This window comes from Carcharodon carcharias, chromosome 21, assembly GCF_017639515.1.
Source record: "Carcharodon carcharias isolate sCarCar2 chromosome 21, sCarCar2.pri, whole genome shotgun sequence".
Taxonomy (NCBI): Eukaryota; Metazoa; Chordata; class Chondrichthyes; order Lamniformes; family Lamnidae; genus Carcharodon; species Carcharodon carcharias.
This window is the reverse complement of record NC_054487.1, coordinates 84,074,321-84,146,409: the sequence shown is the minus strand read 5'-3', so window position 1 is coordinate 84,146,409 and position 72,089 is coordinate 84,074,321. Positions and strand designations below refer to the sequence as shown.

Genomic DNA, 72,089 nt, shown 5'->3' with positions numbered 1-72,089 from the left:
GAAAGAGCACAGGCACAATGGGCTGAATGGCCTCCCTTCTGTGCTGTAAGTTTGCATGGGAGTCATGCACTTTCTGAAATAACTGAGAAATTAGTAGAAGGAACAGAGATAGCAAACACGTAACATTCATTTGGGTTGAGGGTTAAGGCTGGGGTTATGACAAAGCATTAAGCGTGATCAGTAGATCTGATTTAGTAGAAAGTAGTTCCTGTTTTTCTGTTTATTACAATTGACGGAACAGCTTCCTTTAAGCAGTTTCACTGAAAAATGTATATGCCGAGATTAAATATTCCCAGAAAACAGGAAAAATAGCAATGATGGGAAATTGTCCCATATCCTGTCAATGAAAGGTCCTTGCACTCCTCTACACTCTGACAAAGCAGCTGAACATTGAGATAAATACAAGTCCTTTGGCTGAATACACTGAGCCTTTCAATCCACGGGCCAGTTAAAACCTTTTGAGGCTGTGATAAGTTATGAGAACCAGGAAGCGAGCAGAGAAATAATCAGTCAAATAGGCAAGAATCAACGAGGTGGAATTAAATTGTGAATCGGACCTGGAGTTGTTCCAGTGTGATCCTGGAGATGAGGAAAGTTCAGTACCACTGACAAACTGAGAATGTTGGCTGATTACTTTTGTAAATAAAAACCGTGTGTTTTAAGGGACATATACAACAATCCCAATAACGGAATAACTTCTATTTAGATAGCGCCTCAGCATGTCCCAAAGCGATTTACAACCAATGAAGTGCTTTTGAAGTGTCCTCACTGTTGTGCTGTAGCAGCAGTTTAGACACCGCAAGCCCCTGCAAACAGCACTGTGATAGTGACCAGATAAACTGAATCAGTTATGTTGATTGAAGGATAAATATTGTCCAAGACCTCAGGGTAACTCCCCTGTTCTTCTTCAGAATAGTGTTGTGGCATCTTTTTACATCTACCTGAGAGGGTAGATGGACCCTCGTTTTAACACCTGATCAAGGAGGCAGCAACTCTGACAGTGTAAGCACTGCACTGGAACGTCTTGATTTTTGTGCTCGAGTCCTGGGGCGGAACTTAATGCCCTCCCCCTGTGGTTTGGAGGGGGATTACCATTGACTGGAAACCGAATTAGACCTGCCATATAAATACTGTGGCTACAAGAGCAGGTCAGAGACTGGGTTTTCTCTGGAGAGTAACTCACCTCCTGACTCCTCAAAGCCTGTCCACCATAAGACCATAAGACATAGGAGCAGAAGTAGGCCATTCAGCTCATCGAGTCTGCTCCACCATTTAATGAGATCATGGCTGATCTGATAATCCTCAAATCCACTTTCCTGCCTTTTCCCCATAACCCTTGATTCCTTTGCTAATTAAAAATATGTCTATCTCAGCCTTGAATTGCTGTAGCGTGGCCGAGTTGTGCTATTAATGATAGAATTGATCTGCAGACACTTCTTAGGTGGAAGCATTAAGTTTATTTACAATGTGCTCAGCAGCAACTACACGTGTGCTTTCATCTCCAACTCTAACTATAAACTGACTGCTGAGGTAACTTGCACTACTCTCCTATTGGTTACTACAGATCATGTGATCTTCCTTAACAAGTATTATTCTTAAAAGTACATTGCACACTAAATAAAACCATAATTACTACATTCCTCCCCCTTTAACTCGGCTATACATATTATATTTACAAGTACATATTTTTCAAGCTAGCGTAATATTTATACTGGGTAAGGAATTTACAAGTTCAGTCTTTCAGGTGGTTCCTGGTCTGTGTGGAATGTCACAGCTCCACAGCTTCAGATTCTTTATCAGGAACCTCCTTTCCTGGAGTTGCCCAAACATCAGGTGCTTTGGTGGGCACTTGCAGTTCTGTATCCTCAACTCTTACAGGAACATCAGACATGTCTGTCCTGGGGTGAGCATCCTCAACAGGAAACGTAGACCTGGTCATGATCACTGGTGGAACCATAACTTGATGATTTGTCTCTTCCTTAAATGGTCCACATGTTTATGGATGATCCAGCCTTCCATCTCCACATGGGAAGATAGAGGTCCAGTCATTGCACTTATTTCACCCGGTAATAACTTTTGTCCTTCTCTGAAGTTTTTCACATATACTGGCTCTCTCACAGTAAATTTCCTCTCACAACTATGCCAGTCATGTCTAGTTCCCTGGCCTCCCTGACTCCTTTCCACCTTCCCCTCTAAATTCGGCATTATTAAGCCCAATCTAGTTCTGAGACAGCGTTTCAACAATAAATCCGCAGGTGTGACATCTGTTGTTGGGTGAGGGGTGGTCCTGAAATGAAAAAGAAAGCATGCTGGCTTGGTTGTCAAGAAATCAGCAGTTAGCTTTCTCAAGCCTGTCTCACACATTTGATCTGCCCATTTAACCAGTCCATTTGAGCAAGGGTTGTACGGTGCAGTTTTCACATGAGTGATACCATTGAAGGTGATAACCCGTTGAAACTCAGCGCTCGTAAATGCCGTGCCATTATTGGAAATGACTATGTCTTGTAGTCTGTGAATGGCAAGACTCTGACGTAGTTTCTTAATTGTAGCGGCCGACGTTGGTGACTTCACCTTATATATGTCCAACCATTTTGAATGAACATTGACAATGAGCAGAAACATTGTTCCCAGGAAAGGTCCAACGTAGTCAACATGTAACAGCACCCAGGGTCTATCTGACCACTCCCATGGGTGTAATGGAGCTGTCACTGGCAACTTTTGCAGTTGCTGACATTGCACTCAGTGCTTTACTAAACTCTCTGTTTCACCATCCATCCCAGGCCACCATAGATAACTGCGTGCTATGGTCTTCATTCGGGAAATTCCTGGATGGGAACTGTGTAGTTCAATTAAAAGTGGCTCCCTTCCCTTTGGAGGAACTATCGCTCGTGCTCCCCACAATAAGATGTCACCCTGGCTGGTTATTTCATGTCTTCTGTTGAAGCACAGTTTCATTTCATCAGACACAGGCTCCTGTGACCAACCATGAAGTACATGTTCTCGTATTTGAAATAAGACTGGGTCCTGACTTGTCCAGACTCTGATCTGTCGAGCACATACCAGCAAGGAATCTAAGAAATTTAACAGTAAAACAAGTTCCTGTGAGACTAGGACATGCTTATCATTTCCTGGTAAAGGCAAACGACTAAGGACATTGGCATTTGTGATTTGATTGCCAGGCCTATGTATGAAAGTGTATTCGTATGCTGCCAGAATTAAAGCCCTTCGTTGTATTCTTGCTGAGGCTAAGGGTGGTGTGGTAACTATGGCTATATTTGATGTGCAGTATACCTTTAAGGAGGATGTATAATGGAAGATCACATGATCTTGTATAACCAATGGTAGAGTAGTGTGGGCTTACTCTGTCGTCAGTTGGAAGTCTGTAGTCTGCAAGTGAGCAGCAGAAGTAAATAGTTTAATGTAGAAGCACACGTGTAGCTGCTGAATGTTATATAAATAAACAGTATGTGGTTCATCTAAGAAGTGTCTGCAGGACCAATCTATTTAAAAAACCAAAACAAAAACAAAAAGAGAAATACCTGGAAAAACTCAGCAGGTCTGGCAGCATCGGGGGAGAAGAGTACAGTAGACGTTTTGAGTCCTCATCTGTTGAAGGGTCATGAGGACTTGAAACATCAACTGTGCTCTTCTCCGCCGATGCTGCCAGATCTGCTGAGTTTTTCCAGGTATTTCTGTTTTTGTTTTTGTTTTGGATTCCCAGCATCCACAGTTCTTTGCTTTTATATCCAAAATACCAACTCGGTCACCCAGCAACAATGCGCAGGTGTGATTCACAAGTCACAACAAATTGGCGACGAAAATCACAATAAATTGGCGATGAGGATCACAATAAATTGGTGGCAAGGATAAAGCCGGGATAAAATGGAGAGAAAACATGGAGGAAACACAGGACAATGAGGACAAAGCGATGGTCAAAAGTGAACGTAGAACAAACAATGTCGAGAGTATATTCACCGAGGAAACCAAAAGAATCGAAATTGGGCTGTGCCTCGCACAGTCGGAATGAGTAGGTGTTTTCGTTCAATTCGTCGCAGGAAGACCCTCAAAGCTTGGCTCAATTCAGGAGAGTTGATCCATTCAATACAGCCACGGACGATCGGGCTCATTATATTGAACGCCTTGCGTTCCATTTTCAAGCATCGAGATTATGGGGGAAGAGAAGAGGCTGGCAATCCTCTTGCCAATATGTGGGATTGAAGCCTAAGGCTTAATTCGAAAGTTTGATTCAAAGAACTTGGATGAATTGGTGGGTCTCGCGAAGGGTCATTATCAGCCAAACCCCCTCAGTAACGATGCAACATTTCAAGTTTAATTCAAGGAATAGAGCCCCCCCAGAGAGACAATAGCTTGTTATATGGCAAGTTTGAAACAGTTAACATAATATTGCGAGTTTGTTGACAGATCGTTTAGTGTGCGGTGTGAATGAGGATACGATTCAGAAGAGATTACTCCCTGAAACAAATTTGGGTTTTAGGAAGATGCTGGAGATAGCGCTGGCCATGGAAAGCAGAGTCAGGGATTCAAACGCCATACAGGGAGCGCAAAATGGCCCTGTCCTCCACATTGGGAGGGAAGCCCCAGCTGAAAAGGGCATGAAAATACAAGGAAAGGGCGTGAAAATACAAGGCTCTGCGGGGAAGCAGGAAACAGCCACCGCTAACAGAAAAACTTTAAAAATCGATCCCGCAGCAAAAATACGGAATTGTGGTAACAGAGGTGGAAACAAGCAGGTTAGTAACAATTGGCAGTTTAAAAAAAAATGAATGTTTTGCTTGTCATCGAAATGGACACATAATTGAGACAGTGCAAGGAAAGAATCAGGCACCCATTCAGGCAAAAGATAAAACCTCAAGAAATTTACAGTGTGGAGGAGCCTGAAGCAACAAATTAAGATGTTTATTCATTATTTAATTTGGAGGTAGGGAAAACAGAACCAATTTATGTAACAGTAAAAGTGAATGGCAGACCTATTCATATGGAATTGGAAACAGGAGCATCCACTGCAGTGACTGGTGAGCATACCTCCTGATAGCTGAAGAATGGAGAACATGACCTAAATTTAAAACAAACTGATGCCAAATTAAGAACATACACAGGAGAAGATACTCAAGTCAGAGGCTTAAGTAGAATTACTGCCAATTACCGAAGCTACCTGTGTTGGTATCGAGAGGCAGAGAACCAAACCTACTAAGACCAAACTGGCTGAGGGAAATCAACCTTGATTTGTCACAGGGGATTCCAAAAGGAAGCTGAAAACTTTCCTGTTCCAGAAAAGGAGTGTGTAAAAACCCAGATACCTAAAGAAACGCAGGATGTTTCAAGCAAAGGCAGGGTAGGACAGCAAAAAGAACAAGGAGAGACCATCCTGAGGGACAGAGTCCGAGTCGAGGTGAACAACCTCCAAAAGAAAAGTGAAAACCCGCTGAAAGGCCTTCACACACGACCAATTTCCCCCCTGTCTAAGTTTGGACCTCTGGAAAAGTATGAAGAGAAACAGGAAGAGTTCTGCACTTCTCCAAGTAAAATGAAGGATGAGTTGGCAGAGAAGACAATGCTCAGTTTTCCAGGAGGCAGTATGCCAATGCAAAACAGAGATGGAAGAGCTGCAGAAGCAGCTGCCTGAAGCTAAAGAGGCTTTGGAGACAAAGGTTGCAGAATTTACCATGAAGCAGGCAAATGATAAAATTCTGGGAAACTAAACCATTGAGTTCCCTCAAGAAGTGCTTGCGTCTGAGAGTAGTGAAGCCAATTTGGAAATTGAGAAGAAGGCTGGAAATAAAGTCAGTGTTAGAAAGAAAAAGGTCTATTGAAAGAAGAAACAGAAATGCAGTGATGCCCTGGAGCTGAGATGCTTGATCTTCAACAATCAAAAACCATCTTCCTTTCTGCTAGGTATGACTCCAACTAGTGAGAGTTTTTCCCCTGATTCCCATGGACTCCAGGGCTCCTTAATCCACATTCGGTCAAATGCTGCCTTGATGTTAAGAGCAGTTACTCTCGCAGTAACAGAATAATATCATTGATCCTGATAGTGTACAAGTATGCTTTTGTATTTCCTGTACATAAAAAGCAGGACAAATCCAACCTGGCCAATTACTGCTCCATCAGTCTACTCTCGGTCATCAGTAAAATGATGGAAGGGGTCATTAACAGTGCTATCAAGCGGCACTTGCTTAGCAATAACCTGCTCACTGAAACTTAGTTTGGGTTCCACCAGGGACACTCAGCTCCTGACCTCATTACAGCCTTGGTTCAAACATGGAAAGAAGAGCTGAACTCCAGAGGTGAGGTGAGAGTAACTGCTCTTAACATCAAGGCAGCATTTGACCGAATGTGGATTAAGGAGCCCTGGAGTCCATGGGAATCAGGGGAAAAACTCTCACTAGTTGGAGTCATACCTAGCACAAAGGAAGATGGTTTTTGATTGTTGAAGATCAATCATCTCAGCTCCAGGGCATCACTGCAGGAGTTCCTCAGGGCAGTGTCCTCAGCCCAACCATCTTCAGCTGCTTCATCAATGACCTTCCTTCCATCATAAGGTCAGAAGTGGGGATGTTCGCTGATGATTGCACAATGTTCAGCACCATTTGTGACTCCTCAGAATCTGAAACAGTCCATGCCCAAATGCAGCAAGACCTGTACAATATCCAAGCTTGGGCTGACAAGTGACAAGTAACATTTGTGCCACACAAGTGACCATCTCCAACAAGAGAGAACCCTACCATTGCCCCTTGATGTTCAATAGCATTACCATCACTGAATCTCCCACTATCAACATCCTGGGGGTTACCATTGACCAGAAACTAAACTGGACTAGCCATATAAATACTGTGGCTACAAGAGCAGTTCAGAAGCTTGGAATCCTGCGGTGATTAACTCACCTCCTCGAAGTCTGTCCACCATCTACAAGGCACAAGTCAGGAGTGTGATAGAATACTCCCCACTTGCCTGGATGAGTGCAGCTCCCACAACACTGAAGAAGCTGGACACTGTCCAGGACAAAGCAGTCCATTTGATTGGCACCACATCCATAAACATTCACTCCCTCCACCACTGGCGCACAGTAGCAGCAGTGTGTACCATCTACAAGATGCACTGCAGGAATTCACCAAGGTTCCTTAGACAGCACCTTCCAAACCCATGACCACTACCACCTAGAAGGACAAGGGAAGCAGATAGATGGGAACATCACCACCTGAAAGTGCCCTCCAAGCCACACATCACCCTGACTTGGAAATATATCACCGTTCCTTCACTGTCACTGGGTCAAAATCCTGGATCTCCCTCCCTAACAGCACTGTGGGTGTACCTACACCACATAGACTGCAGCGGTTTAAGAAGGCAGCTCACCACCACCTTCTCAAGGGCAACTAGGGATGGGCAATAAATGGTGGCCCAGCCAGTGAAGCCCACATCCCATGAATGAATTAAATAAAAACCATAGGCCTGGAAGTCAAATTGTAAACGCTGATGCACTGAGTCATTTGCCCTTACAAGAAAAAGAAAAGGATGTCCCAGTTCCACAAGAACTAGTTTTATTGTTAAGTTTCTTAGATTCATCGCTGGTATGTGCTAGACAGGTCAGAGACTGGACAAGTTGAGACCCAGTCTTATCCAAAGTACAAGAACAAGTGCTTTATGATTGGCCACAAGAGCCTGTATCTGCTGAAATGAAACTATATTTAACAGAAGACATGAAATAACCAGCCAGGGTGGTATCTTATTGTGGGGAGCATGAGTGATTGTTCCCTCAAAGGGATGAAAGCCATTGTTAATTGGACTACACAGTGCACATGCAACAATTTCCCGAATGAAGACCATAGCACGCAGCTATCTATGGTGGCCTGGGATGGATGGCGATATAGAGAGCTTAATGAAGAATTGTGTACAGTTGCAGCAATTGCAACAGTTACCCTCAACAGCTCCATTACACTCTTGGCCAGGAAGACCATGGGTACAATTACACATTGACTATGCGGGTCCTTTCATGGGAACAATGTTTCTGCTCATTGTTGGTACCCAGTCAAAATGGAAGGACATATCTGAGATGAAATCACCAATGTCGACTGCTACAATTGAGAAGCTACATCAAAGTTTTGCCATCAATGGACTACCAGAGGTGGTTGTATCTGATAATGGCACGGCATTTATAAATGCTGAGTTTCAGCAGTTTATCAGCCTCAACAGCATCACTCACGTGAACACTTCACCGTACCATCTTCTTCAAACGGACTGGCTGAAAGAGCAGTTCAATTGTTCAAGTCAGGCATGAAAAAGTTAAATGGAGATTCCTTAGCAACCAGGCTAGCATGCTTTCTTTTTCATTGTAGGGCCACCCCTCACACGCCAACCTGCGGAATTATTAATGAAACATCATCTCGGGACGAGATTGAGCTTAATAATGCCGAATTTAGGGGTGAAGGTGGAAAGGAGTCAAGGCAGTCAGAAAGCTGGACACAGCTGGCATAGTCATGAGAGGAAGTTTACCATGGGAGAGACGGTATATGTGAAACACTTTGGAGAGGGACCAAAATGGTTACTGGGTGAAATAAGTGCAGTGACTCGACCTCTGTCTTACCATGTGAAGGTGGAAGGTCGAGTCATATGGAGACATGTGGATAATTTGAGGAAGAGGGAGACAAATCATCAAGAAGTTATTCCATTAGTGTTCATGACTGGGTCAATGTTTCCTGTTGAGAGAACTCAACTGCATACAGATGTGACTGAAGTGTCTTTTGTACCTGCAAGAGTTGAGGAAACAGATTTGCAGGTGTCCGCCGACGAACTTAATGTTCAGACAACTCCAGAGAAGGAGGTTCCTAATAAAGCATCTGAAGTTGTAGAGCTGAGATGTTCTACACACACAAGGAAACTGCCAGAAAGACTGAATTTGTACATTACTTAGCTGTGTAAATACTTTGCTAATTTGAAAAAATTTGTAATTGTAAATGCAAAATGTATGTTCCGAGTAAAGGGAGAAGGATGTGGTAACTATGGTTATATTTGATGTGCAGCATACCTTTAGGAAGGATGTATAATGGAAGATCATATGATCTTGTATAACCAATGGTAGAGTAGAGCGAACTTACTCTGTGGTCAACTGGAAGTCTGTAGTCTGCAAATGAGCAGTGGAAGTATGTAGATAGAGTTTGGTGTGGAAGCACACACGTGTAGCTGCTGAGTATCATGTAAATAAACAGCATGTGGTTCACCCAACAAGTGTCTGCAGGACTACTCTATCTAAAATACCAATTCGGCCACCCACCAACAGCGTGCAGGTGTGATTCATAATTTACAAAAAATTGGTGTAGAAAATCATATAAGTGGTATAGCCTAGTCCTCACTAAACAATCCTAGCAATGGTTTGAGGTCTGAAACAATTGTAAAATGGTGGCCATATACATACTGGTGAAATTTCTTGACACCAAAGATGATAGACAGGACTTCTTCCTCTATCTGTGAGTATTCCTTTTCCACTGTGGTGAGCATTTTTGATATGTAGCCTACTTACAATATATTCAGCAGCAGCTACACGTGTGATTTCAACTCCAACTCTGACGCTACACTGACTGCTGTGGTAGTCTACACTACTCTCATATTGGTTACTACAGATCATGTGATCTTCCTTAACAAATATTATTCTTATAGATACATTGTGTACTAACTAAAACTATAATTACTACATGAATATTCTTAACAACCCAGCCTCCACCACCCTCTGTGGTAAACAATTCTACAGATTCACTACTCTCTGAGGGAAGAAATTCCTCCTCATCTCTATCTTAAACAGGTAACCCCTTACTCTGAGATTATGCCCTGTGTCCTAGACTCTCCCACAAGGGGAAACAACCTTTCAGCATCTACCCTTCTTGTATGTTTCAATAAGGTCGCCTCTCATTCTTCTAAACTCCAATGAGTACAGACCCAACCTACTCAACCTCTCCTCATAAGAAAATCCCTCCATACCTGGGATCAACCTAGTGAACCTTCTCTGGACTGCCTCCAAAGCCAGTATTTCATTCCTTAGATAAAGGGACCAAAAATGTTCACAGTATTCTAGGTGTGGTCTAACTAGTGCCTTGTATAGTTTTAGTAAGACTTCGCTATTTTTATACTCACTCCCTTTGAAATAAAGGCTGACATTCCATTTGCCTTCCCTATTGCCTATTGAATTTGCATGCTTGTTTTTTGGGATTCATGCACGAGGACCCCCAAATCCCTCAGCTTTCTGCAGTCTTTCTCCATTTAAATAAAATTCAGCTCCTCCTTCCTTCCTGCCAAAGTGCATAACCTCACATTTTCCCACATTATATTCCATCTGTCAAGTTCTTGCCCACTCACTTAACCTGTCTATATCCTTCTGTAGACTCTTTGGCCGGGAATTTCTGGCCGTGTTGTGGGTGGGACCCGCTGCGGGCGAGGAGACATCCCAGCCAGGAGTCCATTGACTTGAAGCGGGACCGGAAGATCGCAGCAGTGGGCAGGTGCGGAAAATCCCGCCATTTTTGTCATCCTCACTGCTTCCCTTCCCACCTACTTTTGTATCATCCACACACTTGGTGATAGTACATTCGCTACCACCTAAAAGGCACAAGTCAGGTGTGTGATGGAATACTCCCCACTTGCCTGGGTGAGTGCAGCACCCACAACACTCAAGAACCTCAACGCTGTCCAGGACAACACAGCCCGCTCGATTGAATGTTTAAGGTGGTGGATGGGTTGCCACTCCCTTCAGCATCAACGCACAGTGGCAGTGGAGTGTACAATCTGCGAGATGAACTGCGGCAATTCAGAATTAGTTCAAATGGTAGAGCGCTTGCTTTGCATGCGAGAGGTAGTGGGATCGACACCCACGTTTAGGTCTGCATTCGTGGCCGGGTGGCTAAGGCGATGGATTTGAAATCCGCTGGGGTTTCCCTGCACAGGTTCGAATCCTGCCAACTCACTGCTCCCTCCTTTGTGGCTGGGATTGTGGCGCATTCATAGCATGCTTGACTCCAGATCAGCACATCCAGATCAGCTTATTCAGATCGCCAAGTGTCCTTCAACAGCACCTTCCAAAACTGTGACCTCTCCCACCTGGAAAGACAAGGGCAGCAGGTGCATGGGAACACCACCACCTCCAAGCCACACACCATCCTGACTTGGAAATATATCGGCCGTTCATTCAATGTTGCTGGGTCAAAATCCTGGAACTTCCTCCCTAACAGCACTGTGGGTGTAGCTACACCACATGACTGCAGCGATTCAAGAATGCGGCTCACCACCACCTTCTCAAGGGTAATAAAGGATGGGAAATAAATGCTGGCCCAGCCAATGATGCTCACATCAAGGTGGGGTGGTGATAGTTGGGAACACCACCACCTTCCTGCCACTGCCCTGATTAAGTCCATGGCAATTAATGTCAACTTAAAGGCTTCATCCTGCCACCACTGGTATTCACACAGCAGCAGCTAGGGTACCCGCTATGTGGGAAAACTTACAAACAAACCCAGTTGGTGTTGCTTGTGGCTTCCTGGAGTGATGTTCAAAGCCATCAGAACCTGATTGATGGAACCGATACTGGGAGGTGGGATTCCCAATGAGAGCCAACACCAGGCCCTTGCTGCTGCTCCTTTTCCACAACCCCCATGCCCCACCCAACTCACAATCACCCATCTGTGTCCTGTATCACTTGGCAAGGAGTTGGTGTAGTACCAGCAGTAGCCATTGCCTCACTGGTAGTGCTGCTGAGCAACAGAATGCTGTCAGCCTCTGATTGGCTGGCAGATCACAATGGTGAGGCCCTGGGTCCTTGATCCTGGGGAAGGCCTGCTGCTGCCCATTTGAGTGCCTGAGTGCACTCTATCAATGGGCCTTCCCTAGAAGGGGCAACACTGAGCTTTCGCCAGTTCTCCAGCAGGCAGGTAAGACCCCCCATTGCCTCCATTCAATATTGCTCATGGAGTGGAACTTGAGCCCGTAATGGCTGGCCAAATGTTTTTGGTGGTGGCGTGTTACACTTCACTCAGGGAGCCCAAGTTGCTGTGGCAACATACACTTTTACATGCATGTTGTAGTCTGGAGCTATGGACAGTGATGGTAAAGGCTCCAACTTTCTTTCCCTCTCACTTGGCTGACCAGGAATCTCTCCTACTCATAGCACCTGCCGCTCGTGTGCATAGTAAGGATTTACAGGTTGGCTGGGTTATGAACACACCTTCCCTCTCTGTCAAGTCCTGGGGTGGGACTCGAACCAGAAACCTGAAGCCCAGAGGGAGAGGCACTACACACTGTACCACAAGACCACCTCATAGCGCCCTATGTACTGGAGCACAGGAGACAAAGAGACCAGATAATTCTACGGAAAAACTCAGCAGGTCTGGCAGCATCGGCGGAGAAGAAAAGAGTTGACGTTTCAAGTCCTCATGACCCTTCCACAGAACTTGTTCTGTCGAAGGGTCATGAGGACTCGAAACGTCAACTCTTTTCTTCTCCGCCGACGCTGCCAGACCTGCTGAGTTTTTCCAGGTAATTCTGTTTTTGTTTTTGTTTTGGATTTCCAGCATCTGCAGTTTTTTTGTTTTTATCCAGATAATTCTATGTTCAGTGATAGACCAAAAAGTTTTACTATCCTTTTAACATATGTTCCGGACATTGGAATTCCTTATTGGATGATCGAATCTGTGAAATCAACACTTTATTATTTTTTTTAAGTTCCCCACCTTGTGATGTAATTGGTCCTATTACATTTGAGAATACACTCACTTTTTTTAATGTTTGGTTTAGTCTCATGGTTTAGTGATAAAAGCAATCACTATCCCCTATTAAATCTGAACTAAGCTGACTACTGGCTTTGCTGCAATTGCATTCTCTGATCTAATCCTATAAGCTGTCAGCTCACTTGAATATCTGAACAGATGCAAGCTTTCTCATTCCAGTTTCAAAAATAGCATGGTTGCTGCTTCTGTCAATTTACTCAGAGATTGTTTTTCTCAGCAATGTGAGATTGTGGGTAAGCAGGGGAACAACTCCATTGTCTGTGTAGCCAACTTCGAAATCCATCAGAATTGCGTGGTGCCTGAGATAATGATATTGTTCATCCTGAAACAAAATCATAGAATGGTTACAACACACAAAGAAGCCATTTGGTCCATCATGCTGGTGTCAGCTCTCTGCAAGACCAACTCAGCTAGTCCCATTCCGCTGCCTCTCCCTCCAGCCCTGCAAATTGTTTCTCTTCAGATAATTATCCAGTTTCCTTTCAGATGCTTTGATTGAATCTGCCTGCACCACATTCTCAGACAGTGCAGATCCTAACCACTCGCTGCGTGTAAACGTTTTTCCTCATGTCACCATTGCTTCTTGTAGAGTAAAGGGTTAATGGTTATGTTAATTAGACAATGATGTTAATGATGATGTATGCATGACATCAGGGGCAGATGACCAAGGGAGCAAGACACAGATCAGTCTGTGTCTAGAGAACAACCATGAGGTCTTGGATATAAATAAAGTAGATAAATAATCTTAAGAAAAACTAAATACTGACCATTGTTATGACTTGTTGGATGATGTGTGCCAGGTGGATCAAATCCACGAGGGAAACTTGATCACACGGTCACAACTGTTTTGCAATTTGCATTTTATTTTGAGGTGCGCCCTGCCTTCAATAGTAAAATAAGTCCACTAAGACTCTAGAGATTTTTACAAATCTAAATCAAATATTTATTAGCAAAAGAAAAGATTTCAAGCATATAGATAGGTCTACAAATTACTACTGTAATAACTCCTAAAACTCCTAATTAATCTGGCTCCCAGTTACACATTCAGTAAGACAACAGCTTAAAAAAAGATTTAAACAGACCCAGGCAAAGCAATATGATGTCCTGGACAGTGGAATTCGAAGTGAGTTTTCTCAGCTTCGGTTCCTGTAGACAGCAACTTGATGCCCAGAGGTTGGAGGCTTTTCACACTTGTTAGATCTTAGAATTCCTTCTCCTCTTACACATAGCCTCATCTCCTTTATACATTTTTCTTCCTTTTTAATGCAATTTCCATTATTCCGGTACGTCTTTGGGACTTTACCTTTCACATAATATAAATCTTTCATAGTGCTCATATTATCAGTAACCTTTGGGAAAATAAACACACTGTGGCAACCAGAACTGCACACAGTACTCCAGACGTGGCCGAACTAACGCTTTATACAGCTCCATTGTAACCTCCCTGCTCTTGCATTCAATGCCTCGACTAATAAAGGCAAGTATCCCTATCTACTCTGTCCTGACCCGCTCATGATTTTGAAAACCTCTATCAAACCACCTCTCAACCTTCTGCTCCATGGAGAACAGTCCCAATTTCTCCAACCTTTTATCATAACTGAAGATCCGCACTCCGGGAAGAGCCAGCCTTTCCAAACATTCCACATCACTGAAAACCTCCATCCCTGGAACCATTCTCGTGGATCCTTTCTGCACTCTAATGCCTTCACGTTTTTAATCCAGAGCATTATTTGAGCGCACACTGTAATATTCAAACGCAGGTGCTGCGCTAAAATAAAAGCAGGGTAAATCTTTTACACAATGCTTGAAAGCTCTGGAGAAGGGTCATATAGACTTGAAATGTTAACCCTGTTTGTCTCGCCACAGACCTGCTGAGATTTTCCAGCATTTTCTGTTTTTATCTCAGATTTCCAGCATTCGCAGTATTTTGCTTAAATCTTTTACAATGTGGTATGTTCTGGAGTAGGATGTTGACTGAGGAGAGGGTATGTCAGGAACTTGGGCATGGAAGTCAGGGTCTGTTCCTGTCCCTTCAGTTTGCTGAACTGAATGGTTACATACGAACACACGAAATAGGAACAGTAGACCATTCGGCCCCTCGAGCCTGCTCCGTCATTCATTAAGATCATGGCTGATCTGTTTGTGTTTCGAATTCCACATTCCCATCTATCCCTGATAATCTTTGCTTCCCTGATCTAACAAGAATTTATCTACCTCCTCCTTAAACATATTCATTGAGCCCGCCTCCCACTGCCCTCTGAGGCAGAGAATTCCAAAGTCGCACAACCCTCAGAGAGAAAAGATTTCTCCTCATCTCTGTCCGAAAAGGGCGACCCCTAATTTTAAAACAGTGCCCCCTAGTTCTGGACTCACCCACAAGAGGAAACATCCTTTCCACGTCCACCTTGTCAAGGCCATTCAGAATCTTGTATACTTCAATCAAGTCACCCCTCGCTCTTCTAAACACCAGTGGAGTCTGTCTAACCTTTCCACGTAGCCCTTGCTGCACCTTTCCAAAGCAATGTTCTCCTCGGGATCCTGATAGTAACACTTTTCTGGGGTTCAAACTCTTCCATAGAATGCCCTGAAACATGGCACTGCAGTTTCTGGTGAATTTCTATCCCCCTCTTTCTAAAATAACATTTTGAGATATAGTATGAGTAACATGAGGTCCAACTTTTGGTGAGCATAGTGAGCTGGGGAGAAACAGGCGAGCTTGGACCTATGATTCCCAAAGCTCTCCAGCACTGGACATTTTCCTCACCTCATTACCTGGATTTTATATCTCTCTATGGGGCGAGAAAGGCAGAATGGAAACAGAGTGTTTTGCTTGCTCCCCCCATCCCGCCATCTCAGCTCATCCAATCAAGCGTCAGAGGACCAATTAGCAGTGCCCCAGAGGGAGGAAGGCCAATGGGAGGAGCAAAGGGGAGCACCGCAGCCCAGTCGGCATTGTAGACTGGGACGTCATGTGGCAGAGGGGTAATGCCTCTAGTCACAGCTAAAATTGTAAAGACCCTCTGCTGCCTGAATCTTTCTTAATTTCTTATGGCAGGTTGGTAAAAGTTTTTTAAACAATGACATTAAGAAACATACAGACATTGCCACCTTCACCAGCAGAATCTGCTTCTACACTCAGCCATTGTTCCAGTGGCTGCTCTCGGGGCCACCTCGTCATTGCTGTCGTAAACCCTCCCAAAATTATTCACGTCTAATGCCCAAAAAGTGGATTTGGCAACAAAACATTGCAGGTGATTGGATCGTTGACAACCTCAATATCTTACTTATTAGTCATTTCAAAATGACAGGTGGGCTGCCAATTTCCGTGCCCAATCGCCTTCTTTAATTTGGAGGCTGGTGTGATGATGTCATATTGCCAACCTGACATCAGCATGCCCTATTTCACGGTCACACAGGATACAGCCTGCCCAATTTCCAGACGTAAAATCCAGCCCCATGTCTGAGTCTGTAATAGAGTCATTGATAGAGATTGATCACTGTAATTAGTCAACAACTCCATTATTGTTGTATCATTTGACTACCAAGACGGTAGATGTTGAACTAATGCGATGACTCATGTGCTTTAGGAAAAGCATGTATTTCCTTTCTGTGTGATGTCCCCTTTAAAACCAGGGTGAACTGAAAGAGGATTAACTGGTTTCCTGATTATGACATCATTGGATTTCAAGGAATGCCCACGTGACCTTAGGTCGCCATGGGGTTGAACAGCTAAGAAGCAAAGGGTAAATAGAAAGCTAATTGCAGTGGGATTGGGTCAACCTCTGTTTCTGTTTGGCAGTTGAGAACACATTGAGAACACATGTAAGAGGGAAACAAGCAGGGTTCTCTCAGAACGGAAATCTTTTGCTCAGACATCTTTGAACAGATCCAGGGCCAGAATTTTAGGCTGTTTGTGTGGGTGTGCGCCTGACCCAGAATCACATGAAACTGTGTGGGAAGACATCAGGCATGCGTCCCGACATCATCGCCCTCGCATGCAACATTAGGCTCGGCGGGCACGCCTGGGACTTGGAAGCACGCCTGCTGACAATTAAGCGGGCAATTAAATCCATTAAAGAGCCACTTGTCAGCGACTTTACGTGATCCGTCCACTTTTACGGTGGGCGGATGGGCCAATCGGCCAGTGGCCTTCACGTTTTCACTACAAGGGCAGGGTGAAATGCCCAGGGTTTAAATAAAATAAAAGTAGACATTTGAGGGATGATCTTCCATACAGTCTGCTGCCAGGCGCCTGCCTTTACAGTATTGTCACAGTTTGCAACAGTTTATTGAGCTCATTTCATTGTTAAATTACTGTAGCTCCCCGAGGCAACTCCACAGCAGCCCATCAGCCTTCCGGGAGCGCCTGCCCACACCCTCCCCTTCTCTCGGCGCCCGCCTGCCCTCTTCCTGCACTGCCCGGCAGTGCTGAGCCTTTCTTAGCATACGTTTCACATTGGCTGGTGGTTAATTGGCCAACCGATGTGAAATTGTGTTCGGGGGGGCCAATCACGGGCAGAGGTGAATTTCACGTCCGCTTCTGGGCCCGCCGATTGTGTGCGGCCAATGAGCTTTAAGATTCTGGCGGTGGTGCTGAAGTTGGTCTCTGAGAATAGAGCAGGGACTGTGTTGATGTATGTGCTATACATTTGAAAAGAGCAGATAGCTGAAGACAAGGAAGGAATTGAGGATTGGACAAGACCCATTGCCGCTGTTTCAGCTTTGCCAGAACACACCAGATCGTCTAAAGGGGTCAGAGAAGGGAGTGTCTGGGGGATTCTGTGACCTGACCTGAGTGAGAGAGGGATCCTGGGCATGTGCCTCTTCAGTGCCAACCATGTCCAGGTACTTCAGATTGAAAATGGCCACTGATGAATATGACTCAAGGCCCCCTTTAGGAAAGCTGTCAGGGTCTTCATGGTGGCATGAAGACACTTTTCCTGTCCAAATAAGGGTGACAAGTGTAGCTCTCGAAGCTGGAGAGCATCTTAGAGGTTTTTCCAACCTGAGAGGTAGAGCATCCTCCAACAGAGGTTAAGAGAGCTGTCGGGGAACTGGTAGGCCTACCAGTGCCAATGTTTTTGGAACCCGTCTGCCACCAATCCCTCCCTCAGTGGTGCTTTGAAATCCAGCCCTCTATGTGACTCCAGTCCCCAAATGTGGTTTGCTTTCAATACCTGCTGAACTGGCACAACAATCTCAAAAGAAAAAAAACAGTAAGACCTGGAAATGAAGGGTACCAGTAAAACTCGTCTGAACTGGTCTTGTATACTTTAAAAATTCAACCCCCGTATTACTGGTGCCAGTACTCCTGATTTTTACTGGTATTTGAACAACTTGAACTGGCTTTTCCTTCAGCTCAAGATGGTGACCCACCTCCAACTTGCAGGGAAACTAAAGATGGGCATCGTGGTATTGTCACTGGACTAGTATTCCAGAGACCCAGGGTAACGCTGTGAGGAAATGGGTTCGAATCCCACCATGGCAAATGGTGAAATTTGAATTCAATAAAAACCTGGAATTAAAAGTTTGATGATGACCTGAGGCCATTGCTGATTGTCATAAAAACTCACCTGGTTCACTGGTGTCCTTTAGGGAAGGAAACCTACTGTCCTTAGCTGGTCTGAATCTGTGGTTGACTCTTAAATGCTCTCTGAAATGTCCTAGCAAGGCACTAAGTTCTCAAGGGCAATTAGGGATGGGCAATAAATGCTGGCCTAGCCAGCAACACACGCATCCCACGAACAAATAAAAGTAAAATGGTGGCCTTGCCAGCGATGGTTATATCCAGGAACAAAAGGCCAGAGTCCCTTTGTTTGTTGAACTCCACTAATTATAAAGTAATCGTATTTCTGAAGGTCACAGCAGATTATGTTCTTTAAAGTTAATTCTCAAAGTGCAGCCAACTGCATTCAAGTTAATCTTCCCTTGTGTATATAAAGATAAAGCACACTATGTGTCAAGTGGCAATCTGAAGCATTGGTGCATGTAAGACATGGGCCAGACTGCAGTACTCCCTCCGAAGAGAAAGGACACTTATGTTATGGAACTTCACATGTGGTACAGGTAATCTTTCCCATCATTCTGTTAGCGAACTCTATGTGCTCACTTACCACGTAGTCATTTTCTAGGTGATTATTCAAAGCAGGATCCCAATCGATATTTCGGGATGGGGGAAGGGGGAGGGGGGAGGGGGAGGGGGAGGTGCAGAAAGCATTTGTTACTGTTTTTAGCAATTCGCAAGAAATTGAGAACTCGCAGGATGCAGGAATTAGCCGAATAAGGAGCTGGTAATTCGGGGGCGTGGACCATTGCTGCCGTTTAACATGGTGACAGTATCTCAGCAATAGGAACAGAAAATGCTGCAAATACTCGGCTAGTCGGGCAGCATCGGCAAAGAGAGGAGCAGAGCCGCGTGCCGGAATCTTCCGGCCCTGGCGTGGTGGGCCGCTCGATCCTCCACTCGCTTCGGCGGGACCGGGGGAGGAATAAAAACACCCGCCGGCCGGAGGGACCGGAAAATTCCGGCCAACGTTTCTGGTCTGTGAGTGAAAGAGAAGTGAAAGTGTTTTGGAGAGAGATGTCGCAGCTTTTTGAGCCAGGCAGGGAGAGGGGAAACAAACAAGCAGGAATGTCTGTGATAGAGCGAAAGGCAGGAAAGATGAACTGACTAAAGACTTTCAGGGAGACAGGCAAAAGGAGTTGGTCGTACGGAACTTCAATGTTGCTGAAGAGGGAGACATGTTGTGGAAGCTTTTCGTCTTGCACTCATCAGGACAAATGCAAGAATTTCAAATTTCAAACAATCGCAACAATTTACACGACAGGAGAAAATGGTGCTGATTGATTGACTTGCCAACCAATTGGTTGACGAGCTCAAACGTTAACTCTGGTTCTCTCTGCACAGATGCTGCCTGACCTGCTGAGTACTCCCAGCATTGTGAAGTTCTTGGGACAGAAGCATCTACATATTCAGCCGGAGACATCTAGAATTAGAGCTGCACGAGCTGTTAAACATGGGTCCTTCTTTTGTATTTATCATTCTCTTCCTAGAAAACTCGCTCTGCTGGTACATGTGTGTATGGTAACCTCAAATGGACAAAATGCATGATTGCAGTTTTCAATCCACTACAAGCATTTTCTGCTTTATTTCAGATTTCCCACATCTATAGTACTTTGTCCTTGTACCGTATTCCAGTGTTTTGGTTCTTTATTAGAAGGTCACAGTATTTGTGCAAAATTGATACCTTTTTAAACAAAACTTTATTTTCATAAACTTCAGTATGACTTAAAATTGGAAGAGTGCTCAAAGAGCAGATGCGATTACTGGAAGCAGACTTATACTCATCTGTGGAGACAAAAGATGTGTTAATATTTCAGTTCAGTTGGTACAATAACTATCTGTTGCCTCCATTCTGGCTGCCTTGACCAGTTGAGTGTGCCTGGCACATTCTGTTCTGATTTTAGAGCTCATGCTGCAGTTGATTTTTTGTTGCCATTTTCGAGCAAAGCTACACACAGTCCCTGCAGTCTCAAAGCACGATAGGTGTGCATTCAGTTTGACGTCTAATCTGAAAGGCAGTATCTCCATCAGTGCAGAGCTCCCTCAGTACTGCACCCCGGGTAGGGCCAGCCTACATTATCTGCTCAGGTCTCCGCACCTCCGGGGATCTCTGCTGGTCTCATAGTTGACCCCGAGATGAGCTTCCTACAGCATATCCGCACTGTCCCTCAGACCTCCTATTCCCATCACTGAAATACCACCAGCATCCTCCCTCGTCTCAGGTCATATGCTGCTGAAGCTCTTATCCATGCCTTTGGTACCTCTAGACTTGACCATTCCAGTGTACTCCTGGCCGTCCTTCCATCCTCTACCTCCTGTAAACCAGAGGTCATCCAAATCTCTGTTGCCCATGTCCTTACTTGCACCAACTCCCTTTCACTCACGCTCCTGTGCTCCTTGATCTACATTGACTCCAGGGCAAAAAATGCCTCGATTTTAAACCTCTTACCCATTTTCAAATCCCTTCAGGGCCTTTCCCCTCCCTATCCCTGTAATCTCCTCCAGCCCCACAACCCTCCAAGGTATCTGCGCTCCTCCAATTCTGGCCTCTTCAGCGTTCTCAATTTTAATTGCCCCACTATTGGCGACCGTGTCTTCAGCTGCCTGGGCCCTAAGCTCTGGAATTCCCTCCCCTAACCCTCTCCCCTCTAACTCTCTTCCCTCGTTTATAACACTCTTTAGAACCTATCTCTTTGACCAAACCTTTGATCACTTGCCCTAATGTCACCTTATGTGTCTCGGTGTCAAACCTTTATAGCCCCCCTGTGAAACACCTTAGGACACTTTACTACATTAAAGGTGCTAGGTGAATGCAAATTGCTGTTGTTGTTGTGAAGACACAACCTTCTGACTCAGAAAGAAGAGAGCTATTGAGCTATGAATGAATAATACAAAATATTGTGGTCTTTAACTTAAAAGCATTGCCTTATTACAGAAAATTCATCAAGGAATGCCCCAGTGGACTTATCACTCTTCATGAGTTCAGGCGACACTTTTGCGATGGGACAGTGGGTCCCAAATCTTCTGAATATGCCGAGCAGATCTTCAGGACTCTGGACGATAACCGGGTAACACAAATGAACACCGACTGTTTTGATCTTTCTCCTCTGGTTTTATTTCAAACCCCTTGCTGAACATGTTGGGCTGTGCATTGTGTATCATGTGTTGATATTGCTAAGGGTTTTTAAACACAGCACTGACCCACCCCCCCCTCCCTTTTCCAATGGAACACTTAACAGTTCTGAGTAAAGCTGCCCTCTTACCTGCTTTTGCTATCTCTGAACTCAGCCATTCCAATCTTTACCTGGCTAGCCTCCAATATCCACCATCCATCATTATCTAAAGCTCTGCTGCCAGTAATCTAACTTGCACCAAATCCTACTCACCCATCTTGCCTCTCCTTGCTGACCTACACTAGCTCTCTGTAAAGCAACACCTCGATTTTCAAATTCTCACCCATGTTTTCAGATCCCTCCATGACCCTGTCTCTCCCTATCTCCATAATCTCCTCCAGTGCTGCCACCTCCTGAGATCTCTGCACTCCTCCAAAGTTGGGCTGTTGTGCAACATCGCACTGCATTCTCCTTATCATTGGCTATACCGCTGAGGTTCCCTCCCTGAATTCTCCACCTCTTCACTGCACTCTTCCTTTTTAAAATTTGCTCCTTAAAACCTGCCTCTTAACTAATGTTTGGTGATCTGTCCTGACCGAGAAATCCAGGCCTTTACTTCTGTTTTTCCCCACAAAGTGGATAGCTTCACATTTCTCCATGTTATATTCCTTCTGCCACTCACTTAATCTGTCTAAATCTCTGTTGAAACCTCCTCAGAACTCACTTTCCCACCAGTTTTGTGTCATCAGAAAACTTGGAAATATTACAGTTGGTTTTCTCATCCAAATCATTGATATAGATTGTGAATAGCTGGGGCCCAAGCACTGATCCTCACAGTACCTCACTAGTCACAGCCTGCCAAGCTGAGAATGACTCGGCTATTCCTACTCTCTGTTTTCTGTCTGTTAACGAATTCTCAATCCCATGCCAATATATTATCCCCAATCCCATGTACTTTAATTTTGCACACTAACCTCCCACGTGGGACCACATCGAAAGCCTTCTGAAAATTCAAATACATCACATCCACTGGTTCCTCTTATCTAATCTGTTAGTTACATCCTCAAAAAACTCCCACAGGTCTGTCAAACATGATTTCCCTTTCAGAAATCACTGTTGGTTCTTCCCAATCCTACCATTATTTTCTAAGTATCCTGTTGTCATATCCTTCATGATAGATTTTAGCATTTTCCCTACTGTTGATGCCAGTCTAACAGATCTGTGGTTCTCCGTTTTCTCTCTCTCTCCTTTCTTAATGAAGTTCTATTGGCTATCATCCAATCTACAGGCTCCATTCCAGAATCTATAGAGTTTTGAAAGATGATCACCAATGCATCCACTATCTCTGCAGCCACCTCTTTCAACACTCTGGAATGTAGATAATCAGGTCCAGGGAATTTAGCAACTTTCAGCCCCATTAATTTCTCCAGCACTACTTTTTTTTTTTACGAATAACTCATTTCTTTCAGCTCCTGGCCCCTTGGTTCTCTAGTATCTCTGGGAGATTTTTTGTATCTTCCTCTTTGAAGACAGACACCAAGTATTTGTTCAGTTTCTCTGCCATTTTCTCATTCTCCATTATAAATTATCCTGTTTCTGCCTTTAATGTGCCAACATTTGTTTCTGCTAATCTTTTCCTTTTCACATACCTACAGGAGCTTTTACAATCCATTTTTATGTTTTTCAATACTTTACTTTCATATTCTACTTTTTATTTCTTGGTCCTCTGCTGAGTTCTAAAATGCTCTCAATCCTCAGGCTTACTACTTTTTTTTGCCAACTTTATAAGCCTCTTCCTTTGATCTGATACAATCTTTAACTTCTCTTGTTAGAAAAGGTTGGATCACGTTTCCTACTGGGTTTTTGGGGCCGCAAAGAAATGTAGATTTGTTATAAACAATGTATTAATTCTTTAAATGCTAGCCATTGCCTGTCTATTGCCTTACCTTTTCATGTAGCTTCCCAATCTACCACAGCCAACCTGCCCCTCATGCCGTCATAGTTACCTTTGTTTAAGTTAAATACCCTAGTTTCAGATTGAACTACCTCACTTTTAAACTTAATGGGCAGAATTTTGCCGTCGGCGAGTGGGGGGGGCGGGGCATAAAATGACGCAGGATGACGTTGGGCGGAACCCCTGACATCGCCCCGCCCCATTTAAATTTTCAGGAAGGCGGGGGCTCAGCAAAATCAGCTGCGGGACCGCCGACATGTCAGTGGCCAATTGAGGCTATCGACAGGATCATTGAAACAATTAAAGGACCTGCCCGTCCAACCTTAAGGCTGGCGGGTTGACCAGGAGCCCCTGGTGGCAAATAGAGAAAACAGGAAACCTCATCCAGTGGCGGGATGAGGTTTCATGTAGGGATTTAAAAAGTCTAATAAAGTTGTTATGTAAATTATAGACATGTCCCAACTCCTGTGACATTGTCACATGCGGGGGACATGTTAGGGAATTTATTTTTTCTATTTTTAATATTTTTCAACGTGGAAGCGATCTCCCTGAGGCTGCAGTTAGCCTCAGGGAGATGTGCGCTCTTTCGTGCGCATGCGCAAAAGAGTGCACTTTCACTTTTAGGGAATCCCCCCCCCACTGCACAGGGAGCGCATAGCGCTTCCCGCCGGACATCACGCTGGGTGGGCCTTAATTGGCCCGCCCACTTAAAATGGTGGCACGGCCTGCTTCTCCGGCTGGGATCAGCTCCCCGCCCGCCAGAGATTGGGTCGCGCCCGCCCAGCCCGACAGGCAGAAAATTCTGCCCAAAGTAAATTCTACATATTATGGTCACTCTTCCCTAGAGGCTCCTTTACAATTAGATTATTAATTAGCCCTTTCTCATTGCACAATACTAGATCTAAAATAGCCCATTCTCTAGTTGGTTCCACGACATGCTGTTTTAGAAAACCATCTCATACACACTCCAGGAATTCATCTTCCACAACATTAGTGCTAATTAGGCTTACCCAGTTTATATGTAGATTGAAGTCCCTCGTGATTGCTGTCTTACCTTATTCCAAGCAACTCTGATTTGCTGATCGAAACAGAGCCCGACATTACCCAGCACTGTTTTGGTGGTCTATAAACAACTCCCACCAATGTTTGCTGCCCCTTGCTCAGGGGCGGATTTACAATGAAACACTTTACATGACATGGCACAGGGACCCCAAACGACAGGGGGCCCCAAAATGAATGAGTTTCAAAACACTCAGAATCGGCTGTGTGAACTGATGCTGCATTTGCAAAGTTTAAAAAGGGAAGTGCGGAGTAAACAAGTTATTTTTGGGACCGAGTCCCGTGTGTGACGGGAATGGCAGGCACCCAAGGTAGTCACAGCAACATCTCTGCCTCTGATCAGCTACAAAAACAAACCCGTAGCAAACACATTTCAGATACACTCACTTTACTGACACAGGATCATTCACAAAGTGGGTCTGTCCCAGTCTCTGTCTAACCTTCACAAAGTAAATAGTAATACTCTGCTATTCCACCAGAAAAATGATTCTTAGAAAAGTAAGTTTGAAAGGAGATTGAAAAATGTTCAGAAATTATATTAACAGATAGCTAGGAATTGCTCTTTTTCCAACCAGGTTGCTGTAACTATTATATTCCCCCCTTTTTTTTGATAAATCCCTCTAATGTCACAAAAACAATCCCTCCGATACAAGGCATGCCACATGCTAACAAGCCTACAGCAGACTGCGAGGGACACACGATGAGCCAACTTGCTTTACCCAACGATAGTGAACTACAGAACCATCCGGTCCCCTCAGCCCGTGATCGCCAATGCAAGTAGCGAGCTCACTCGCTGGTTGTTTGAATGAATAGCCAGGGCCACAGGTTAAAAGTGTCAGCGGTGGCCCCGGTGCTAGCGGTCTGGCCTCGGGGGTCAGACGGTTGTGGGTGGGTTCAAGTCCCACTCCCACCCAGGCAGACACTCCAGGGAAGTGCTGGCCTGTCAGAGATGCCACCTTTGGATGCAAAAGAGCCCATGAGGCTAGTTTGAAGAAGAGGTGAGTTACCCTTGGTGTCCTGGCCAATATTTAGCCTTCAATCACCATCACACAAACAGTTTCTGGTCATTATCACATTGTTTGTGGGAGCTTACTGGGTTCAAACTGGCTGTGGCATCTCCCACATTCCCGCTTCAACAGTACTTCATTGGCCGTACAGCTTTGAGACTTCTGGTGGCCGTGAAAGGTGCTATATAAATGCAAGTCTTTAAATTTTGGTATGACTATGAGGTGATTTTAAAAGTACCAGCCCACCACGCTAAGACAGGGGGAATTGTAGTTCAAAATATTGCTTACGGCTCGCCTCTTACCTCAGTAATGCCAAGTTAGACTCAATGACAGGAAATACATGGAGACAGATTCACCTGGTACAGGTTTGGGCTACATCCTATCAGCTGGTTTCACAGTCACATCTTGTTTCACATCTGGTCACAGTCACATCTGGTACAGGTCTGGGCTACATCCGATCAGCTGGTTTCACAGTCACATCTTGTTTCACATCTGGTCACAGTCACATCTGGTTTCACAGTCACATCTGGTACAGGTCTGGGCTACATCCGATCAGCTGGTTTCACAGTCACATCTTGTTTCACATCTGGTCACAGTCACATCTGGTTTCACAGTCACATCTGGTACAGGTCTGGGCTACATCCTATCAGCTGGTTTCACAGTCACATCTTGTTTCACATCTGGTCACAGTCACATCTTGAGAATCATTCCTTGGCTCTCACTCCAGACATCATGTCCAGCACAGAGCGATACCAGAAACTGGACTGGAAATCGGACCATGGTCAGATGTTAGGGGGAAGATGCTGGGCAGTCCCAGAGCCTGGGGCCCTGTGCCACACATTCCCATTCTCTCTTAATAATCAGCAAGCTTTAACAGGGAGAGGGCCTCGGCCAGTTTGGTTTAAACAAAGGTTTAAACATCGGCCTTGAACCAATTTTTAATTTGATTTTAATTTAAATTATTGTAACGTGGGCCGGCCTGAAACCACAACAGCAGCTCGTGGTCTTTCACTGAGTGACACTGTCATTAGTAGAGGGGCCAATAACCAGAGGGCATAGATTTAAGGTAAGAGGTAGAGGGCTTAGAGGGGAGTTGAGGAGAAATATTTTCACCCAGAGGGTGGTGGGAGTCTGGAACTCACTGCCTGAAAGGGTGGTCGAGTCAGAAACTCTCATAACATTTAAGAAGTATTTAGATATTCACTTGCATTGCCATAGCCTCCAGGGCTATTGGCCAAGCACCGGAAAATGGGATTAGTGTAGCCAGATCTTTGTTGACTGGCACGGACACGATGGGCCGAATAGCCTCCTTCTGTGCTGTAAACGTCTATGAGCCTATGAGATTTTCCAGGGAGTGATGAGATCTCATTAAAGTGCAATGTTTCTCGGGTCTCCTAGGTAACAGGTGTGTTGTCAGTGCAGTTTTGCTTCAGTGAACTGTTGGCGCTGGAGCAGCGCTGCAGTTGGCTGTCTCCATCTCCGAACAAAATTATACCAACAGACTGACATATTGATGTTCGAGTGGACACCTAGTCAGCTTCCCTCTCCTACCTGCAGACACTCTTTCTCTCTCTCTATGTATAATCTGTCCTTGGCTTTTCTCGTCAGCAAGCTCCATGTTTTCTCACCTTGCAGCGCAATGTTTACCATCATTCAGACAAGAGGTAAGCTTGGGTTTCAACAAGGTAATTATTCATACAGGCACGTTTTTACAAGTGACGAAGCACTGATCAATTTGTGCATTTTGTTGGATTCACCTTTTGGGTCCCGCGGAGAGGGGATGGCCCAAAAATGAAGCTGGGCACAGGGCCCCACTAACTTTAAACCTGCCAATGCCCCTTGCTGTTTCTTAGCTCCATCCAAACTGATTCTACATCCTGGTGTTCCGACCTAAGATCCTCTCTCACTAATGTACTGATCCCATCCTTTATTAACTGCGCTACCCCACTTCCTTTTCCTTTTTGTCTATCTTTCCTAAATGCCAAACACCCTTGGACATTCAGTTCCCAGCCTTGGTCACCCTACAGCCTTGTCTCCGTAAGGACAATTTGATCGCACTTGTTTAATTCTATCCGCCTTGTTGTGAAAGCTGTGTGCATTCGTAAGGAAAATAATATTTTTTTATTATTTTCACAGCCTCTAACCTTATTTTCTGGTGTCTTAGGTTTTGTACAGTCTTTCCCTTCCCGACACACTCATTATTTCACAGCAAGAGTGGAGGGGTTCTCCCAAGTATTTTGGTCAACATTTATCCCTCAATTAACGTCACCAACAAAAGATTAACTGGTCATTCATCTCATTGCTGTTTATGGGAACTTGTTGTGAATAACACAGCTCTACAACAGTGACTACACTATTCCAACTGCTGTAAGGTGTTTAGGGATGTGAGATCTGCTATATGAATACATAATGCTTTCTTTCCTTATATCTGGAAGTATGTGATCAGACTAAACGCAGTGAATATTGTTTTTGTGTTTGCAGGATGGGGCAGTTGATTACCATGAATATGTGACTGCTGTCAGCCTGTTGATACAGGGCACTCCTGAAGAAAAACTGAAGTGGTCATTTAAACTATACGACAAGGATAAGGATGGAACAATTAGCCGCATGGAGATGCTGGAGATTATGCAGGTCAGCTTCTGTTCTGTTAGTCAAAGTTTAGTGAAGGAATGGCGATATACTTCCAAGTCAGGATGGTGAGTAGTTTGGAGGGGAACATCCAGGTGGTGGTATTCCCATGTATCTGCTGCCCTTGTCCTTCTAGGTGGTAGAGGTCACAGGTTTGGAAGGTGCTGTCGAAGGATACTTGGTGAGTTGCTGCAGTGCATTTTGTAGATGGTACACATTGCTGATACTGTGTGTCGGTGGTGGAGGGAATGAATGTTTAAGGTGGGGGTGGGGTGCCAATGAAGTGGGTTGCTTTGTCCTGGATAATGTCAAGCTTCTTGAGTGTTGTTGGAGCTGCACTCATCTAGGGAAATGGAGAGTATTCCATCACACTCCTGACTTGTGCCTTGTAGATGGTGGATAGGTTTTGGGAAGTCATGAGGTGAGTTACTTGCCACAGAATTCCCAGCCTCTGACCTGCTCTTGTAGCCACAGATTTTATATAGCTAGTCCAGTTCAGTTTCTGGGCAGCGGTAACCTGGAGGTTACCTCCAGGATGTTGATAGTGGGGGATTCAGCGATGGTAATACCAATGAGAGTTAATTACTTGCCATTTGTCAACACAAGCCTGAATGTTGTCCAGGTCTTGCTGCATTTGGACATTGACTGCTTCAGTATCTGAGGAGCTGCAAATGGTGTTGATCATTGTGCAATCAACAGCGAACATCCCCACTTCTGACCTTATGATGGAAGGAAGGTCATTGATGAAGCAGCTGAAGATGGTTGGGCCGAGGACACTATCCTGAGGAACTCCTGCAGTGATGTCCTGGAGCTGAGATGACTGACCTCCAACAACCACAACCATCTTCCTTTGTGCTGGGTATGACTCAAACCAGCAGAGTGTTTTCCCCCGATTCCCATTGACTCCAATTTTGCTAGGGCTCCTTAATCCAATACTTGGTCAAATGAGGCCTTGATGTCAAGGGCAGTCACCCTCACCTCACCTCAGGAATTCAGCTCTTTTGACCATGTTTGAACCAAGACTGTAATGAGGTCAGGAGCTGAGAACCCAAATTGAGCATCATTGAGCAGGTTATTGCTAAGCAAATGCCACTTGATAGCACTGTTGATGACCCCTTCCATCATGTTGCTGATGATCGAGGGGTAGACTGATCGGGCGGTAATTGGCCGAGAAACTTTTTCTTGAAGTTGTTCAGCCTTTGCTTGAAGTTCAAAATTGACCTTCATTAATTCTGTCTTTTCTCTTTTAAGTAATACATCGGCTCTATGTAGATCTGGCTGCTCTGGTGCTTTTCCTTTCACTTCCTTATAACTTTCTTCAACACCCAATGTTTGCATCTTTGCATTATCCTTTTTCAATTCCTCATGTACATACAGTATTGTATCCTCTTCCAGCTGTGGTATTTTCTCCTGCAACTGGGCGATCTTATATTTCATCTCTTTGCTTTTCCCCTCCACTTCGTTGTTGGACCTCTGCTCATCGCAAAGGGCCACCAGTTCTGGTGGATGCCGTTACTGAGGGGTCAATGTTAACAGATGAACACTGGATTTGAGCAACACCTCCTATCTCTTGGGGTTCGAGTACAATCCTCTCTAACGACTCACCGAGCGATGAAGAGTCATTGTCACACTCAGGTACTCGTTGATCTAGCTGGTCTGACTGAAGAAGGTTATCGTCATCTTTTTGGGAAGGAGCTGGGTTATCTGCCTTAGCAAAGTGTGTTTGATAATTCTGCACTGAAGAAGTCCTGGTCAAGTTCGTCAGCGCTGTTGGACGGTTTGAGGGTTTCCAATTTCGTATGCTCAATAACTGTCAGTTCCTTGACATCTTCTGTGGTTTTGGTGAGTTTAAGGGCGGTACAGGCATCTCTGTTCAGGAGAGAGAAGTCTTGGTTACAAATCCCATATTGCGTCTCCAGTATCTGCTTGTTGCTTGTTCCCATATTGGAGCAGTTCTTGAAGCAACTGGTGTTGGATTCTTCCCGGGCCATGTAACAGCGTGTCTGCTGTCTACAGCCAGAGGTTTTGTAGCCACGATTCTTTAATCTGACAGGACGGTCAACCTGGCCACCAGTGTCCAACTTAAAATTCATGATGCGCCCATTGACATATACGTCAGCATTCCAGAAATCTTTGATCTGGCCTAGGAAGCATTGTTGTTCTCCGTTTTGTGGTGGCTCTTCTATTTCATTGATAGTTTTTTGTGCAAAGATTCACTGGTGATCCTCTGTATGTTTAGAGGTTTTCGATCTGTACATTTTCCCAAGGTATCAAAGATTTTACATGGAAGCATTCTGCCATGGTTACAAGGTATGGTTCACACCTAAGAGTCTTGTTGGCACCACAGCATTGGCATGGTCTACTGCCATCTTGAGTTTTGTTTGCATATGGCCTTTTTTGCCCTGGAGTAACTTTGCCATTTTGTTGTTTAATGAGATGTACTGTCATTGGAGGCGCTCCACACCATGGTTTACCTTTGCCTCTCAGGATGGACCTGCTTTGATGCTGGACCTCAGATTGTCTAACAATCTGCATCGCCTTCTCCAAAGTTAGATCTTCTTTGGATTGAAGGAGACCAAAACCAATATTGTCAGTTACCCCAACTACTATTCAGTCTTGTTCCTGCTCAGACTTAAGACCATCATATTCACAGCCTTCAGCCAATCGATACAAATCATTGATGAAAGTGTCCTTCAGTTCTCCAGGCTTTTGGACTCATTAAATTTTGCTCTTTCCAAAACGTTGTTACTTCAGAGGTAAAAATAGCTGTCAAAAGGATTTTATGGCCTCTTCAAACATGTCAGGTGATTCATTAATACATTGCCTGGCTATCACATCATTAGCAATTGCACCTATTGAATACAAAACGTCTTAACCTGTTCAGCCTCTGTTTTTTTTCTTTAATTTAACCCTGATGCAATCCCATATCTTAACAACCTCCTCCACCATAACCCCAACTGATTGTATTTAGTGGTGTCTTATGCAAATCTATGTGATGGGTTTTCGAGTGGAGGAAGGGTTATAATATTCCTCATGGAGAACAAATGCCCAATTCTGTGTCTGGTCTGGTCCTTCCGTCTGCCCTGCTCACCCTGGTCCTTCCGTCTGCCCTGCTCACCCTGGTCTTTCCGTCTGCCCTGCTCACCCTGGTCCTTCCGTCTGCCCTGCTCACCCTGGTCCTTCCGTCTGCCCTGCTCAACCTGGTCCTTCCGTCTACCCTGCTCACCCTGGTCCTTCCGTCTACCCTGCTCACCCTGGTCCTTCCGTCTGCCCTGCTCACCCTGGCAGAGCCCATTTTGAATCCGCCACTATTTTCAGCTCAGAAGAGGTTTGCATTACATTCTTTGTGAAGTTGGCGCTGCAATAATCGAGTTTTCCCACGCTGCTCGGAGTTTTTGGGGCACCCGCTGTGGTTACTGAGCTGTTTTAAAACTTCTCCGATTTTCAAGAAAAGTCACTAAAGGGATTGTTATGGCCAATTCGTTACTTTGCTGTTGCTGGAGGGTCAAATTAAGTCGCCTATTTTCCAAATCTGTTCCTTTTTTTTTTGTCCACATGGTCATCAGGTCATGTCGCCGATTCTGGACCCAGGCTGCGGGGTTTTCTCGAGCTACGCTCTTTCTAATTAATGATCTGCCAGTACTGCCTGCTTATGGAACCTTACTTAAAAGCCTTTTTAAAGCCTTTTTAAAAGTTTACTCAACCTTCCTCGATCATCAAAATAGAAGCAAAATACTGCAGATCCTTGTTCATCGCTAGGGCCTTCGACTCTGCTTTTGATAGTAATTTGCAACAGACCCTCCAGGTTAAGGTCCATTAGCTGTTAGGCAATACAGATCGAGACCAAGGCTGACTCCTTTGGATAGAGTTTTATTTCTAGTCCCTAAAACTCTCCAGAGAGAAAGCTTGTCTCACCTGTTATTCCTTTTATGCAACCAAATGGGTACTTGGGTTGTTAACTAAAAATTAACCATTTAATTAATTTAACTGTTTCCTTCCCTAACAGTTCCTCTCTTCTTAAAAAGTAAGTAACCCTTAAGTTTATATAATCACAAATAAAAATTATCAGAACAAGAAGCATCAATCTATATTTTGCATTCAATAAATTCACCTTATTCTCCGTCCTTGGAAAAAATAACAACACTTGTATAGGTATGTACACACAGAAGGAGAATTCTTTTTTTATCTTCTTAAAGAAAAATACGTCCCTCTTTGAGGATCTCCAATAACTTCTTGGAACTCACTCCTCTTTTAGTGAAGCAGTCAGATAATTGGTAGCTGCTATCAATCCATTTGATCTCAGCAATCTTCTTATTCTCAAGGATCCGCTTTAAGCTTGCGACGTCAATTCACAATCTCTTCTCGTTAACGCACATCATAGAGTGAACATTCTCACAAAGTGACTTGTTTCCAATAAGATATTCTATGGATACCGTTCCTTTGCCATTCAAAATTTCTGCCAGTATCTTTGATAGGTTTACAAGAATGTTGGCAGGGTTAGAAAAGTGTAGCTACGAGGAAAGATTTAATAGGTTGGGGTTATTTTCCTGAGAACAAAGAAGGCTGAGAGGTGACTTGATTGAAATGTACAAAATTATGAGGGGAATAGATAGAGTGGACAGGATAAAATTGTTTCCCTTGGTGGAGAATTCTAGAACAGGGGGCATAGATTCAAGATAAGTGGCAGAAGGTGTAGGGGGGACATGAGGAAGAGCTTTTTTACGCAGAGGGTAGTGGGTGTCTGGAATTCACTGCCCAAGTTGGTGGTAGAGGCAGAAACTCTAAACTCTTTTAAAAAGTACCTGGATCTGCACCTTAAGTGCTGTAAGCTGCAGGGCTATGGGTCGGGTGCAGGAAGGTGGGATTAGAAAGGGCACCTGGGTGTCCTCGGGCTGGCATGGACAAGATAGGCCAAATGGCCTCCTTCTGTGCTGTAACTTTTCTATGGTTCTATAAAGAACATCCATCTCTACCGCCTCAACAAGGACAAGAGTCTCCACTGCTAACATACTTTTACAACTCTTCACATCTTTTTAGATTCCCGTGTCAAAGGGCAACATTTACCTTTGTTCTTCATGAGGAATATTATAATCCTCCTCCACTCGAAAACCCATCACATAGATTTGCATAAAACACATCACTAAACACAATCAGTTTCATTTTTCTAAGATCATCCAAAGGGAATTTCAAAACACACTGCTCCATTTTTAATTTTGTCAGTGTTTTCTTTGCCCGAATGGTTTCTTCAAGCCTGGGATTGTTCATTTTAGTGCTCAATTCCAAAACGTCAAAACTGATGTCTGGCCTAGTTTGTTTACCTGGCCAACTGAGTTTCCCAATTAGATTTTGGAGTTCCTCTTTTTCCATTTCAGAAGCTGCTGTATCTTTCTCGTAGGCCCTACCATATCTAATTACAATGGGACTGAGGTTCTCTGAGTAGGATTGCTGATGTAAAAGGACGTGTGATCCTCTCAGCCTGATTTCCAATCCAATATATTTAAATGCACCAGAAGCCTGACTTACAGTTTTAAATTCCAATCTGAGCCCATTAATAACAATCATTTCAAATTCACTACTACCAGCCTAAAAAAAATCGTCTACATGCATCATAAAGATGCCTACAAGTTTCCCTCCATGGTGCCAATAAAACATTGCTGGCTCTGCTTCCGACGGAAGACAGCCCAACTTTAACAAAACTGACCTCAGCAAGAAATGCCAAACTCTGGCGGCATCACTTAAACTGTATACACATTTATTTAACCTCCACAGTGTCCCTTCTGCGTTTGGCACCTCTTTTGGTGAACAGAGAAAAACTTCCCTTTGAAGTTGGTGTCCCTGCAAAAGAAGCAACTTTAATATCAATGGATTTACATTCCAAAGCATTTGTAGCTAATAGAGCTAAGTAGATCTTCAGCATAACTTTCCCTGCTGTAGGTGAATCTACTCTTATACCCGGTCACCCAATTTTTCTTCAAACCCTCGTGCCAATAGCCTGGTTTTAGCTTTATAAGTCCCATCAGGAAACACCTTTTCTGTGCATATGCATCTATGAGAAAGAGCTGGTTGTCCCCTATCTGGCACCTCTGTGTATATCCCAAATTCTTTCCAACTCTGTAGTTCTTGCCATTTGGCTTGCTTTATTCATTTATCGTCTAATTTGTTTGAAGCCACTAAGACTTCTCGAACGCATGGGCTTCTGCTCCTTGTAGCGTTACCAGCCTGTGTCATATTCCTCAACCTTGTTCAGCTACACCCTCCATCCTGCCCTCTATCCTGCCCTCTATCCTGCCCTCTATCCTACCCCCAATCCTGCCCTCTATCCTGCTTTCTATCGCACTCCGGACAGTCACTGTTTGATCTCCCTCTCCCATTTATAGATGTTCTTTCATCAGTTTGCGATCTCTTCCCAGAGGCATATTCACTCCCAGACCCACTGTCTGAACTGATGCTACATTTCCGTGCCTTCCATTTTTGCAATTCATGTTCCCAATCCATAGGCCTAACTTCCTGTCCTTTATCTTGTACATTTAACTAGTTTTTATATTTTCCAGTGGCCTTCCCTGCTCTACCTACAATCGTCGCATCCCACCATTGGCCGGCCCCTTCTGGCAAATATGTACCTTTCATCCCAGCTTTTGGCAGTTGTCCTCTGGGACAAATTGCTTCATCTTGTCAGAACTACTGTCTCCATCTTCAGACACCCTGTCAACCTCAGCAACCTGGTCCTTAACAGTGCAACGTATGGGTACGAGAAGTATATGGTTCCTTATCACTTCTTACAACCCTTTTTGGACCTGAAAATTTGTAATCTGAGCCAACTAACCTCGATGTGTGTACCCAAGTAGTTGGTTCCCATGCTGAAAAATGACCATTTCACCATCTTTACCTTCAACCTTTCCTGGGCCTTTCCACTCGTTAAGTCCTTCTCTCTTATAGTATACCATGTCTCCCTGATTGAAAATAGTTTCCGATGGTCGTACATTGTGCCTTAGAGCTCACCAAATTCTCTGAAACTTCAGCTTTAAGGAATGCTCTTCTACCCGTGTGTGGTGCGTTTAAGTGCTCAGAAAAGGTAGAGCTAATCGTAGTTCCCTCCCAAGCTGGGGGGGGATGATCACTCAGGACTGAAGGAATTTTTGGATTTCTACCAAAAACCAATTTATATGGACTGTAAATCCCAACCATCATCAGTGAATTCTTGGCATAGACAGCCCATGCTGGAGCTGATGTTAATTTACAGTTTGGTCTATCTACCAATATTTTACAAAGCATCTCATCTATAACCTTGTGATTGCTTTCACACACCCCATTACTAAAGGGGCATTCAGCTGTGGTATTCATAAGGATTATATTCACATTTTTGCACATATCCCAGAACTCACCATTAGAAAATTCCCCCATATTATCAGTGAGGAATTTCGCTGGTGGTCCCAGTCCGGTCCCTATCCACCTTTCCATTATCTAATTCACAATTATTTTATTTTCTTTACTGAGTAGGATTGTCGATTGGCTAAACCTTGTGGCCAAATCCACGAAATGTAAAATAAAAATGTTCTTTTTTCAATCCCACACCTTCAAATCCATCACCACAACTTTGCTGAAATCCCTCGGTAAAGATAGACTCACTATCGGCTGTGACAGTGCCCTTCTGTATTTCTTACATATATCACATCTATCACTTATCTCCTCTATACGTTTAGTGTACGCTCCATCCCTTATTCCTGCGTCCCTTAGCAACATTTTTAGTCTTTGCGAAGAACGGTGGGTGAAATGCTGATGCAGTTTTAACACAATTTGCTTTTTGTCTTCCAAATTCCTATCCCCTGATGCTTCTTTAATCTCCTTAGTAGTAAAGTTAGGTTTCATTAAAGGAATACAATAGTATCCAGATTACATAAATTGCAAATCCAGAGGTTTTCCAAATACAATAGCCTTGTCATTCTCCATGTCCAGCTTTATTTGAGCTTTCTTCATCGATGGTCTGCTCAACAGTAATGGTTTTTCGCTAGACATTACATCCATGCTAATGAAATGATTGACTCCAGCTATCTTATAGGGAATCACTACCCTTTTTAAAGATTTTAAGGTATTATCATCTCCAAATCTAAAACTGGTTGAACTCTCAAATTCCATACCCTCATTCTAGGCCTTGTCATTTAAGGAGTCCAGGTAGCACTTTAACCAGTCTATTCCACAGACTATAGAAGTGCATCCGCTAAGTAGTGCTGCACAGTTGAAGGTCTCTGCCACCGAGACATTCATCACCGGGCTGAAATGTCTTGTAACTAATACAATGCCCTCTCTTTGGTCAATATCTCCTTCTCCTGCTTCTGAGTCTTCTGTCTCTTGTTTAACTTCGAACACTTTATATCCTTTAGGACTGTTCATTGCATAATAGTATTTTGAATCGCAACTACAACAGCGATTGACCACATCCTGGGAGGCATTTCCGGTGTTCATTCATTGTGATTCCTCAATTCTCTTCTCCTGCCACAACTGCCCAAGGTGGTTCTGTACCCAATGTTTCTGGTTACAAATCTCCTTGCGTACGGACGTTTGTGTCCTGTTTCTAAATGATTTCGCCATCCCATCAACATTGTACCTTCCATTTCCTGTCTTAGCAATGAATGGCTCATCTGTGCCATGAGCGCTGCCGGAATGGAATGTTTTCTGAGGAATTCTTTTTTTAAGAGCTGCTGACATCCATTCTAGCAGTGTGAGAGGGTCCTTCTGCAAATTTAACTCCTGTCAGAGCTAGATGTCTGTCCATATTCGATACTCTGGCACAGTCTAGTGTCTTAAACACCAGCCCTGTTTGGGGAATTTCCAGGTGGAATTTTTTTCAATCTGCATATAGTGTAATGAATTCCATTATGTAATTTTCTATGGAACTATCCTCCAACTTCCTAAATTTGTCAAAATCTGACCACACCTCATGAGCACATAACAAGTCATCCTTCTGATAGATCTTATCCATAAAATCTCACAACATTTCCAAACCTTCAACTGCATCCAAATGCTCAGGCTCAAACTCCGAAAATACTTTGCATCTTATTTTGCTTTCATCCGGTAACCTAAGTGCCAGGGCCATCCCCTGTTTTCCCTTTGGCAAGGATGTAACCTGTGTCTGCGTGGTTACTTCATTTTTCCATTGGTCATATCGTTGATGCTCAGAAAACATTGGTGGGGAATCACACCCCAACACTCTACATTTTGATTCGGTCAAAACTACCCTGCTCTTAAATACCTCCAAATACAGTCTTAGTCCAAAGAAAGCTTAGTTTCCAATCCTTTTACTTACAAACAGCAACCATCCTCCAATGGCACTATTAAGCTCCAATAGCTGTTAGCCAATAAGAACCGAGACCAGGACTGCCTCTTTCAGGTAGAGTTTTATTTCTAGTCCCCAAAACTCTCTACAGTGAGAACTTGTCTCAGCTGTTACTCCTTTCGTACAACTAAATGGGCACCTAGGATGTTAACTAATAACTAGCAATTGAGTTCCTTTAACTGCTTCCTTCCCCAACACACATGCTAAGTGGAGTCCTTCTAGAGCTATATAGCTGAATTATTCACTGCCTCTCAGCGCCCACATCTGTTGTGAAGGTTTTCTGGTGAATTCCAACTGTTTCTTCAAAGTCTTCACGTTTGGCGTGTTGTTTCAGGCCAGACTGCAATTTTCTTCCATTTTCATTTTCAGAGATTTCGCTGTCCTTCACCTGCTGTCAACCATGTTGTATGTTTTCTGTTGTTGTCTAAGGAAGAGGTTCAGAGGCATTGGGTCTGAACAGTAACTATTGATTGTAGAACATAACTATGTACAGATATACAAGACAGTAGGCGGCTTCAGTCCAAGACATGAGCTATCTCCATTCAGACTTCCAACAGTCATATGACTCCCTTTACATCATTATGTGGGTGGTACTGTTTCCCCAGTCCCACATTAACTCTTTCAGTCCTGAACACCACAATACTACATGCTGCAGACCCAGTCTACCAGTTATGCCCATTAGGACTTGGCCAGCCAATCAGTAGTGGTGCTGCTCAGCCACTTTTAGTGATATAAAAGCAAAAATACTGCTGATGCTGGAAATTTGAAATAAAAACAGAACACGTTGTACAAACTCAGCAGGTTCTGGCAGCATTAAAGTCAGGGTTGGACCTGAGAGAACGGAGTGCAGCAAGTTCAGAAGGAGACAGGTTGGAGTGGGTGAGAGGAGCAGAGAAATTGAGATGGCCTATGACACGCCCATGGTTCTCAATGAAGAGCAGGTAAGAGGTCAGAGGGAGGGGTCCAGGTGGACGGAGATTACTGGAGGGTGAAAGGATCTGTTGAATGGGGGGAGGACTCCTGCTCAAAGAAGTGAGCACGGAGACGAAGGTGGTGGAAGGAGAGTTCAGCATCGTGCCGAGCCCGAAATCCATTGAGGTGAGGGTGTAAAGGGATGAAACTGAGTCCTTCGCTGAGTACAGAACATTCAGCACCAGAGAGGGGAAGATCAGAGAGTATAGTGACTACACAGCTATTAACACATTCTACTATCTTACCTCTATGCCACTATCAGCACCTTCATCAGTCTTTAACACCACCATTCCCATTCCTTTTGTCTTGTGTCCATGACATTTTTGTTAAATCTCTCCTGAGCTCTCACATATCCCCAACCTTCTATTCTGTTTCACCTGCTCCACCCCCCTTAAACAGTATAAAATTCATCTCCTTTCTGCCTCTCTTCAGCTCATATGGACTTGAAACTTTAACTCTGTTTCTCTCTACACTGTTACTGCCAGACTTGCTGAGTTTTTCAAGCATTTTCTGTCTTTATTTGAGCCACTCTTGGTGTTGGACATTGAAATTTCCTTACCACCATGTGCCCTTACCACCTTCAGTGCTTCTTCCAATTGGTTTTCAACATGGAGGAATATTGATTCACCAGCTGAGGGAGGGGTGGACCTTTCAGCATCCACCTGAGTAGATAAACAGGAGCTGTTGTTTTCATATCTACTTTCCCTAAGGCAGCACCTCCAATAGTGTTTAATCCTGGACTGTAATTTGAACCCAGAACCGTTCTGATTCACAGCCAAGGCTGTCACCCGAGGCAAGCTGACAATATGTAAGATCAGCATCTGAATCTTGTCAACGAGGACAGACTGCAAACATTCCAAGGCTTTGGTTATACTGTAATAATAGAGCAAATTCTAGAAGCAGGAAGCCTCCTTTCAAAGAGATAATGGACGGAATTTTCTGCTCTGGAGACTAAGCTCGGTCACAGGCAGAATAGTCGGCCTGATTTCCGCTGGGTGTCGGAGGGGAGGGAGCACGCCCAATCTCCCACTCTTCAGCTCATTGATTATGCATGAGTGAGAGTCTCAGCAAATTTTGTGGCGGGGTGGGCAAGATGTCTCCTCATGGGCACGAAGGTCCTGGCGACATATTTAAAGGGCACCCGGACAGACATTCACTCACGGCGGGCTAGGAGCTCCCACATTGCTCCTCCAGAGCCCTTGTGGCAGCCTGTACTGGAGAAGCTGGCAGATACGAGCAGCCACATCCTGGGACATGTGAGGGCACCCTCCAGCATTGCCTTTCACTCATCTCTAGATAAGTACACCGCCAGCGATACACCCACGGCTGGGCCAATGCCTGCCACTGCAGTTGTCCACGTTCGCCAGCTTCTTGACCTTCTAGAGGCCCCGCTGCCTCCTGCTGCTCAGGGCTTGCTCCTCCTGGCCTTATACCAGCCGGCAACGGGCCCTCCAATTCCTCATCTGGATGAGAGCCATTACCAAGGCAGGGTTGCCTGCAGCCTGCGTCATTGATGCCTCAGTGGCTGTGTGAACAAATTGAAATGATACATTTCATGAGCATGTCCTCTACAGGTTTCCTTCCACCTCAAAGCCAGCAGGGAAGCCATTCATCTGGCCTCCACCTAGATCTGGTATCCCCACCCACTCCTTCTGGGTAACGGACATCCTGGAGGAGCTGAGATGGGTGTCCCCCCCCCATTCATACAAAGCTGCATATGGAGACATAGCTCTCATCACCCTCGTCAAAGAGCAATGTCCAAGAAGCCTCACACAAACACTTTTCTGCTTATCTCCATTGCCCTTTAGACTCTACAGAGAGACCATTGCTTTGGCAGCACAGAAAGACTAACTGAATGATCCCTTGTCAGCCATGACCATTCATCCAGGAGGTCGGAGGCTTGGAGTCGTGAGTTGGCTGCCCTCAACCAGTCATGCCCCATGAAGGCCTCTAACTCCCTCCCTCTGCCTCTGGCTGCAGCGGATGACAAATGACACAGAATGAACGGCAGCTCCAGAACTTGCTAGAATCTCAATGTTATGAGGCCCATGAGTCAGGAACAAACCTGCTGCCCTGTGGCTTCACCACAGAGAGGGGAACACAAGTGAACATCTTCAACATCCAGTTGCCTCATAATTATTGGGGTGTCCCTTTAGTCAGCCACTTGTGCTGACCTTGAACTCCACACACCTGAAAAGAGCCTCCCCCCACTTCAAGGATTCACACACGTACAGAACAACTGTGTTGTCAAGTGGAGCCTTGAGAAAAAATGCAACGTGTAACTTTTCAGACATGTTCCATCATCACCTGTCAGAGTCACACCTCGAGCCTGCCACCCTACCACACCCCATGCCACCCCCCCCACCCCTCCCCTCCCCACCACCCCCCCGCCGCTGACTGTGACTGTCCCATCCTACCACCAGTACCCTGACTCCTCCCTCCAGGGCCCCACCATCAACACTGCAGACCCAACTCCTCTAAGACACTCTCTCCCTTCCTCTGTCATCTTGCCCCCCCCGTCCAGCCTTGGACCTACTTGTGATGCAGGCAGCCAGATTCTCACAGCGGCACTCTTAAAGGTAGGTGAAAGCAGTACCTATGTACCTCCAAGTCACTGATGAAGTGAAGCTCGCCGGGTGCACGCCTGTTATGTACAGTCACGAAACAGACTGTTCTAATTATCCACTCAGATAGAAATGAATGTAAATGTGGTTCCCGACGTAGATCAGTGGGAAACTTGACTCACTTTAACCTGTCTTTAAGTTCGCGAGAACAAAATTCCAAACTAATTATACACCGTTGGAAAACTAACTTTTTCCATCACTCCAAGTTTAGTGCTCCCTGCCCAACTCAACTCCCACTGCTGGAGGGAGCAGAAAGTTCCACCCAATGTTTCATATAAACTAATTTAGTTGTTATATTGACCCATAGAGTATTTACCTTGCTTTTATAATGTAGTTTCCTCTCTATTCCCCTATTCAGACGATATATAAAATGAGTTTGGCTGCTTCCCTCACAGAAGTTGACCCACAGACTGCGGAAGAATGTACCAACAGAATCTTCATCCGACTCGACAAAGACAGAGATGGTGAGCGAGACAGGCATATGCAAAGTTGAAGTTATCGCATTACTTTTCCAAGAACCATGGAATCATACAGCATGGAAAGAGGCCATTCATCCCATCATGACTGTCCTAGCCCTTCAAATGAGCTATCCAATTAGCCCAAACCCCTGTCTCTTCCCCTATCCCTGCCTTTAGCTTTATTACTTGGCCACTGAGTGTGTAAATCAAAATTGTGGCACATCTCATCTGCTTTACAGGCTTTGCTAATAATGAATTAGCTACACTCACAATACATTGGAGACTTGTTTGGATCATTTAAGGGAGAGTTACAGATTGAAGGAAGCTTTCTACAGCCAATGCCTTGTTCACGCTAATTTCTGAAAACAGTTACATTTTAGATTTTCTCACCAATACCTTCAGCCCTGTTTCTGTAGCCTCCAGACTCAATGGGCCTCCCACCTTCAACCCTCTCTACACTTGAGCTCATTAACTAAAACCTCTGCTCCCCACATTCTGTCGATGAAGGAACAGCAATACGTGTCCAAGTCAGGTTGGTGTGTGTGAATTGAAGAGGAACTTGGAGAGATGGTATAATCACAGAATAGAATCACAGAATGGTTAGAGCGCAGAATGAGGCCATTCAGCATTCAGGTTGGGCTCTGTCCCCCTCTCCCACCCTTTCCCTATACCTGCAATATTTTTCCTTCAGGTGCTTATCCAATTCCAAAGCCACACTATGGTGTTCCCATCCGTCTGCTGCCCTTGCCCTTCTAGGTGGTAGAGGTTGCAGGTTTGGGAGGTGCTGTCAAGCTCCTTGAGTGTTACTGGGTCTGCACTCATCCAGGCAAGTGGAGCAAGGTACCTGCAGCATTTATCCAATAGGGTCACCAGCCAGCAGGAACTAGGCCTGAGGGCCAGGGCTGTGATGTGTGGACTTTAAGGAGCACTTAGGATAGAAACTTGTCTGTTTATCTTTTCAGCTGTTATCAGCCAGCAGGAATTCATCGAGGGAGCTCTGGGAGATCAGTGGATCCGTGCGATGCTGGAATGCGATCCCAATACAGTCGAGGTTCCGAACTCCCCTTAGTCGTGTTGTTCCGCTTGCGGACGCTCAGCCTCGAAAAACGCAACCGAGCAACAGGACAGATCTGAAGTAAACAACTCGGCGCATTCATTCCGGAGGCGTACCTGATCAGTCAGGATTGGTACAGCTGTGACGAAATCCTGTTGCTTGGCTGAGATCAGAATTGAAGGAAGGACCAGGACCAGAGAATAAGGGCAGAAATCTTCGTTCGGTGGGCAGACACACGCCGGCCCAGCTCGAGCGTGACATGACTCACGTTGACGCCAGCCGAGTGTGCTGACGTCAATGTGCAGTTGTGCGATGGTTTGTCCACTGGGTGGGTGCCAGAGCTGGCAGTGCGCCAACCGATAATTAAAAGGTCTATTAAGGTCATTAAGTAATCAATTAATGTAAAGTTTTCGCCGCCTAACGATTGGCAGGGGTCAGGCCAAACTGCCTTTGTATTTTTTTTGCAAACGTTATCCAGGGGCAGGATGAGGTTTCCAAAAGCAGATAAAAATAAAATAAGAACTTTAATTTTTCATTACCGACATGTCCCTGCTCATGCTTTTATTTTTACATTCATTACATTTATTTTTACATTTTTATTTTCTTTATTATCTGTTTCATTTCCCTTCATCTCCCTGAAGCAGCGCTGTGCCTCAGGGAGCTGATGCAGCACTCGCTCGTGCGCATGCGTGAAATTTGTGCTCAGCCTACTTGTCCTCCTACCCTCCACCCCCACCAGCCTCCCCCCCATGCACCACCCCCCCCCACCCCCCACCACCCCCCATCCCCCACCACCCCACCACCCCCTTCCTCCCCACAGGCAGCGCTCAGCACTGCCACTTGCGTTTCACACCGGGCGCGCCTTAATTGGCCTGCTGGCGTGAAATCGCAGTGCGGTGCTGATTGTGGCCAGCGGTCAGCTTCCCGACCACCCCCACCCACCCCCTGTCGAGCCCGCCCACCCAGGGCAAAATTCCGCCCTGAGGGTATCATTCTGAAATTAACGTCCGAGGACAGAATTTGCGAACAGTTATTTTGTTACACAAAACACTTAGCGCTTTTGTGCCACATGCCTGTGTTCAAGTAATGCAAGAAGGAACTTCACCCATTGAGGATGATGGCAGCATAGTGTCCTAGAGTCAAAGGGGTCTACAGCACAGAAAAAGGCCCTTCAGCCCATTGAGTCTGCGCTGGGCAAACAAGTACCTAACTATTCTAATCCCATTTTCCAGCACTAGGCCCATAGCCTTGTATACCAGGGCATTACAAGTGCACATCCAAATACTTCTTAGATGTTATGAGGGTTTCTGCCTCTATCACCCTTTCAGGCAGTGAGTTCCAGATTCCCACCACCCTCTGGGTGAAAAGAATTCTTCCTCACATCCCCTCTAAACCTCCCGCCCCTTACCTTAAATCTATGCCCCCGGTTATTGATCCCTTCACCAAAGGGAAAAGTTCCTTCCTGTCTACCTCATCTATGCCCCCCATAATTTTATACACCTCAATGATGTGCCCCCTCAATCTCCTCTTCTCCAGGAAAAAGAACCCCAGTCTATCCAATCTCTCCTCATAACTAAAACTCTCCAGCCCAGGCAACATCCTGGTAAATCTCCTCTGCACTCTCTCTCTAGTGCAATCACATCCTTCCTATGATGCGGATTCCAGAACTGTACGCAGTACTCTAGTGGTAATGGCACAGAAGTAGGAATCCACAGGCCCATCCTAATCTTCTGGGGACGTGTGTTGAACTCCCCCGACAGCAGCTGGTGGAATTTAGATGCAATTAATAAAATCTGGAATTGAAAGCTAGTGTCAGTAACATTGGCCATGTAACTATCATCGATGGCTGTAAAACCCATCTGGTTCACTAATGTCTCTTTAAGGAAGGAAACCTGCCATCCTTGCCTGATATTATGATGTGGCAGATGTTGTGTGCCAAGCGGTTCAAATCCACGAGGGAAACTTGATCACATGGTCATGACTGTTTTGCAATTTGTATTTTATTTCGAGATGCTTGCCCAGAATTCAGAAGCAATAAGACTACCATGACTTCAGAGGCTTTTAGAAACCTAAGTTAAACATTTATTAACAAAAGAAAAGATTTCAAGTACGTACATAGGTCTACAAATTACTGCTATAATAACTCCTAAAACTCCTAATTAATTTGGCCCCCAGTTACACCTCTGTTAAGACAACAGTGAAAAACAATAGATTTAAACAGACCCACGCAAAACAATACAATAACCTGGACACTGAGTTTCAAAATGAGTTTTCTCAGCTTCAGTTCCTGTAGGCAGTAACTTGCCACACAGAGGCTGGAGGCTTTTCACACTAGTTAGATCTTAGAATTACTTCTCCTCTTACACATAGCCTCATCTCCTTTATACATGTTTCTCCTTTTTAATGCAATTTACATTGTTCCGATATATCTTTGGAACTTTACCTTTCTCATAATATAAATCTTTCACAGTGCTCATGTTACCAGCAACCTCTGGGAAAAATAAACACACTTTTTGGCTTAGCTTCTCCTGGCTAGGTGTAACATCTTACCATCTCTTTGAAATTCAAACTACTTTGGTTTATCTAAAAATGCAAATTTTCCTTACACCTCACATTCTAAAACATCAGCTACGTTTACGTATTTAGCATCTCAAACTTGGCTTCTTTTTGATGACTCCAAAGCCTCCAGACCAGCTGTCTCCAATTCAATTAACTCCCACACAGACACACACACAGAAACTATCCAAACCCCACTATTAACCTACCTTTATAATAAATCGCAGTAATATTATGAGAATTATTATATTTTCATGACAGCTGGTCTGAACTAAATGTGACTCCAGATTCACAGCATTGTGTTTTACTCCTAAATAGCCTAGAAGCCACTCAGTTGGATGACAGCCCAGATGGAAAAGACAGTTCGGACCACTACTCTTATTTCCCAGTTGTGCAGGCGTTCCATTTTAAGGTAGACAAGACCAGCTTGGACCAGTATTCTTATTTCCCAGCTTTTACTGTTTTTCCCTTCTGGGAATTATGGATGGGCAACGAATGCTGGCCTTGCCAGTGCTGCCCACATCCCATGAAATAAAAAATTGGGGCATGCAAACGAACCATTCCTTTGAGAATAATGAGGATTATTGGATAAAGATTCTGTGTGTCACACTCTTTGCGTGCCCAGAAAACACATCATTACATGAGAGAGTGTCCAGCCTTTGATAATTCTGTCCATTGAAGTTAGTGCCAGCTATGGATCAGAGGGGAGCACTCTCACTTGAGTCAGAAAGGTTTGGGTTCAAGCTCCACTCTAGAGATTTGGGCACATCATCTAGGCCCACCCTTCATTGTAATACTGAAGGAGTGCTGTGCTGTCGGAAGTGCCATCTTTTGTTGCTAAGCCTGCCCTCTCAAGTGAACATAAAAATCTCATTGCACTATTTCAAAGAGCAGAAGAGATCTACCCGCTGTCCTGGCCGATATTTATCCCTCTGGTCATTATCACATTGCTGTTTGTGGGAGCTTGCTGTGCACAAATTGACTGCCACGTTTCCTACAGTACAACAGTGACTGCAATTCAGAATTATTTCATTGGTTGTAAAGGGCTTTGGTTCATCCTGGGGAGGTAAATGGTGCTATAGAAATGCAAATCCTTTCTCTTTTTGTTTTTATAATGAATTGTAGGAGCCGTGAATTGGAATTTCCCTCCTCGATTCCTACTGTTTTGTCCTCGTATAAAGTTATGTAATACTTTCTTTAACTAAAAATCCTTTCAGACCAGCGGCAACTTGGTAGCATGTTATATACTGAGGAGATACAGCCTCATTGCTTTTGTTCGTTACTATGGTCGTGTACGTGGTTTGATTATTCGATCTGACTTAGACTGCGAGAAGCACATTTGGATCAGGTTAACTTTAATCAATTATTGAAGGGAGCTTGTTGTTCTGCACTGATTGTGCATACACAAACAATTTGATTTTCTACCTGCCACATTGAGACCCTGTCTCCTGATTTGTAGTTCTAACTGAATACTGAATAACAGAGGACTGGTGCAGTTGGAGGATGATTTGTGTGACAAAGGTTCCAGTGTGGTGAGGAGGAGAGTGCATCGCACAATCAGAGATTTACGTTAATGCAGCAAAAATCACGCAACTCCTTGTTGGTCAATTTTGACTGCTGTTGCCAAAATGCATTGCTGAACTACATCATGATGCATCTTGCATTTATATAATACCTTTATTGAGGTAAAATGTCCCAAGTTGTTTCACTGGAGCATAGAGCAATAAAATTTCATACTGAGCCTCATTAGGCGATATTAGGACAGGTGACTGAATGCTTGGTCAAAGAAGCAGGCTTTGAAGGTCTAGTTCAAGTGAAGGACTTGAAGCAAATTGATATCAGCACTGGAGAAATGACTGGGACCAAAATTCACAGAACGACAGAATCACAGAACTGTTGTGGCGCAGAAGGAGGCCCTTTGGCCCATCAGGTCTGCACCAGCTCTCCCAATGAGCAATTTTCCTAGTGCCATTCTCCCAACTTCTCCCCACAGTACTGCACATTGTTCCCTTTTAATGCCCTCTTGAATGCCTTGATTGAACCTGCCTCCACCACACTCTTAGGCAGCGTATTCCAGACCTTGACCACTCGCTGAGTGAAAATGTTTTTCTCATGTCAATTTTACTTCTTTTGCCAATCATCTGAAATCGGTGCCCTTTTATTCTCTATCCCTTCACGATTGGGAACAGTTTCTCCCTAGTTACTTTGTCCAGACCCCTCATGATTTTGAACACCTCTATCATATCTCCTCTCAGCCTTCTCTTCAAAGATAACAGTCCCAACCTCTCCAATCTATCTACATAACTGAAATCCCTCATCCCTGGAACCATTCTCATGAATCCCCTGAATCTGATGACTTACATCCTAGGGTTTAAGAAGAGGTGGCAGCAGAGATAGTGGAACCATTGGTTGAGCTCTTCTAGAATTCCCTAGATTTTAGAACAACCTTCTTGGTTGGAAGGTAGCAAATAAAACCCTGCTGTTCAAAAGAGGGAGCAAGAAAACAGGGAACTATGGGTCATTTAGCCCCCATGTCAGTAATAGGGAAAATGCTGCATCTCTTATTGAAGATATAGCAACAGGGGCACTTGGAAAATCACAACACCATGAAGCAAAGTCAACACTGCAAAAATCACGTTTGAGAAATCTGTTGGAGTTTTTCGAGGGAGTAACTAGCAGGGTAGATAACGGAGAATCAAGGACTAGAGGATATTTGAATTTTCAGAAGATATTTAATACGATGCCACAAAATAGGTTGTTACAGAAGATTCTGCCTGTGGGAATGCAGGTAATGCATTAGCATGGATTGAAGATTGGTTAATGGATAGAACGGACAATCGGAAAAAATGGGTCATTTTCAGGATGACAAAGTGTGGAGTGCTGCAAGGATCAGTGCTCGGGTACAGCTACTTTCTACCTGTGGCAATGAAATAGGTAAGGGACCAGATTGTAAGGTATCCAAGATCACTGAAGATTCAAAGTAGGTGGGACTGTAAACTGAGGAGGGCACAAAGAGGCTGCAAAGGGATTATAGACAGGTTAAGCAAAGGTAGCAGAAGTGAGAAACTAGTGAACATTGGGATTCAGAGGGATTGGGTAGCCTTGCATGTGAATCAGAGAAACCAAGCTATCAGGAAAGCAAATGGTAAATTGGTATTTTTTGCAAGGGGCTGGAGTGCAAGAGTAAGGAATCCATGCTGGCATTCTCTAGGGATTTGGTTAGACCACATCTGGAGAACTATGTCCAATTTTGTTCTCCTTACCTAAGGAAGGATATATTTGCCCTAGAGAGGGTGCACTGAAGGTTCACACAAGTGATTGGTGGGGTGAGGCCATTGTCCAATGAGGAGACACTGAGTAGAGTAAGCTTTTATTTTCCAGAGTTTAGAAGAATGGGGGGGTGATATAATTGAAATATGTAAAATTCTGGGAAGGCTTGACAGGAGAGATGTTTAGAAGTTCTTTCCCTTGGCTGGACAGTCTGAAACCAGGGTCTAGGGCTGGAGATGTCCTGACTAGCCAAATTTGCCTCGGTGGAAAGGCCTCCCAAATGTTGTAATCTTCAGACCGGTGGGGGTGTGGATGAGAGACGTTACAAAATCCAAAGTTCAAAGGTTGGGAACTTCAACTTCTGACAGGCCTCGGAGCTTTTGCACATGTGCAGACCGGGATCGGGCTGCACGTGCTCAGACTGGGATTGGCCTTTATACATTCTGTGGGCCCAGCACGCCTGTACAAGCGGGAAAATGGCGTGAAAACCCGGGTCAGGTGACCAGGTGTGGAATGCTATTGCCGGTAGGCATCCCAGGCAGGCAAATGGAGAGGTCAAGTAGGGGCAGGTGTCCCAAAAAGGAAGTCCCAGGTATGGTACAGAGACGGTTAAGCTAAGGAAATAGAGAGGAGCAGAGACAGAGCCTCCAAATAGAGAAAGGGCTGCTTGGAAGAAGCCCCTGAAATCAAAAAGTGCTCAGGAGAAGCCCCAAAGACCCAAGAAGGCAGCCAAAGGTGGTGACTCGGTGCTGTGGGCCCGCTGGGGCAAAGACACCCCCCGTGCAGCAGTAATGTTCTGCTCAACGTGGCCAAGGATCTGAAGTTGTGCTTGTGAGTTGGTGTTTGACTATATACCCGGGAATCCAGGAGAATGGAACCTCAGGAGGCCAGATTGAAACCCTGCCAGGCGGTGGGCTGTTGTTGAAGACGTTCGAGTTGGAGAGACTTGTGGAGATAATTCCAAGTCTAGGTCTTCGATGATGAAGATTAGAAACCCTCGTGAGAGGGACAAAGTTTTCAGTGAGATTGGTTGTCTTGTAGTGTTACTGATGCCTGGGTAGGTTGTTGAGAAATCCATGGAGTCTGTTTTGGTTGCATTTGACATTTATTGTGCAGTGTGGTGTGTACGACCACCGTTTGCCTATTCATTCACATGTACCTCATATTAACCCTGAATGATAAAGTATAAGATGGATATTATACATTGTCTTCATCATTCTGACCTTTTACTGTAAAGTTTATTTTGTTTATTCAAAGCTGATGGAATCTTGTGTCTTTATTCGCTGGGCAAGTGCCTTGAATCTCAAACTTTGTCTGCTTTAAACAAAATGTTATTGGTCCCTAACCAGATCCTTTCAACAACTTGGGGGTCTGGCCAAGGAGCATAACAAGGATAGAACTTGGTCTGCTGATCCTGAAAGCAGAGAGTAGGCCAACTACTGAAAGAATTTGGGCTTCTGGCCTCAATATGTATGCTTGGCTGAGAGCCCAGACTCCTAATAGGATTATCTCAGCAGGGGGTTCTGTTTTGATAACTGGAGAGAACAGTTGATTTTGATTGATTGACATCTTTAGGTGGTTATAATAAGTTGCTATTTCTGGGATCTCTTTTGTCAATGTCTCGATGCTTATTTGCATAAGGTTAAGAGATGTGAAGTGTATGAAGCCTCTGTTTTGATATTCTTATGGTCTGTCTGATTGACGCTTTTGGGTTGAAGGAACAACAACTTTTCTTTCAAAAGAAGATTTGTGAATGGGTGTTTTTATTTTTTGGAGCAGTTCCACATTTGCCATTGTTTTAATTTGGCTGATTGGTTCTGTAAATAGTGTAAATAATGTAAGGGTCATGAGTCAGCATGGGGCCTATAAGGGGCCAAAGGGGTGGGTGGGGAGTATGAGTTGACCTGAGTGGCATGAGAGCCGTAAGCGACCATGGGGGGCGTTGGGGAGGATTGAGTTGGCAGTCAGTTGGAATGGAGGGGACATGGGGACCAAAGAAGGGCCTTTGGGAGGCTAAAGTAAGACCTTTAGAGCTTACCTTCAGAAGGTTCATGAATCCAGATTATGGCTGGGATTCTCCAGCCCCAACACTGGCGGGCATTGTCATGGGTGGGACAGGAAAATTTAGAGAGTCATTCACTTTTAACAGCTTTCCAGATTTTCCACCCTGCTTGCAACGATGCCCGCTGGAGTCAGGGCCGGAAAATCCCACCCTATAGTTCATCCCTCTCCAGTGTTGCCAAGCAGCCCACACAGGTTTACCTGTCGTGCACAGCGATAGGCCCGACTGCAGCTGGGTTAATACCAGTGACAGTGGGATGAAGCCATTAATTGGCCACTTAAGGGCCTCAAGTAGTGGCAGAGCAGCAGGTCGACCATGGGCCTTCCCATCCAGCATTTAGTTCTGGTGGAGATGGGAAGATGGCAGGGTTCTGGCACACCACCATCCTGCCTAATTACATCCCCCTCCCACCTCCAAACTCGCCACCAGTGGAAGGAGATGATTCTCCCCATCTGTAACTAGAACAGGAGCCCAAGTATTACCTCACAATATTTATTTTGCTCACACTTCATCTCTTTGGGCCTAGGTCTCCAGCGACCAGAAGCACGTACAGAGGTCTGGATAAAACTTGGCCCGTGATCTCCCCTTGCCACCTCACCCCCTCCCCTGCTCTCCCCTTCCCCCACCCCCCTCCCCACCGCACCCCCCCCTCCCCCCCCACCACCTCTGTGTTAGCTTCTGCCTTCCCCACTCACCCTATCAAAATCCTTCAGAGTTTTAGAGGAGCAAAAGAAGAAATAATTTAGCAGCTGCAGATACACAACAGACAGAAAATCAAACACACTGACAGCTATAGATTGGGTACAATGGGACAAATGGATACTTCTACTTGTGACACAGTCCAACACTAGGGGCCCTGTTATAATATACTCAGGAAAGGGAATTCAGGAGAAACCTCTCTACCCAGAGAGTGGATGAGATGGGGAACTTGTTACCATAAAGAGTAGCTGAGGTGAATAGCATAGATGCATTTAAGTGGAAGTTGGTTAAAAATATGAAGGAGAAAAAGACAGGAGAACATACTGCTAGGTGTAGTACAAAGGCTCAATGGACAGGATCCACTAATGTATGACATAAATGATAATGTACCACTGATATGTTAGACCTCTCTCTCTCTCTCTCTCTGAGAGAGAGAGAGAGGTTGGAATCATGCCTAGGAGCTATGTTCCTACACCATAATAAAAATAGAAAATTCCGGAAAAACTTAGCAGGTCTGACAGCTAAAAAACAGAGTTAACGTTTCAAGTCTGAAGAAGGGTCATATGGACTCGAAACGTTAACTCTGTTTCTCTCTCCCACAGATGCTGTCCAACCTGCTGAGTGTTTCCAGCGTTTTGTTTTTATTTCAGATTTTCAGCATTCACAGTATTTTGCTTTTATTCCTCCTCCATAACCTGTTTAGATGTAGTATAATAAACAAGTGTTAAGCAAATACCAGAGTATGTCTACAGTCTGTCTAAGAACCAAGTCCCATGCCCAGTATTCAAGGCGGTAGGATAGGTTCTCAGAGTAATAGGGGTCAAGTGAAGAAGGATAAGAGGTGGCTCATGTGGAGACTAGACACTAGCATAGATCTGTTGGGCTGAATGGCCTGTTTCTGTGCTGTAAACCATGCGTATTTCTCTATAAAGCTTTTGATGAATTTTGGCCTGACCCTCCATTATTCCAACAGACAGGACTCGAACGCAAGTTCTGTCGAAGGGTCATGAGGACTCGAAACGTCAACTCTTTTCTTCTCCGCCGATGCTGCCAGACCTGCTGAGTTTTTCCAGGTAATTCTGTTTTTGTTTTGGATTTCCAGCATCTGCAGTTTTTTTGTTTTTATCTCTGTGTTTAATTGACTGCCACTGCTCTTCAAGAAATGCCTACCTCCTTGAAGAAGTTCTGTTCCTCTCTGCGACAAGATTTCCGTATCTCTCTGTTGTCTTGCTCACCTTCTTTGCTTTCCATTTCCCTCCTAGTGTTTGACAAGGTGTTTACTAACACCCGCTTTCACAGCCATATCTCCTTTCTCAGTGACTGTCTCCGTCTCCGACTTACCCCACGTGGATTTCAACTGAAATTCCACCCCTCATGTTTCGAACCCACCCAGGATTACAGGTATCTCCGGGACATAAAACGTTTCTCGGACTGCTGTTCCCGTCACATTCTGAAATCCACTCTCAGTGCCATGCGCCGCCATATGAACACACTCGACCTCTCCCTCCAGCAGCACCGCCGTACCCTTTTTCAAAGCTGCGCGTGCCCCCAGTTTCATTTTATCCTTCGGCTCATCCGACGCCTCAACAAGAAACTTTTTCTCTTTCTCTCAAGTGCTAAGGAACGCAAGCTCCAACAACTCATCGACACCAACACCCATCCAGGACCCTCCACCCCTGCCTGTCCCTCCGTCCCCGCCCCATCTTCCAATCCCAGCCCCAGCCGTGTATTCACTATACCCCCTGACCTTCCCCTCTCCGATGCTGAACGTTCAGTGCTCAGCAAAGGACTTAGTTTCATACCCTTACGCCCTCACCTCAATGAATTTCGGGCTCGGCACGATGCTGAACTCTTCTTCCGCCATCTTCGTCTCCGGGCTCACTTCTTTGGGCAGGAGTCCTCTCCCAGTTCAACGGATCCTTTTACCCATCTCCAATATTCTCCCTCCACCTGGACCCCTCCCTCTGGATTCTTACCTTCTCTCGATCTTTTCATTGAGAACTGTCGGCGCGACATTAGTCGTTTCAATTTCTCTGCTCCTCTCAACCATTCTAACCTGTCTCTCTCTGAACTTACTGCACTCCATTCTCTCAGGTCCAACCCTGACATTGTCATCAAACCCGCTGACAAGGGTGGTGCTGTTGTTGTCTGGCGCACTGACCTCTACCTCGCGGAGGCTGAGCGTCAACTCGCAGACACTTCCTCCTACCTCTCCCTGGACCATGACCCCACCACTGAACATCAAGCCATTGTTTCCAGGACTGTCAGTGACCTCATCTCCTCTGGGGATCTCCCTCCCACAGCTTCCAACCTGATAGTCGCCCAACCTCGGACAGCCCGCTTCTATCTCCTACCCAAAATCCACAAACAGAACTGCCCCGGTAGACCGATCGTCTCAGCTTGCTCCTGCCCCACAGAACTCATTTCTCGTTATCTTGACTCCCTTCTCTCTCCCCTTGTCCAGTCCCTTCCCACCTACATCCGTGATTCCTCTGACACCTTACGTCACATCAACAATTTCCAGTTCCCTGGCCCCAACCGCTTACTCTTCACCATGGACGTCCAATCCCTCTACACCTCCATCCCCCACCAGGATGGTCTGAGGGCCCTTAGCTTCTTCCTCGAACAGAGGCCCGAACAATCCCCATCCACCACTACTCTCCTCCGTCTGGCTGAACTTGTTCTCACACTGAACAATTTCTCCTTCAACTCCTCTCACTTCCTCCAAATAAAAGGTGTGGCTATGGGTACCCGCATGGGCCCCAGCTATGCCTGTCTCTTTATGGGGTATGTGGAACATTCCTTGTTGCAGTCCTACTCCGGCCCCCTTCCACAACTCTTTCTCCGGTACATCAATGATTACTTCGGTGCCGCTTCATGCTCTCGTCAGGACTTGGAAAAATTTATTAATTTTGCTTCCAATCTCCACCCCTCCATCATTTTCACGTGGTCCATCTCTGACACTTCCCTTCCCTTCCTTGACCTCTCTGTCTCAATCTCTGGTGATAGACTGTCCACCAATATCCATTACAAACCCACCGACTCCCACAGCTATCTCGACTACAGCTCCTCACACCCTGCTTCCTGTAAGGACTCCATCCCATTCTCTCAGTTCCTTCGCCTCCGTCGCATCTGTTCCGATGATGCTACATTCAAAAACAGTTCCTCTGACATGTCCTCCTTCTTCCTTAACCGAGGTTTTCCACCCACGGTCGTTGACAGGGCCCTCAACCGTGTCTGGCCCATCTCCCGCGCATCCGCCCTCACGCCTTCTCCTCCCTCCCAGAAACATGATAGGGTCCCCATTGTCCTCACTTATCACCCTACCAGCATCTGCATTCAAAGGATCATCCTCCGCCATTTCCGCCAACTCCAGCATGATGCCACCACCAAACACATCTTCCCTTCACCCCCCTTATTGGCATTCCGTAGGGATCGGTCCCTCCGGGACACCCTGGTCCACTCCTCCATCACCCCCTACTCCTCAACCCCCTCCTATGGCACCACCCCATGCCCACGCAAAAAATGCAATACCTGCCCCTTCACTTCCTCTCTCCTCACCGTCCAAGGACCCAAACACTCCTTTCAAGTGAAGCAGCGTTTCACTTGCATTTCCCCCAACTTAGTCTACTGCATCCGTTGCTCCCAATGTGGTCTCCTCTACATTGGAGAGACCAAACGTAAACTGGGCGACCGCTTTGCAGAACACCTGCGGTCTGTCCGCGAGAATGACCCAAACCTCCCTGTCGCTTGCCATTTCAACACTCCACCCTGCTCTCTTGCCCACATGTCTGTCCTTGGCTTGCTGCATTGTTCCAGTGAAGCCCAACGCAGACTGGAGGAACAACACCTCATCTTCCGACTAGGGACTTTACAGCCTTCTGGACTGAATATTGAATTCAACAACTTTAGGTCGTAAGCTCCCTCCCCCATCCCCACCCCCTTTCTGTTTCCCCCTTCCCCTTTTTTTTTCCAATAAATTATAAAGATTTTCCTTTTCCCACCTATTTCCATTATATATAAAAAAAAACCCACTAGAGCTATACCTTGAGTGCCCTACCATCCATTCTTAATTAGCACATTCGTTTAGATAATATCACCAACTTTAATTTTAACACCTATGTGTTCTATTGTACTATTGTTGTTGACATCTTTTGATGATCTGCTTCTATCACTGCTTGTTTGTCCCTACAACAGCACCCCCCCCACCCTCCCCCCACCTCTTTGTCTCTCTATCTCTCCGCCCCCCACACACACCTTAAACCAGCTTATATTTCAACTCTTTCTTGGACTCGAACGCAAGTTCTGTCGAAGGGTCATGAGGACTCGAAACGTCAACTCTTTTTTTCTCCGCCGATGCTGCCAGACCTGCTGAGTTTTTCCAGGTAATTCTGTTTTTGTTTTGGATTTCCAGCATCCGCAGTTTTTTTGTTTTTATATTAGTTTCACTCTGTGTTGCTTTAGTACAGTCAGCCCAAACTGAGTGCCACTCTAGTATTTAAATAGCGATCAGCAGCAGAGTTATCTTCCTGTTGACCCTGTGACTGTGATCTGTGGCAAGATCTTCACTTCCTCAGTGAATGTGAGACACAAGCTCTAAGTATCAGAAAGATTCGAAAGTGGGAGTTAGTTCTGTTAGCTTGCACGATGGAAAAAAAAACTAGCAGAAGCAAATGTTGCACCAAATTAGATCCTCTTTTGCAGATTTGCTAATATACTGACATATTTTCCTATGTTATGGTAATCTGGTTTCAGTTTTTGACCATGCGTTGAGTACGTAAGCAATAGGAGCTGCCATAGGTTAAATTCCCCTTTGAGCCTGCTCCGCCATTCAATAAGATGATGGGGGGAATATGCCCCCTGTCGGGCAGGCTGGTCGGGAGCAGGAGTAGGTGGGCGCGAAGCCGATCGCCACCCACGATTGTCCGTGCGCCGCCATTTTACGTGGGCGGGCCAATTAAGGCCCCGCCCAGCGTGATGCGCACCCGGTAGCGCTCAGTGCTATCTGTGTGGGTCGGTGGCGGGGGGTGGGGGGTGTGGTGGCGGGGAGGAGGGAGAGTCGGGGCCAGCGCTCTTTGGCACATGCATGCGCATTGAAAGAGCGCAGAAATCTCCCTGAGGCACGGAGCTCCCTCAAAGGAGATTAGGTTCAGTCACAAGGATGGAAAAAATTTTTAAAAAATGAAATTATTCAGACCCGTCCCCTCGTGTGACATTTTCATAAAACATTTCATTGAGTTAATGAACCCTTCAAGAAACTTCGTCCCGCCGGTGGATGAGGTTCCATGAAAAATGCCAAGGACGCCTGGGCCCTGACAAGTATTTAATTACTTCATTAACGGCCTTAACGGGCGTTAGACAGTTTGGCGGGCGTGCAGCCGAACTCCGAACCGGAATGACGCCCGGTGACCTCAGGACGCACGCCCGACGTCACCGCGCGTCACTTTACATGTCGGGCTGCGGGACCCCTCCCCCCATTCCCCCCCCCCACCCCCCCCCCTCAGCCATCCCCCTTCCCCCTGCCATCCCCCTCCCCCCCCACCCCAACCTCCCCCAATCCACCCCCAGCCATCCCCCTTCCCCCCCGCCATGCACCCCACCCCCCGCCACCCTCCGCACGCCAAACAGAAGATTCTGCCCCTGGGTTTTAAACTTCTACATGAACTCCACCTTCCATCATGATTCCCATACACTGTGGGGGCAAAATTCTTTTTACCTGACCTGCTTGAGCGTAAAATGCTGTGCACTGACGTTGGGCGAGCGTCCCGACATCAACGCGCGGTCGTGCCATATTTTGGTCAGCAGGCGTGGGTCGGAGTTGGCTGCGCGCCCGCTGACAATTAATAAACGCAACGTCCTGGCTTCTACTTGTCACTCTGGCTCCCATACCTAAACCATCAGAAACGGAGCCGGTAATCTGACTGTGAAATTCAGCTGAGGTTCTCCTCAGCTGGCCTTAGTCTGATTGGAGAGTGATAGAAGCACGATAGAACACTGTAGGACCGTTGAACTGAAGGCTTGAAGTAATTTGCATACGGGGAATGTGATACTGTGAGGGTTGGACGATGTGAAAATTTAAAACATAGGGTAGCATATTTTTAATTCATTCTGAGAATGTAGGTGGCCCTGGGAAGGTGTGAACAAACGTGTAAAAGAAGAACAGCACATAACATGTGATAAAACAGAAGATAACAGTTGAATTCACATAGAAACAGAAAATCTTAAGGCCAGGGCACATCAAGGGGACAACGGTTAATCATTGGGTAGAGGTTGTGTCTATAAACTGTGGTTACATTTTTGTCCATCTCTAATTGCCTTTGAGAAGGTGGGGTGTGGAGCTAGATTCTTGATCCACTGCAGTTCATGTTTTTTTCATTCATTCATGGGATATGGGCATCGCTGGCTAGGCCAGCATTTATTGCCCCACCCTTGTTCAGAGGACATTTTAAGAGTCAACCATATTTGGACATATTCCTGGAGGCTGTATCATATAAATTGAACAAACCTGTAAAACCTTAATGCCCCCTGTAGTTTTTGTCCGGCTTTGATCACGACAGAGTTCATGAGATTAGTTTCCGATTCCTGGCAAGAATTGGGCAAACCTGAGAGGATGTTAAGCCTACAAAATAGTGTTCCCTTGCCCCTCTCGGTGGTAGAGGTCATAAGGTTTGGAGGTGCTGTTGATGTAGGCGTGATGAGCGGTTGCAGTGCATGCTGTAACTGCAGCCACAATGTACCAGCGGGTGTAAGGCAAGGTGAGTACTGTGCTCAGTGGCACGATGCAAGACAGTGCATGGCAATGTTTGAAAGACAAATGAGCATTGACACATAATGAAACAGAAGATAAAATTTGAATTACATATTTTAACCTTACACATGAGAAAATCTTAAGATCAGGACATACTTTTTATTCGTTCGTTGCCCCTTGAGAAGGTGGTGGTGAGCTGCCTTCTTGAACCGCTGCAGTCCACGTGGTGTAGGTACACCCACAGTGCTGTTAGGGAGGGGACTCAGCTACGGTGAAGGAGCAGCGACATATTTCTGTAGTAATCTGATGTGTAATATATCTTTAAGATGAATGTTGTAATGAAAGATCACATGATCTTGCTATCCAATAGCAGAGTAGTGCAGGCTACCTCTGTAGTCAGTTGTCTTTAGTTAGAGTCTGAAGTGTAAAGACAGAGTTTTGAGTTGTAAGCACACAAGTATAGCTGCTGAGTTCCTTTTGTGAATAAAGAGAATGTGTTTCTTCTAGGAATGATTTACTGATCATCTCTGTCTATGGTACCAACTCGGCCATCCCTAAACAAGCGTGTAACCCAGATCCTTATGTCCCGCAAACCAGGGTACAGTATCCAACAATTTCCAAGTCAGGATGGTGAGTGGTTTGGAGGGGAACTTCCAGGTGGTGGTGTTCCCATCTATCTGTTGCCCTTATCCTTCTGATGGTAACGGTCATGGGATTGGAAGGTCTAAGGAGCCTTGGTGAATTCCTGCAGTGGATCTTGTAGATGGTATACACTGCTGCTACTGTGCGTCAATGGTGGAGGGAGTGAATGTTTGTGGATGTGGTGCCAATCAAGTGGGCTGCTTTGTCCTGAACAGTGTCAATCTTCTTGAGTGTTGTTGGAGCTGCACTCATTCAGGCAACTGGGGAGTATTCCATCACACTCCTGACTTGTGCCTTGTAGATGGTGGACAGGCTTTGGGGAGTCATGAGGTGAGTTAGTCACTGCAGGATTCCTAGCCTCTAACTTGTTCTTGTAGCCACAGTATTTTTATGGCTAGTCCTGTTCCATTTCTGGTCAATGGTAATTCCCAGGATGTTGAAAGTGGGAGATTCAGCAATGTTAATGCCATTGAATGTCAAGGGGCAATGGTTAGATTCTCTCTTGTTGGAGATGGTCATTGCCTGGCACTTGTGTAGCACAAATGTTACTTGCCACTTGTCAGCCCAAGCTTGGATATTGTCCAGCTCTTGCTGCATTTGGACCTGGGCTGCTTCACTATCTGAGAAGTCGTGAATGGTGCTGAACATTGTGCAATCATCAGCGAACATCCTCACTTCTGACCTTATGATGGAAGGAAGGTCATTGATGAAGCAGCTGAAGATGATTGGGCCTAGGACACTACCCTGAGGAGCTCCTGCAGTGATGTCCTGGAACTGAGATGACATATCATGGGATGGATTTTTAATCACCTGGTAGAAGTTGTATCTACAAAACTGGGGCTAAATCCACCTGAGATGATGCATAGGAGCCTGTGAAGTTCTATGGGCAGCTTGTTGGCATCTACATTCATTGCCTGGCGTAAATGCAATGGGTTACACCAGTAGCAGGAGAAGAGATTTGTGTGGGAGCTAAACTAAACAACATGGAAATAATTAAAGGACAATGTTGTAATCAGGGAGAGATGTTCTCAAAGCCTTTGGAAAGATTCTAAAGGCACCTCAACTGATTAGATGTATAGGAGCAGAGAATGGTTACAGCTCAGAAGGAGGCCATTTGGCCTGTTGTGTCTGTGCTGGCTCCTTGCAAGAGCAACTCATCTAGTCCCACTCCCCCGCCTTCTCCCCATAGCCCTGCAAATATTTTTGCTTCAGATCATTATCCAATTCACTTTGAAAGCCACAATTGAATCTGTCTCTGCCACACTCTCAGGTAACTCATTCCAGGTCCTAACCGTTCGCTGTGTGAAAAAGGTTTTTCTTATATCATCGTTGCTTCTTTTGCCTTAAATCACCTTAAATCTGTGTCCTCTGGTTCTTGATCCTTCCATCAATGGGAACAGTTTCTCCCTATCCACTCTGACATGATTTTGAACACTTCTATCAAATCTCCTCTCAACTCTTCTCCAAGGAGAAAATCCCCAGCTTCTCCAATCTATCAATGTAAATGAAGTTCCTCATCGCTGGAACCATTCTGGTAAATCTTTTCTGCACTCTCTCTAAACCTTCACATCCTTCCCAAAGTGTAATGCTCAGAATTGGACACAACACTGTAGCTGAGGCTGAACCTATGTTTTGTAACTTCCTTACTTATGAATCGTATAGTAAACCCCAGGATCCCGTTAAGTCTCAATAACCACTTTCTCAATCTGTCCTGCCACCTTCAGCAAGTGGGGTGCACATATACCCCCAGGTCTTTCTCCCCCTGCAGCCCCTACCCTTATACTGCCTCTTCTCATTCTTCCTAGCAAATGAATCGGTTCACACTCCTCTGTTTTAAGTTTCATCTGCTACATATCCACTCATTCCACCAGCCTGTCTCTGACCTCTTGGTGTTTTTTTCTATCCTCCTCACAGTTCACAATACTTCCAAGTTCAATGTCATCAGCAAATTCTGAAATTGTGGCCTATACACTCGAGTCTAGGGGCAGAATTTTCCCGTTGGCGATTTGGGGGCGGGGCCAGCTTGCCGACAGGAAAATGATGCGGGATGATGTCAGGAGGAACCCCCGACGTCATCCCGGTCCATTTAAATATTGAGGAAGGCGGATGGACAGTGAAATCAGCTGTCCACCCGCCCGCCGACCTGTCAATGGCCAATTGAGGCCATTGACAGGATCATTAAGCTCATTGAAAGACCTGCCCGTCCAACCTTAAGGCTGGCGGACAGGCCACGAGCCCCAAGGGGCTTCTGAAAAAAGATAAAACCTCATCCGCTGACGGGGATGAGTTTTCATCTCAGTTTTTAAAAAGTTTATTAAAGTTTCACTCATATTTATTAACATGTCCCATCTCGTGTGACTAGCGCACTTTAACAGATGGGGAATCCCTCCACCCCAGCATAGCGCTTCCCGTTGGGCAGCCTGCTGGGCGGGGCCTTAATTGGCCCGCCCACTCAAAATGGCGGCCGGCCCCGTTTCGGCGGCGGAGTTCAGCTGCCCGCCCATCAAGATCGAAAATAGGCCAAGAAGTTGAGTGATCCTATAGCAACCCCTGAGGAATCCCACTGTAAACCTTCCTCCAGTCAGAAAACCACCGTTTACACTGACTTTCTGTCTCCTGTCACTCAACCAACTTCATATTCAATTGCCACTGTTCTAATTGTTCCATGGGCATTGACTTTGTTGATAAGCCTATTATGTTAGGGAGAGAACCAGGAAGCAGGAAACTGCAGGCCAGTTAGCTTAACTACTGTCATCGGGAAAATGTTAGAAGCTATTATTAGAGACATTATAGCAGGGCACTTAGATAAATTCAAGGTAATCAGGCAGACTTAACATGGTTTTGTGAGAGGAAAAATCATTTTTAACCATTTAATTACCCAGGTATGTCCTGTGCACAAAAAGCAGAACAAATCCAATGTGGTCAGTTAGTCTATTCTTGATGATCAATAAAGTAATGGAAGGGGTCATCAGCAGTGCTATCAAGTGGCACTTGATAGTTAGCAATAATCTGCTCATGATGCCCAGTTTATGTTCCAGCAGGGTCACGCAGCTCCTGACCTCATTGCAAGGGCAGTCACTCTCACCTCACCTCTGGAGTTCAGCTCTTTTGTCCACATTTGAGCCAAGGCTGCAATAAGGTCAGAAGCTGAGTGACCCTGGTGGAACCCAAACTGGGCGTCAGTGAGCAGGTTATTGCTAAGCAAGTGCCACTTGGCATCAAGGCTGCATTTGTCTGAGTGTGGCATCAAGGAGCGTGAGCAAAATTGGAGTCAATGGGAATCGGGGAAAACTCTCCACAGGTTGGATTCATACCTAGCACAAAGGAAGATGGTTGTGATTATTGGAAGTCAATCATTTTAGTTCCAGGACATCACTGCAGGAGTTCATCAGGGTAGCTTCCTAGGTCCAAGTAACATTCGTGCCACACAAGTGCCAAGCAATGACCATCTGCAACAAGAGAGGATCTAAGCATCGCCCCTTGACGTTCAATGGCATGACCATCGCTGAATCCCCCACTATCAACATCCTGGGGGTTATCATTGGCCAGAAGCTGAACTGGACTAGCCATATAAACACTGTGGCTACAAGAGCAGGTCAGAGGTTGGGCTTTCCCCTTGGTGGGCGGGTGCAGTGGGTGGGCCCAGGAGCAGCCACGAAACAGTCTGCAGCTCGTGATCAGGCCCCGGCCATGACTTTACAAAGAGCGTGGATAACCTCAGCACTGCCAGTGGGGGCAGGAGGAGCCCGAGTGCTGAAGCGTGCGCTTGCACGGGGCGGGGAAGCACGCACTGAAAGCTCCCTGAAGGCATGGAGCTGTGTCCGGGAGCTGAAGATTCTTAACATGAAAAATAAAGATTTCAAAAATAAGGAAAATATGTCCCCACATGTGACTCTGTCACACGAACAGGGACAGGTGATAAATGAGTTATAACATTTTTTATTGTTTCATCAGTCACCGTTGGAAACCTCATCCATGTTTCACAAAAAATACTAAAACAGCCTGGCCATGAAAAATACAATTTAATGACTTAACTAATGGGCTTAATAGCCCTCTTAATTGTCACGCGAGTGTGCAATGACGTTGGGGCGCTCGCCTGATCTCCTTGTGTGCTATTTCACACTCGGGCGCACGCCTGCACACTGAGCTGAAAATCCTGCCCTAGGAATTCTGCAGCAAGTAACTCACCTCATGACTGCCCAGATCCTGTCCTCCATCTACAAGGCACAAATCAGGAATGTGATGGAATACTCCCCACTTGCCTGGATGAGTGCAGCTCCCACAACACTCAAGAAGCTCAACACCATCCAGACAAAGCAGCCTTCTTGATTGGCATCCCTTCTACAAACATTCACTCCCTCCACCACTAACGCACAGTAGCAGCAGTGTGTACCATCTACAAGATGCACTGGAGGAATTCACCAAGACTCCTTAGACAGCACCTCCTAAACCCACGACCACTACCATCTAGAAGGACAAAGACAGCAGATTCATGGGAACACCACCACCTGGAAGTTCCCCTCCAAGTCACTCACCATCCTGACACGGAAATATATCGCCGTTCCTTCACTGTCGCTGGGTCAAAATCCTGAAACTCCCTCCCTAACAGCACTGTGAGTGTACCTGCACCACATGGACTGCAGTGGTTCAAGAAGGCAGCTGACCACCACCTTCTCAAGGGCAATTAGGTGTGGACAATAAATGCTGGCTTGGGCAATGACGCTCACATCCTGTAAATGAATTAAAGAAAAGTAACGTGCTGTGGATAAAGGGGAACTGGTGGATGTGCCAGTTAGATTTCCAGAAGGCATTTGATAAGGTGCCACACCAAAGGTTATTGCAGAAAATAATAGCACACGTATAGGGGTAACATATTGGCATGGATAGAAAACTGACTAGCTAACAGGAAACAGAGAGAATGTATAAATGGGTCATTTTCTGGTTGGCAAGATGTAATGAGTGGTGTGCCACCGGGATCAGTGCTGGGGCCTCATCTTTTTACAATTTACATATATGACTTGGATGAAGGGACTGAAGGTATGATTGCTAAATTTGCTGATGACACCAAGATAGGTAGGAAAGTAAGTTGTGTAGAGGACATAAGGAGGTTGACAAGGGATATATATATATAGGTTCGGTGAGTGGCCAAAGATTTGGCAAATGGAGTATAATGTGGGAAAATGTATAATTGTCTATTGTGGAAGGAAGAATAGAAAAGAAGCTTATTATCTAAATGGTAAGAGATTGCTAAGCTCTGAGATGCAGAAGAATCTGTGTGTCTCACTGCATGAACGCAAAAGGTTAGTAAACAGATACAGCAGATAATTGGGAAAGCTAATAGAATATTATTGTTTATTGTGAAGGAAATTGAATACAAAAGTAGGGAGTTTATGCTTCAGTTGTACAGGGCAGTGGTGAGACCACATCTGGAGTACAGTACACAGTATTGGTCTCCTTATTTAAGGAAGGATGTAAATGTGTTGGAAGCAGTTCAGAGAAGCTTTACTAGATTTGCTAGTCTCCTCCCTAGTTCCCTAAAATGTGCCTGCAGGACCTCGTCCCTTTATCTACCATTGTCATCGTTACCGATATGGACCATGATCACTAGCCTAGACTAGGTACTCGAGTCTCTGGAGTGGGGCTTGAAACCACAGCCTTTTGACCAAGGGGCAAGTGTACAGCCCATACAACAGCAGCTGATAGACAAAAGTGAAAGGGTTAGAGGTGCCAGTGCCTGGGTTTAAGGCTGCAACAGCCAATCATATGTTTCATGTTACTAGCAAATAGCATAGCTCTGCATCTTACTCTAATGATCTACAGCCGTTACCAGGCTGATGTGATAGTATCTGAAAACATGGTTGGTGGCACATTGGTGGATGCAGCCAATCGGGCTTCACCAGCTGTTGGTTGCCATGTCACATCTTCTTGCGTCTAGTGCCATGTAAAGCAACACATGGATATGGTGTTAAGCAGAGGCTTGGCCTGTCTTCTCAGGTGAATCTTAAAGATCCCACAGTGCTGCTTCAAAGAAGAGCGGGGGAGATCTCCCCAGTGCCATGACCATTAGTTATGCCTCAACCAACATCATTAAGATAGGTTTTCTGGACATTATATCACATTATTGGATGTGGGAGCTTGCTCTGTGCAAATTGGTCAACATGATTCCAAAGCTACAACAACATTTCAAAAGTACTTCATTGGCTGTAAAGTGCTTTGCGAAGTCTTGAGGGGTTGGAAGGCACTACAGAAATGCATGTTTATCTTTCTTGGATTACCTATCATGGAAGTTTCCTCCGGTGGAACATTCTTAGTTGCATGATGCTTCCTTTACAATTCCAGCCCCAATATCAGTGCCTTACAATGGGGGTAATCCCATTGGGAGCCCAGGTCATGGCATAATTATTACAAATGGTCCTGGGAATCTACGATCCCAATAGGGGTGGAGATTCATTTCACAGCCCATCGGAATTTTTACTCTATTAATAAGGAACAAACCAGGAATGGTGTAAAATGGGCATCAATTGGATTGAAGTGTTCAAAATGATGAGGGCTTTTCAATGGCGAAAGAGTCCACAACCAGCAGAAACCAATTAAAGTTAATTGGCAAGAAAAAAACAGGGGGAAGATGAAGAGAACTTTTTATTGTGCAGAATTTGTTATTTCTTATATTCTTTCAAGGATGTGGGCTGCGCTGGCTAGGCCAGCATTTATTGCCCATCCCTAATTGCCATTGAGGTGAAGGTGGTGAGCTGCCTCCTTGACCTGCTGCAGTCCATGTGCTGTAGGTACACCCACAGTGCTGTTAGGAAGGGAGTTCCAGGATTTTGACCCAGTGACAGTGAAGGAACAGCGATATATTTCCAAGTCAGGATGGTGAGTAGTTTGGAGGGGAACTTTCAGGTGGTGGTGTTCCCATCTATCTACTGCCCTTGTTCTTCTAGATGTTAGAGGTCGTGGGTCTGGAAGGCGCTGCCAAAGGAGCGTTGGTGAGTTCCTGCAGTGCATCTAGTAGATGGCACTCACTGCTGCTACTGTGCATCAGTGGTGTAGGCAGTGACATTTAAGATGGCGCATGGGATGCCAACAAAGTGGGCTGCTTTGTCCTGGATGGCGTCAAGTGTCTTGAGTGTTGTAGGAGCTGCACTCGTCCAGACTAGCAGAAAGTATTCCATCACACTCCTGACTTGTGCCTTGTAGGTGGTGGACAGGCTTTGGGGAGTCAGGAGGTGAGTTAATTGCCACAGGATTCCCAGCCTCTAACCTGCTCTTGTAGCCACAGTATTTATATGGCCAGTCCAGGTCAGTTTCTGGTCAATGGTAACCCCCCAGGAAGTTGATTGTGGAGTATTCAGTGATGGTAATGCCATTGAATGTCAAGGGGCGATGGTTAGATTCTCTCTTGTTGGAGATGGTCATTGCCTGGCACTTGTTGTGATCTGGAATAAACTGCCTGAAAGGATGGTGGAAGCAGACTTGATAGTAACTTTCAGAAGAGAATATAACTTGAAGTGGAAGAAATTGCAGGGACTTGGGGTAAGCAAAGAGGAGTGGGACTAATTGGATGACATTTTCCAAGGAACAGGCCAAGACATGATGAGCTGAGTTGCCGCTTTCTGTGCCTCAGTGTTCTATGTGGATACTGGAAGGACTGAGCTCAGGCGTGTGAAAGGCATATTGGAGTGGGAAGCACAGATATGTAAAGTGACATTTACTCTCTGTTTCTCTGAGCAGTCAACTGTGCATAGGAATAAAATGTAAGCTGAATGTTGTGCCCACACGCTTTAATTTCAGGAAGTATTGCATCAGAGCAGCCCTGCAGAAGTTAACACCATAGATGCTGTTAGATGTCCTTCTCTTTTCTAATGTGTCACTGGGGCTTTCATAAGGTCACCAGGTAGCGGTCATGGAAGCTGCTGTCTAAGGAGCTTTGTTTGAGTTCCTGCAGTGCATAAGACTATAAGACGTAGGAGCAGAAGTAGGCCATTCGGCCCGTCGAGACTGCTCTGCCAATCAATGAGATCATGGCTGATCTGATAATCCTCTATTCCACTTTCCTGCCTTTTCCCCATAACCATTGATCCCCTTACTGATTAAAAACCTGTCTATCTCAGCCTTGAATATACTTAACGACCCAACCTCTACAGCCCTCTGCGGTAAAGAGTTTCACAGATTCACTGCCCTCTGAGTGAGGAAATTCCTCCTCATCTCCACTTTAAATGGGTGACTCCTTACTCTGAGATTATGCCCTCTGGTCCTAGACTCTCCCACAAGGTGAAACAACCTCTCAGCATCTACCCTGTCAAACCCCCTAAGAATCTTATATGTTTCAATTAGGTCACCTCTCATTCTTCTAAACCCCAATGAGTACAGGCCCAACCTACTCAACCTCTCTCTTCCTAGTTAATATTCATCCCCTCACCAATATGGTCATTGATATTGTGTTCCACCGAAGCCAATGGTTCTGAACATTGGACAGACAGTCTTAGAGGTATCTCATGCGATAACACGCAATATGAATTTATAAACGTACACTTCTTTTCCACCTTTCACTCTGAACAATTCCCATTTAACTGGACCAGCCATATAAATACTGTGGCTACAAGAGCAGGTCAGAGGCTAGGAATCCTGTGATGAGTAACTCACCTCCTGACCCCCCCTCAAAGCCTGTCCACCATCTACAAGACACAGGTCCAGAGTGTGATGGAATATTTCCCACTTGCCTAGATGAGTGCAGCTCCCATAACACTCAAGAAGACCATCCAGGACAAAGCAGCCTCCTTGATTGGCACCACATCCACAAACATTCACTCCCTCCACCACAGACGTACAGTGGCAGCAGTGTGTACCATCTACAAGATGCACTGCAGGGATTCACCAAGGCTCCTTAGACCGCACCTTCCAAACCCATGACCACTAGATCTAGAAGGACAAGGACAACAGATAGATGGGAACACCACCATCGAGAAATTCCCCTCCAAGTCACTCACCATCCTGACTTGGAAATATATCGCAGTTCCTTCACTGTCACTGGGTCAAAATCCTGGAACTTCCTTCCTAACAGCACTGTGGGTGTACCTACACCACATGGACTGCAGTGGTTCAAGAAGGCAGCTCACCGCCACCTTCTCAAGGGCAACTAGGGATGGGCAATAAATGCTGGCCCAGCCAGTGAAGCCCACATCCCATGAAAGAACAAAAAAAAGAATAAATTCTGACTGTACGTATGTTTCATGAATTAGTGTTCCCAGTGCTGAACTTTGTGAACAATCAAGAACATGGGGCCAGAATTGAATCACTCCTCTTCTACTCTGCAATTCATCTGGTTGAGTTTTATAAATAACCTTCTAACATTGACCATCACATCTGGCTGCCTCAATGGAAAATGTCTATCATCTTTGGCTTGAGGAATTTTTTGAACTTCTCTGTGGTCTCTGCTCATCTTCCTAAGCTCAGTGCAGGTCTGCAATGGTAGCTTGTCCTTGCCCAGATATTGTCAGCTAGGGGAGTCAGGGGATGTAGGAGACTGGATAGCAAGTTGGCTTTGGAACAGAGTAAGGGTTCAAGGTAGTCTCTCAGATTGGCAAATGATGGGAAGTGTTGCTCCCCAAACATAAGTGCTGGAAACACAGTTGTTCACCATTTACTTAAGTGATTGGGATTGGGAATCAAAAGTAAAGTTTCGGGAATTACAGATTTCATCAAATTGAGGATATAGTTAATACAGAGGAGATACAGAGGAGGGGTGTGATAAAACACAATAAGACATGAATATACTTATAGCATGGCCAAGTCATTGACAAATGAACTTCAATACAGACAAGCGCAAGGTAGTATATTTTGGTAGGAAGAACGAGGATCTCACATTAAAGTCTAAATGAGGTAGAGGAACCAAAAAAATCCAGGGGTGCAGATCGACAAAGCACTGGAAGTAGTGGCGCAGCTCACTAAACTCATTTACAAAGAGTAAAACACTAGAAGGAGGAGGTGGTGGTGTAGTGGTATTGTCACTGGGCTAAGAATGTTCCGGGGACCTGGGTTTGAATCCCACCATGCCCTTGTGACTCCAGACCCACAGTAATGTGATAGGCTCTTATAATGGCGTCTGAACAAGTGGCAAATAAGAATGGGCAATAAATACTGGCCTAGCTAGTGACACCCATCTATGAAAAAAAGTAGAGACACTGGATGATATGAGGCTCATAGGAACAGGAAATGTGGCAGTGGGGTGACTGCATTAGGCAGGACCGGAAATTTTGGTTCTCCAGTGGCTGTTTGAGATACAGAGACTTATCTAAGAACATAAGAACTAGGAGCAGGAGTAGGCAATTCAGCCCCTCGAGCCTGCCCCGCCATTCAATACGATCCTGGCTGATCTTATTTTGGTCTCCACTCCAAGTTCCTGCCCTCTCCCCATAAACTTTCAACCCGTTACTAATTAAAAACCTGTCTATCTCCTCCTTAAATTTATTCAGCGTCCCGGCATCCACTGCACTCTGGGGTAGTGAATTCCACAGATTCACCATCCTTTGAGAAAAGTGATTCCTCCTCATCTCTCTCCTCATGCCATCCTGTGGCGGGTTCCTATTTATAAGCCACGAGTACTCATTACTGTATATTAAAACTTTTTGTAATAATGTCCTACCTTCAAGATGAAGTCTGCATCTCGTGGGAGTCGCATTTGTTTAAAGGTGACGTGCACCAATCGGCTTTGTGCAGCTGTGTCTGAGGTCAGCAGTTGACCTCGTTGACACAAGACAGGGGAGCAGGAGAATGGCAGCTGGAATGCTGGCAAGGGTGAGTCAAGGGATGGGGCAGGGGGAAAGTGAAGTGAGGTTGGGGGCATGGAGGAATGGAGGAGAAATCCAATGAAGGACAGAAGATGTGGCCAAGGGCATGGAAGAGTGAAGGGAGAAGGGCCTGATGTCCTGTGTGTGGTGGGAAAGGGTGATGAAAGGCAGCAAATAATAAGGTAGCGAGTGAAGGCCAGGGGAGGTTTGAGCAGGGATGAGGGTCGTGACCTGTTGAACCGACAAAATGGGCCTGAACTTCCTCGGAGTGGCTGAAATTGTGCCAAAATTCTTACCTGAATTTTTTTCCCAGCCTGTCTTCGCGCCCGACCTTCCAACTCAGATCAGGCAAGATCCAGGCAGCGCAGTGCGGCCTGGTGTTCAGCATCGAGGTGCAGCTGAGTCGAAGGGAAGGAGGCCATGTCCCTTTTTTTATGGGACTAACTGCTGTAAGGCAGGTACCTTAAAGGCCCATTGAAACTTAAAAGCCCTTGACATGCCAGAGAGAAGGTAAGTGTCAGTGTTGGAGGGAGTGGTCCAAGATCTAGGAATCGGAGGTAAAGGGCGTCAGAGGTGGGGGGAGGGGAGTGGGGGGTGATTGGGAGGGTTTGGAGGTCGGGGGGGTGAGGTTGGAGGGGGTGTTGGAAGTCGGAGGTCAGGGATGTCAGGGGGTCAGAGGGAAAAATTCAGAGGTTGGGGTGTCGGAGGTCAGCGGGGTCAGAGATTGGGGAAGGTCAGAGGGGGAGGGCCAGGGTTATGTGGGGCCGGCGGTGGGGGTTTGAATGTCGGGGTTGGACGTCGTGGGGTGTCGGAGATCGGGGGTGGGAAGTCAGGGGTTTGGAGATAGGGGTGCGTCAGGCCTCAGATCAGGTCGGGCCTAGGTGGGCGAGTGGTGTGTTGGGCCGTGTCGGGTGGGTTTCGGGGGGGAAGAAAATTGTTGGGCTGGATCAGGTCAGGTCAGGCCTGGGAGATATTGGAGATCGGGTGGGGGGGTGCAGTAGGGGTTGGAGGTCGGGTCGGGCCTCAGGGTGGGGTGGCATGGTGGGGAGGTGGAAGAGTCCCCGTGAGGCTGGGTGAAGCTCGTGGGTTGTGGGGTGGGGGGGCGCGGTGCAGTCCCGGGGGTTGGGGAGACCTGTGCAGGATAGTCGAGGATGTTGGGGTTAGTTCCCTGGGCCTGTAGAATAGTTGCCCAGAAGTTAGAAGTGGTTTTAATCTTTCTAACATTTTCTGGGATTATTGATGTGACCCAACAGGAACCATGCAAAGTGTGTGAGTTAAATCACAATTTTGGCTGGTTCCCAATGCAGGGCATTGTGGAAGTTTGCATATTTGCATATTTGGGCAATTGCCATGCAAACCTTGTCTGGCAACTTCCGAAGGGGATTCCCCAGCGCATATTTGGGGTACCATCCCCCCAGCCCCCCAGCCCCCACAATCCGATGCTGGAGCGCTGGGAAGTTACGGCCTGATGAGATTACTGAGACAGTGAAGTTTGACAGAGAAGTTGGGATCGTGGATGCAGAGCCTCCCAGTTTGTCAGGGAGCTTCTTACATCGTCCAGCCACACTTGCTGCATCGCCTGCTGGTGGCAGGGTTTCACCAATGGAAAGCTTCCCCCTCTGCCTGATCACATGTATCTCTTGTGCACACCCCCCCCACCCACCTCCCCGGCCCTATAAATATTAATTAGAATCACGTGGGAGCAGCATCCTGACACGGGAGCAGAAGTGCTGCCCACTTCCGTTCCACCATCGGGAACGATGGGCCACAGGGAAAATGCCGGCCATTGTGTTAAACTTGCCTCGAACATTGGTTGGGCCACACTTGGAGAGCTGTGTACATTTCTGGCACCCATTATTATCAACCGAATATACAAGCAGTGTAAACCTTGTAAAAGACGATGGGCTAGAATGAAACCAGAACTAAGAGGTTCTACCTATCAGGAAAGGTTGAACAAACTGGGACTCTTTTCTCTGAAAATGAGAAGACTGAGGGGTGACCTGACAGAGGTCTTGAAAATTATGAAAGTGTTTGATAAGACAGACCACTTGTGGATGAGAACAGAAACAGGGGTCACCAAAATAAGATAGGCACCCAATAGATCCAATCGGGCATTCAGGAGCAACTTCTTTACCCAGAGAGTGGTGGGAGTGTGGAACTCACTATCACAGTGAGTAGTGAGAATGTGGAACTTGCTACCACAGAGAGTGGTTGAGATGAATTATAGAGATGGGTTTAAGAGGAAACTGGATAAATGCATGGGGGAGGATGTAGAAGGATATCCTGACAAGGTGAGACGAAGAGAGGGTAATAGGAGGCTCATATGGAGGAGCATAAAATCCTTTGGGATGAATGACCCTGTTTCTGCTTTGTAATATTTTGGATCCAACTCCCATAACAACAGTAACTTGCACTTATACAGCAATTCTCACATGGTCAAGCATTTCAAAATCTGATCAAGTATCCACCACTTCTGAAAATTCAGTTAGGGAGGGGTTGAGTTGCATAAACAGAAAGCAAGAGCTGTTCACTCCTCAAGGTATTGGCAAGCTGCCAGTGATTTGAGTTAATGTCAGTAACCCTTGCGTTCCATCTCCATGGCTGGCCGAGCTTACAGGAAACTGGCTTTAGCTGCTTCAGTACCAGATTGCGCTCGTTTGATTAAATGCCAGAGAAGAAACTGTCACTTCTCCATTTGGAAACCACAGGAAGGAAAAACAGAGACAGACAAACCCCACAGAAAGTTTGAGGGGAGGGATAAGAAGCTGTTCTGTTGATGA

The 72,089-nt window shown here is 45.5% G+C and overlaps 1 protein-coding gene across 1 annotated transcript; it reads left to right on the top strand.

Moving 5' to 3' along the window:
- Nucleotides 1-18,777: 18,777 nt before the first annotated feature.
- si:ch211-245j22.3 (uncharacterized protein LOC563798 homolog) lies at nt 18,778-42,769 on the top strand. The gene is made up of 5 exons (XM_041216349.1): nt 18,778-18,848; nt 21,281-21,413; nt 27,960-28,109; nt 41,392-41,497; nt 42,454-42,769. Exons 1-5 carry the CDS (start codon nt 18,778-18,780, stop codon nt 42,558-42,560), a joined length of 567 nt encoding a protein of 188 aa, XP_041072283.1. The 3' UTR covers nt 42,561-42,769.
- The last annotated feature ends 29,320 nt before the right edge of the window (nt 42,770-72,089 follow it).

Coding starts and splice junctions, on each gene's coding strand:
- si:ch211-245j22.3 (XM_041216349.1), top strand. CDS start 18,778: ATGGGCCAGACTGCAGTACTCCCTCCGAAGAGAAAGGACACTTATGTT. Junction 21,414..27,959: donor GGACTCTGGACGATAACCGG/GTAACACAAATG, acceptor TTGTGTTTGCAG/GATGGGGCAGTTGATTACCA. Junction 41,498..42,453: donor ACTCGACAAAGACAGAGATG/GTGAGCGAGACA, acceptor TTATCTTTTCAG/CTGTTATCAGCCAGCAGGAA.